At 45.3% G+C, this 72089-nt stretch overlaps 2 protein-coding genes across 2 annotated transcripts; both read left to right on the top strand.

Annotated features, from left to right (window-relative positions):
• Positions 1-4918: 4918 nt before the first annotated feature.
• Positions 4919-8566, top strand: LOC123407142 (serine/threonine-protein phosphatase PP1). The gene is made up of 3 exons (XM_045100210.1): positions 4919-5286; positions 6629-7188; positions 7895-8566. The coding sequence occupies exons 1-3, from the start codon at positions 5109-5111 to the stop codon at positions 8120-8122; spliced, it is 966 nt and encodes a 321-aa protein (XP_044956145.1). The 5' UTR covers positions 4919-5108; the 3' UTR covers positions 8123-8566.
• A 30908-nt stretch (positions 8567-39474) lies between these two features.
• LOC123413595 (E4 SUMO-protein ligase PIAL2-like) lies at positions 39475-48395 on the top strand. Its single transcript, XM_045106532.1, has 16 exons — positions 39475-39778; positions 39893-39965; positions 40917-40982; positions 41492-41557; positions 41671-41753; positions 42218-42269; positions 42455-42520; positions 43598-43665; positions 43749-43797; positions 43965-44049; positions 44143-44241; positions 44352-44403; positions 45112-45163; positions 45248-45364; positions 45450-46271; positions 47333-48395. Exons 1-16 carry the CDS (start codon positions 39555-39557, stop codon positions 48002-48004), a joined length of 2646 nt encoding a protein of 881 aa, XP_044962467.1. The 5' UTR covers positions 39475-39554; the 3' UTR covers positions 48005-48395.
• The last annotated feature ends 23694 nt before the right edge of the window (positions 48396-72089 follow it).

Genomic DNA, 72089 nt, shown 5'->3' with positions numbered 1-72089 from the left:
AAGGAGATGTTTCTCGTGTATGGAGGTGACGAAGAGCTCGCCGTAAAAGGTTACGTCGATGCAAGCTTTGACACAGATCCGGACGACTCTAAGTCGCAAACCGGATACATATTTATTCTTAATGGGGGTGCAGTAAGCTGGTGCAGTTCCAAGCAAAGCGTCGTGGCAGATTCTACATGTGAAGCGGAGTACATGGCTGCCTCGGAGGCGGCTAAGGAGGGTGTCTGGATGAAGCAGTTCATGACGGATCTTGGAGTGGTGCCAAGCGCACTGAATCCAATAACCTTGTTCTATGACAACACTGGTGCCATTGCCTTAGCAAAGGAACCACGGTTTCACAAGAAGACCAGACACATCAAACGACGCTTCAACCTCATCCGCGACTACGTCGAGGGAGAGGACGTAAATATATGCAAAGTGCACACGGATCTGAATGTAGCGGACCCGCTGACTAAACCTCTTCCACGGTCAAAACATGATCAACACCAGAACTGTATGGGTGTTAGATTTATTACAATGTAATTCACATGATGATGTGAGGGCTAGATTATTGACTCTAGTGCAAGTGGGAGACTGTTGGAATTATGCCCTAGAGGCAATAATAAATATAGTTATTATTATAATTCCTGTATCAAGATAATCGTTTATTATCCATGCTATAATTGTATTGAATGAAGACTCATTTACATGTGTGGATACATAGACAAAACACCGTCCCTAGCAAGCCTCTAGTTGGCTAGCCAGTTGATCAAAGATAGTCAGTGTCTTCTGATTATGAACAAGGTGTTGTTGCTTGATAACTGGATCACGTCATTAGGAGAATCACGTGATGGACTAGACCCAAACTAATAGATGTAGCATGTTGATCGTGTCATTTTGTTGCTACTGTTTTCTGCGTGTCAAGTATTTATTCCTATGACCATGAGATCATATAACTCACTGACACCAGAGGAATGCTTTGTGTGTATCAAACGTCGCAACGTAACTGGGTGACTATAAAGATGCTCTACAGGTATCTCCGAAGGTGTTAGTTGAGTTAGTATGGATCGAGACTGGGATTTGTCACTTTGTGTGACGGAGAGGTATCTCGGGGCCCACTCGGTAATACAACATCACACACAAGCCTTGCAAGCAATGTAACTTAGTGTAAGTTGCGGGATCTTGTATTACGGAACGAGTAAAGAGACTTGCCGGTAAACGAGATTGAAATAGGTATACGGATACTAACGATCGAATCTCGGGCAAGTAACATACCGAAGGACAAAGGGAATGACATACGGGATTATATGAATCCTTGGCACTGAGGTTCAAATGATAAGATCTTCGTAGAATATGTAGGATCCAATATGGGCATCCAGGTCCCGCTATTGGATATTGACCGAGGAGTCTCTCGGGTCATGTCTACATAGTTCTCGAACCCGCAGGGTCTGCACACTTAAGGTTCGACGTTGTTTTATGCGTATTTGAGTTATATGGTTGGTTAACGAATGTTGTTCGGAGTCCCGGATGAGATCACGGACGTCACGAGGGTTTCCGGAATAGTCCGGAAACGAAGATTGATATATAGGATGACCTCATTTGATTACCGGAAGGTTTTCGGAGTTACCGGGAATGTACCGGGAATGACGAATGGGTTCCGGGAGTTCACCGGGGGGGCAACCCACCCCGGGGAAGCCCATAGGCCTTGAGGGTGGCACACCAGCCCTTAGTGGGCTGGTGGGACAGCCCAAAAGGGCTCTATGCGCCAAGAAGAGAAAATCAAGTCCAACTCGGTTTGGGGGGGGGGAGTCCTCCCCCCTTGACTCGGCCGACCCCCTTGGGGCTCCTTGAGCCCCAAGGCAAGGTCCCCTCCCTCCCACCTATATATACGGAGGTTTTAGGGCTGATTTGAGACGACTTTTCCACGACAGCCCGACCACATACCTCCACGGTTTTTCCTCTAGATCGCGTTTCTGCAGAGCTCGGGCGGAGCCCTGCTGAGACAAGGTCATCACCAACCTCCGGAGCGCCGTCACGCTGCCGGAGAAATCTTCTACCTCTCCGTTTCTCTTGCTGGATCAAGAAGGCCGAGATCATCGTCGAGCTGGACGTGTGCTGAACGCGGAAGTGCCGTCCGTTCGGTACTAGATCGTGGGACTGATCGCGGAATTGTTCGCGGGGCGGATCGAGGGACGTGAGGACGTTCCACTACATCAACCGCGTTCATTAACGCTTCTGCTGTACGATCTACAAGGGTACGTAGATCACTCATCCCCTCTCGTAGATGGACATCACCATGATAGGTCTTCGTGCGCGTAGGAAATTTTTTTGTTTCCCATGCGATGTTCCCCAACATAACAACCCCGAACGTGTTAGGAGCGATCAATATGGAATCAAACACCGGTAACCGGTAACTATGGCGGCAATAACAGAACAAAGCACCCGGCAAAAGGCTAGGTCTTCCGTTATTTCCCAAGTATATAGGTGCATTAATTAAATAACAAAATTTAAGATAATGATATCAAGCGCATGTTATCACATGAGACAAAGCACCTGCATCTAGCAACGCTAACATCAGTAGCTGAGCAAAGCCTGCTTAGCCATTCAAGTTTGCTAGGAAGGGGTAAGTGTTTGGGTTCATGGCATATCAACAGGCAAATATTTCAGTGGTAGGCAGCGAGCATATGACAAAGGAAACTAATCTAGCATAACAAGTCTAGAGATGGAATCAAGGTCATATCATCTTGCCTGTGATATCCTCGGCTTGGAATGGTTCCTGATCGTCCTGCACGTACTCTCCTGACTCCACGTATTCGTTCTCCGATCCCGGTGCTACCCAACATAAGAATAACATCCAATGAACAACAGCACCTCAAGATGCAACAAGCACATGATGCATGAGATGAATATGAGCATGCATCACTATTTCTATCACTAGCACAAGCATAAGGAGTTAAAACATGTTCCTGGATAGAACTGCATGCTAACTGTTAGAGCATATATCTCCATATGTGGTTTTGGTAATTGATGACAATTCCTATGGACTAATGGTTGCCTTAAGTTATATTTATAGGATTTGACCATAGGCACTTTTTGAAGTCCATCTGTTGGGTTCAAGGAGTTTATATGATGACCAAGATGGTTTTCAAGGTATTATCCAAAGAATGGTCATAGAGACACAAGGTTGATCAATATCTCAGACAAAGAGTAAATCAAGATGATCAACACACAAAGCGTACAAGATGTACCGAGAGGGATCAAGTGATCCCATGGTATGGTAAGCATTGTCCATTACGTGTTTGTGTACTAACCCATGGTCTTCGTGAGAGTTCTATGTGTGGGTTAGGTGTGTTTCCATGGGCTTGCGTCAAAAGGAAGATCTCATACAACCCATGAAGGATGACGTCAAGTGGTGATCGTCATCAAGATTGCGGTGTGCAAGTTCAAGAGGACCAGCACGAATATATCGTGCTTGAAGCTTGCCGTCCATTGTGGTGGCAATGGACTTGTGAAGATATGCTGAAGAGTGGCTCACCCATAGTGAGTATGGGGGACCAATCAACTAGTCTTCATCAAGCCAACTTTCAGACGGTGGCACAACACTATTCATAGCGATTTAGGGGGCGACGTGGATGGCTGCCCAGGACAAAACAATCTTCTAGTTCGTTGGTGAGCAACCCTTCCGAAGCTCCTACAAAGAGAAAAAATAAAATTTTAACCCAGAGCACATAGGCGCAATGATTAAGCAAACTGGAACACTCTCAAATGCTTAGGAAGTTCTACTTTCAAGAACCATGTACAAAATCAATGAATAGAAGGCTGAGTGAAGTAAACAGACTTTGGTTAAAGCTGTCACTCTACAATTAGAAAGGCATATCCGTAGCTGTCAAAAATATATAACGGATTTCCTTGGAGAAGGATAATCTAATCAACCCTAAACAACAACCAATTAAGGGATTAACCTCAGACAGCAGCGAACACCTAACTTGCCATATATACCCTGAAGGGATTAACCATGTTTCAGATTCAAGTACAGATGCCTTCAAAATCTGAAACAGGGCATAGTACAGCTCAAAGTACAGGAGAGGTAGGGGGTCGGGCCTGAGAAGACTCACTTGAGAAGGAGGGGGGTTCCATGGGGCCTGTGTGTGGCTTCATGGCGGCGTCCCGACCCATGGATGTGCGCGCCCCTCCTGTCGTCGTCGCCGTCCGTGCCGTGGCAACCTGCAAAAAAGGGAAGACAAGATGGCGTGAGGTGAGGAGGAGAGGGTGGGTGAAGAAAGAGGGGAGAGACCAACCTGTGCTGGATCCGGTCACCTTTGGCCTCGTTATTGCCGGTTGTGGCGGATTCCGACGAAGTTTTGGGGAGGCGTCTGAATCCTAGCCGCGGGGGAGGATGGAGACTTTGAGCACCGGATCTGTACGGAGGGTTGGAGGCGCGGATCTTAGGGAGCTCGAAGGCGTGCGGCGGACGGAGCTTGCCGGAACCGGTTGGCGTGGGTAGGGGCGATGGGGAGAGAGAGGGGTGAGCAAGAGAAAGAGAGGAGGGCGACGAGGAGGGGGAGGCGAGTGGGACGGGAGGCGGCGGCGAGGGTTTCTCCACGACAGCGGATGTGATTTATACCCCTGTACATGAAAAGACTAAAATGCCCTCGGCGTGGTGCATAATTTTCAGGCGGTGGCACAACACTATTCATAGCGATTTAGGGGGCGATCGTGGATGGCTTCCTCCAGGAGTCTAGCATCTTTTATAAGAGAAATCCTCCCCCTGTTTGCTGTGATGATGAGGACAGGCCGTGCCGACCGGGCTCTAGAGCCAGTCCAAGTCAGCGACACGTCCGGCCCGGACTGCAGCGCGGCCGCCCTCCGCGGGCTCCGTTTCCAAACCACGCAAACAATAATATCTCGAGCCACCCCCCGCTCTCGCCCTCTCTACGCGTTTTCTTTCCGTTGCCCCCTCCTTCCCTCCCCCTCTCCACCCCCGTCGGCCCGGGCGGAACGAAAAGGCCACGCACGCACGCACGGCTAGGGTTTATCCAGCCACCCGCCGCCGCCGCCGCCCCCGCCCCCGCCCGCCGCTCCCCGCTCCCCGCGTAGGGCTTACCCGCCCTCTACATACCACGCGGGCGATGGACGCGGCGGCGCTCGACGACGTGATCCGGCGGCTCCTGGAGGCGCGCGGCGGGCGGACGGTGCGCCCCGTGCAGCTCTCCGACGCGGAGATCCGCCGCCTCTGCACCTCCGCCAAGGACGTCTTCCTCAGCCAGCCCAACCTCCTCGAGCTCGAGGCCCCCATCAAAGTCTGCGGTAAGGGCGCCCGCTTCCTGCCTAACCCTCCCCTCCCCTCCCCCCCGCGCGCGCCTCCAGGACCGCACGAGGCTTCCTTTCTGCTGTCTGTCGACGGCTCTGCGCCCCCTCCGTAGGCCGCCTCGTGCCGTGCCATGTGCGGCTGCTGCTTGTGTGGCGAGGCGCGCCTCCGGGGTACCTTCGAATTCGGCCTGGCCGTGATAGCTCTTCCGTGCTAAGTTTAGGCGTCCCCGTGGGGTTTGAATCCGCTGCCTTTTAGTTTTGCTTGGTGGTATTGGAATTCCTGCTACCTTCTGGTCAAAAGAAGTTTATACCGGGTTCGCTGTTCTCGTATATAGCATCTTTGATTGAACACATGTTCTCTCTGGGGAGGCTGAGCAAACTGTTTGCACGATTCATCTTCCTCAACGTTTTTTGCGTTGACCTGCTGATGAATTGGTCGGTCTTGAGAGAAGCGTGGCAGAGCTTCTGGAGTTTGATTCCGAATGTCAAACCTCAAATCGCTTTCTGGTCTTCATTTTTTAAAATATATTTTATGTATAAAATGGTGCTAACTGCTAAAGCTCTTCGTGGCTACATGTTTCTTTTACCAATAAGTACTATATTAGCACTTGAGGACTGTTTGAGAGATGGGCCGTTCTACCATTAGAGAAGTGAACAGATTAAAGCTATTGCTTTCGGCAACACAAAAATACGGCAGTTGAACAACGTGTATCCCTTCACTTTAAAGCCTATGAAACTTTCTGTAGCACCAGTGCAGCACACTTTATCTAATCTTGACAAGTTGACCTGTTGTGAGCCCTAGGAAATTGTTCCTAAGGATTCTGTGATTTTAAAAGGGGAGACTTAGATCTTGTTCATTTTTTTTTCCTTAGCTTGCGCACAGAACATACATGAATGTCTCAGAATGCGTGTTTCACCCCATAATCACAGTTGCGGTGTGATACTTGTCAGCCTTCCAGATTATGAATCTGCTGTTGCAGTGGGGATCAGTACTGGAGTCCACAGATTATAAGCTGGAGCAGATTATCCACCAAATTGCAAAATCCAAATCGTGTTATTTTATTTTGGTAATTTGCAGCTGAGGTGAACGTAGGTGTTAAGTGGGCATAGTATATATTCATTGTGACATTTCGAAATAGCTTCCTCTGATATATGATTGGTATTTATATGTCCAACTGAAGTTATAGCTTTATAATGTAAGCAGTACCATGAAAAGACTACCTCGGGATTAATTAATATTATAAATTCTGTTGCCAAATCTGCCGTCTGAATTTACAATAATATGATGATTTAAAAGCACATTTGGCATTTAACTGATATGCTATTTACTCACTGACAGGGGACATCCATGGCCAATATTCTGATCTTCTTCGATTATTCGAGTATGGTGGGTTCCCACCGGAGGCGAACTACTTGTTTCTGGGTGACTATGTTGATCGTGGCAAACAGAGTATTGAAACAATATGCCTTCTCCTTGCTTACAAGATTAAGTACCCGGAGAACTTCTTTCTCCTTAGGGGAAACCATGAATGTGCCTCTATCAACAGAATCTATGGATTCTTTGATGAATGCAAGAGGAGGTTTAATGTTCGTCTCTGGAAGGTTTTTACTGACTGTTTCAACTGCCTCCCTGTGGCTGCACTTATTGATGACAAGATCTTGTGCATGCATGGGGGTTTATCGCCTGATTTAAAGAACATGGACCAGATACGTAACATTGCCCGTCCTGTGGATATTCCGGACCATGGTCTCCTCTGTGATCTGCTATGGTCAGACCCTGATAAAGATGTTGATGGCTGGGGTGAGAATGACAGGGGCGTGTCATACACTTTCGGAGCTGATAAGGTTGCAGAGTTCCTTGAGAAACATGATCTAGATTTGGTCTGCAGGGCTCACCAGGTATTATTCAGTCTCATCTTGAAGTTTCTAGCAAGTAGCACAATTTGTTTTCACCTTAGGTGTTGTTCATCATTTGATACTGAGTACATATTTTCATTTGGATCTCAATTGACAACAAATAAATGTTGTATAAATATTTTTTCAACTTAAATCCAAGAACCTAGTATGCTCCATATAATTTAAAATCCCTTTGGCACACCTTGATTGTTCTAATTTGTCATCTTCCTGTAAAGACACCATGACCCCCCTCCCAATTTAAACATGCATTATGTGGAAAATAAAGTGCATCAGTTAATTTTTGTATTGATATTGCAAAATATACTTCTTATTAGTTGCAAGATATCTTGTTTACATATTGTTGATGAGAAGGTGCGTGCATGTCTTTAGGGTGAATTTATCATTTGATATTGGACACAGCAAGTGATTATATGCCATTTAGTGTTTTGAGGTCATGGGTCATAAATTTGGTTAAGACTTTATGCAGCATATAGTAGTCTTCATGCAATTTTGAATGTGATTCAGTTCACAAAATGCTGATATTTTAGCTGCTTCTACAATAAGTACATTGAGTTAGCTTGGTTTACTGCAAGTCATATAACTCTAGGTTAGTTATTCTCAGTTGATCTGTTGCTATTGGAAAAATCTTATCCTTGCAATAGTTCCTCTGTTTACCATTCACTTTCTTACATGAATCATCTATGCACAGGTGGTGGAGGATGGATATGAATTCTTTGCAAAGCGTCAGCTCGTAACCATATTCTCTGCACCCAACTATTGTGGCGAGTTCGACAATGCTGGTGCCATGATGAGCATAGATGATTCACTAACATGCTCATTCCAGATCCTTAAACCTTCTGAAAAGAAAGGGAAAGCTGGAACAGGCAACTCAAAACCTGGAACACCGCCTAGGAAGATAAAGATTAATATTATTTAGGCAGACCCTTCGGGTACGAAATGAGTTATTGTGATGGAGCACACCCCCAAAAACTTGTTATGAAGGTGCGCCGAACAACGTGTTGAAAGTGGCAGCATGCATGCTGTTGTTTTTTCGTGGTCCGAAGCAGATCTGTCCTGCCATTCTGGAAAGATCGGAGCAGGAAACATAACTGGGAATTTTGTGTGTGGATTTCTTATTCCTTTTGTTGACTCTGCTATGCATGGCAAAGTGTTTAAGCACTGGAGGCGTCAGGAACCTCATCCTGCTGTGGAGATTGCCAATGCTGAATGTAGATTCTGTTATGTTATGTACGATGTTTTATTATCTGTAAAGCTTGTCTCTGCAAATGACTGGCTAGCTTTAGTGAATGTGTTTTGCTGATGCTGATGGTAGAGAATGACTGATAAGTATTTAATACCAAGTCTGCGGAGGGTTGCGGTAGGGTTATGTGTTTTGTCATTTCTATTTGAACATGTGTTTAAGGTTTGTCATAGTTTTGTGATGTTGATGTTTATGGGTCACTGGGTATTTCGTTGGTTGATAAAACCCGTTTGCCTAATGAACTCATCGCACCCAGCCAAGGTTAGGATTATCATTTGTACTGTGCCCACTGAGATTATACTCTTCAGCTCTTTCCTTCATTCAGTTTGTTACCTTGCAGTATTCAGCTGTTCCCACTGATTGTTTGGCTAGATGTGATTTGAGCTGTCACTTAGATTGGTAAGGAAGCCGAACTATGGGTCCATCCAAACCTGCCTTTTGCCCAGTCAAGCTTTGTTGATTCAATCAGTATCCACTTGCCTATTTTCCAATTTAATTTTAGTCAGTATCAATCTAGTTGGTTACAATTTTCCACAACATATTGTACAGTAAGCAAATCATAATAATACAGTTCAGCAACAACAATCTGAACCCAAGTGTTCCTAGTCATGTACCTCTTTGTTCCATCCCGCTTGTGGAGTGGTATGTGTCATTCTTTTTGTTTTTCCGACTATTGACAAACTGAACACTTTTTGTAGTGCACACATACATAGATATGTGTGTTGGCTTTCCACTTTCTGATATAATATTTCTCTAGTGATGGATTGCTGAATATATCAAGAAACATTGGAGTCAGTAATATATTTGCACAGATCTATACTTTGCTAAATATTTATATTTGACAAATTTGTTTGGTTGTATTGTTTGGAATGTATTCCCTTCGTCCCAAAATAAATGTCTTAACTTTGTACTAGCTTTAGTATAAAATTCTAATAAGCTTGAGACATTTATTTTGGGGTGGAGGAAGTAGTTGTTAGGAAATAGGCAATCTGTATTCCCATGGGGCCATATATTTGACAAAGTATGGATCAACGACATTGAATTTGGAGAGATAGAATCTATGCGACGTTTTTTGTTTAGGCCTTCATAAAGAAACCCATCAATTATAACTTGAAATTCACATACTCAAGAGTAATAACCTCACCCAACACACCGATGTGCATAGAAAAATAATCGATACCAATATGTTTGGCGAGCTCATGCTTCACAGAGTAGGTGTAGTGATGAAAATACCAAACTCCTGAAGTATCACCGGAACCAAGTCATCTCTGCTATCAAAAGAGTCATATCTCGCAACTCAGCCTCTACACTCATATGGGAAACCGTAGTCTTTTTATTTGTCTTCCAGTCAATGGTAGAACCATCAAGAAAAACATAGTAAACAAAAAGTGAACAGCGATATGAGGGATTGCTAGCCTACATAGCATCTGAATAGGTCTGAAGCCGTAACGAACTACGCGAGAAAAGAACAAACAGTGAGATGTTGTGCAACGAAGATATCACCGAACATGAAGGAGGTGAGTATAGTGAACTAAAGTGAAAGCATAAAGAAACGAACTTAAAATATTGATTGGATAAGAGATATCCAGACGAGTGACAACTAGATATAAAAGACTTCCAGCAAATGACTATAACGCGCCGGATCAAACAAGGGGCCACCATCAGTATCACGAAGGTGAACAATGAGCTCCATGGGAGTCTCAACAACGCACTCATTAGTAAGAACAACACGAGCAAGAAGATAGTGAGTATACTTTTCCTCGGAAATAAAAAAGGCATCGAAGGTATAAGAGACCTTGACCCCAAGAAAGTAGTGAAGAGGACCAAGATCAAGACATAAGATATTTTTCACTAAGACGGGCCTTCACAAAGGCAATATACTTGGGGTCGTCGCCGATGATAATCATGTCATCAACATATAGAAGAGGGAGACCCCGACCACGAATAGAAAGGTGGAGACAGAACGCTAAATCATGAGCCCTTGCTGAAAAACCAGCGGCAGACATCATAGAGGCAAAACGCTCAAACCACGCACGAGGGGCTTGCTTAAGGCCATAGAGAGAGCAACAAAGACGTTAAACAATGCCATCGGGAACATAATACCCACATGGGGGCTACATGTACATCTCCTCATGCGTCTCATCATTAAGGAAGTCATTCTTAACATCAAGATGAGACATTGACCGCGAACAGAGGCCATGACAAGAAGTGTGCAAGTAGTGGTCATATGGGCCACACAAGCAAAAGTCTCATCATAATCATGACCATGCTCCTGCCAAAAGCCGCGAGCCACAAGATGAGCTTTGTAGTGTTAGGAGAACCATCACAGCGAGTCTTAACCTTGTAGGCCCACTTGAAAGAGATGAGCCAAACACTAGAAGGAAGAGAAACAAGATCCCATATCCTGATGCACTTAAGAGCAACAAGCTCCTCTGCCATCACAAACTGTCATTCGGGATGAACGACAGCTTAACGATAAGAATGGTATCCAGGAAAAAAACATCTGGACCGGTCCGTGGATGAATGTGGTGCCGCCTTGGATGGAAAAATGGGTCCGGACCGCTTGATCCGGAAGAATGTGGGTGGCTTGAGATGCCCTAATAAGACTTTTAGTAAAAGTTATTATATTACCATGCGTTTTATACAATATTTAATTTAAATAATTATTTTATATATTCCAAATTACTTATTTCTCCTCTCGAATAATATTTTTATACTAACTAGCTAATTGCCCTTGCGTGCAACGGGGTCATATACATATTCTGGTGTTTCAACATTAATCGTGTCTAATATATACTTTCAACACACCATATTATAGATTTGGTATGATTTAATTTGGTTTGAGTATGTGTAGGGAAGGTAATAAAAGTTTTGATTTAGCTGAGGTTATAGTATGATTTAATTTGGTTTGAGAATGTTAAGGTAGGGCAAATAAAGTTTTGATTTAGTTGAGATTTTGCTAACATTTAATTTGTTTGAGTTAATGCATGGCGTAGTTTTGGTAAGATTTTATTGATTTAATGCATAACATGATTTTCAGTATAACATGGAATTTGACACACACGTAGCACCCTTGAGCCAAACTCAAAATCGAGGTGATCAATAAAAAGCGTGAGCACTATAAGCGAAGAAAAAAGGTCTTGCTCGCAACAGACAGGGCCAAAAAATAAAAGTCCGCGATGCAACCAACATGTCCGACAAAGCCTCCCGAAACCGCTCACTGACGTGTGGGCTCCACTAGCCCTCATCCATCCACCTTCCAACTGCCCACTTCCTTTTTTCTGCCGGAATAATACTTGTATTACTCAAAATGAGGGTTTACACAATCATCCAAGACCAACTTCAAAACATGCTTAGGAGTAGAACTAACCCAAGTCATAGTTCCACCTTTGATCCTACCAAAATTAGCTAGGCGATCGAAAGCTTTATTTTGAGATCTAGGTATAAGAGAAAAACAAGTTTTCCTAAGACTCAAAAGATATTTAATTTCACCAACTATAGAGGCATACACCGATCGATCCGGTTCACCACTTGAAATCATCGCCACAGCTGTGCTCGAGTCCATCTCTATCAGAATTGGCAGGTCGGATCATTGAATGGCGAAGGAAATCCCTTCCGTACAAGCATATAGTTCGGCCTCCAGAGCATCTGTGCAAAATAAAAGAGATCTGCAAGAGGAGAACACAATAGCCCACAGGTTGTCTCGCTGGATTATTCCTGCCCCAGCATCACCATCTTCCGAGAAAGAGCCATCCGTATTCAGTTTAACCCAACCTGATGGGGGTGGTTTCCAGGGGCAGCATGACTAATCTCTCCAACTCTTTTAGATGGAGTTTTGCTAAAACAATAACTCCGTTTCCCTTTGATCAGATCCTGGGAAGAGCCTTCGTTAATGCTTGATAACGCCTCAACATAATCCTGCAGGAATTTCACCAAGATCGACAGTGGGGGAGCAGGTTTAGAGTGTACCAGTTGATTGCGAACATACCAACTTCTCCAAAAGACTAGCATCAGCAAACCCCTTTGTAGTTCGGACAGTAGGGCGAGCACATGAAGCAGCCACTCCTTCCCAATTCCTTCCATCATTTGCAACGCTGGAAGTTCCCATACTTCGGCCATAGCAAGGTATAGATCCCTACCAAACTGACATTTAACAAAAGGATGAAAGTTGTCCTCCTCTTCCATACCACAAACTGGACAACGACTAGTAATTTCCAACCGAATCTTATGCTTGTTTCTCCAGGTTTGGAGCGAATTGAGTGACATTCTCCAAGCAAAGTTTTTTACTATTGGTGGCACTTTGCAGCTCCACATATACTTCTAGCAGCTTCTGCTTCCATCCGGTGCTGAACTAGAAGAGATCGCACACTCCCTGACAGACTCATCGAACACAAATGTATATGTTGATTTTGTTGTGAACACCCCCAACTTTGCAGGCGCCCAAGCAACAACAGCCTCCTCCAGCCTTGGGGAAGCTCTAATCTTCAGAATTTCAGACACATTCGCCGGCAGGAAGTACCTCTGTAGCAGCTGAAGATTCCAGGATCCATTGCTGTCAAGCAAATCTGAAACAAATCGAATACGACATCGAGCTTGTGGAGATATTGGCTTAAAAGAGTGAGGTCGTGGTATCCAATTATCTCGCCACACACGAATATTCTAACCATTCCCAACATGCCAAATGATTCCTTTCTTCAGAAGATCAAGACCATGACTAACAGCCTGCCAAGACGATGACGCATTACCTGAGAAGACAATATCCATAAGATTGCCACGAGGGTAATATCTAACTTTTAGGATTCGTGTGCATAGACTATCACGCTTACTAATGAGCCTCCATGCTTGGCGAGCAAGTAACGCCTGATTCAACAGCCGAAAGTCTCGAAATCCTGCGTCTCCTCTATCTTTAGGCTGTAACAAGTAATGCCATCCTCTCCAGTGTACCTTTCTCCTTCCCTTCTTTGAGCCCCAATAGAAGTTCCTAACCATCTGAGTTAGATCATCACAAACAGCAAAAGGAAGTTTGTAAACTCCCATGATGTAGGTGGGAAGTGCTTGCGCTACAGCCTTGATAAAAACCTCCCGGCCAGGTTGGGCTAGATACCCATCCCCCATTGCATCAATCTCTTAGTGAGCCTTGTCTGGAGGTTTTTGAAGCGCCCTTTCGACATCCGGCCTTCGAGAGTAGGCATGCCTAGTTATTTTTTCTTCAAACACCAAACTAGACACTCCCAACACAGCTCTCACCTCTTCCTGCTGCACCAATGGGCAAGTTGTACTGAAGAGAATCGAACACTTATCAGGATTGAGACATTTGTCTGTTCCTTTACCATACATTTGAAGCGCGTCCTTCACAGACTCAGTCTGGTTCCTAGACGCATGAAAGAACAGCAAGGTGTCATCCGCAAAAGAGCAAATGGGAAATGCCACGAGCAAGCCTACATACTTTAACCGGGGAGATCTCATCCCTCTCAACTTTATTTCAAAGAATCGCCGACAAGCCGTCCGCCACAAACATGAACAGGAATGGTGAAAGGAGGTCACCTTGCCAAAGCCCACACGTCGGTGCAAATGAATCCAAGAGGGTCCCATTAAGTTTAACAACATACCTCACCGATGTGACACAAGTCATAATCCAGTCAATCCATCGTTGAGCGAAACCCATCTTTTGCATCACCTGCCTCAAGAAAACCCAATCCACTCTATCATATGCCTAGGACGGATCCAGTTTTAAAGCGTTAAAACTTTTAGTGGGGTCTTTTTCCTGTTTAATATGGTGAATACACTCAAAGGCAACAAGCACATTATCTGTGATCATCCATCCTGGAATAAACGCACTCTGTTATGGAGATATAAGACCATCCAAGAGAGGCCAAAGCCTATTAGCCACACACTTTGAGATAATTTTGTATATGACATTACACAAACTTATAGGCTTGTAATCAGAAATCTTAACATGGTTAGGGATTTTTGGAATAAGAACAATAGAAGTTGAGTTTAACCCATCCGACATAATCCCAGTGCTGAAGAAGTCTGTAATGCCCCAAGTGTAGAACTTTCCCTTCTTGTAACCTTCCATGTGGGGCCACCTTGTCAGAGATCTTGATGATATCATTTTGTGCCATGAATTCATGTGTGTTCCCTAGTGCTTACTTCCCTTGCATGCATGAATTACATATCATTCCTTGCCATACTTATGATTGCATGCCATGATCATGTTGCATTTGAGTTTAATAGGAGTAGTGTTGTGGTGTTGTGAGTGCATGTGATCTTGCTAGGATTAAGTGGTGGTTTTGCACTACCTTGTGATGCATGTGATAATGGTGTGTGTGATGCAAGAGGGTGTGCTAGTCTTTTTAAGCTCTTGCTTTTAAACTCCTTTTCCCTCCTATTTTTCTCCCATGTCAAATTCCTTCTTCCCAAATATGATTCTAAAATGTCTCATGGTTAGATAAAAATGTGTTTATGAGGGGGTGCAATTTTTCTGGTTTGTTCTTTGATTTTTAGAGGTGCAAATAAACTCAAAACAGTAGGTTAATTACTGTTTTGCATTTATTTCAAACATCTCCAAATATCGCATTCCTATTTTTCCCTATTGGGCTATTATTTCTTATGTCTAGCAGGATTTTCCTTTTAATTTTTAACCCAGTAATTTTCTTGGGTAATATTTTTCTTCCCTGGAAGCATTCTTTTCCCTGTTGATCTATTTGGTTAAACTTCCTGTGTATCTAATTCTTTCCCTGGCCCATTAAGCCTTCTCCCGTGCTGGCCCAGTTGGACTCCACCCCTGGCGACAGAGCCCACTGGCGAGCGTTTCCTTCTTCCTCCCGACGTCACTCCTGTACGACCTGCGCTCCACCTCTCGGAATGGGAAGCTTGATCTCAGAATGGGCTATCATCAGATTCACATTCGTGAGGAAGACATTCCAAAGACGGCTTTCAGGACCAGTTTTGGCTCATATGAGTATACGGTCATGTCTTTTGGTATGGCTAATGCTCCTCCGACTTTTTGCCGATTGATGAACTATATTTTCTCGCCATTCAAGAATGAGTTTGTCTTGCTCTATCTCGACGACATTCTGGTCTTTTCTGAGGATGAGGAAGAACATGAGAAACATCTCAGGTTGGTGCTTGATAAGCTGAGAGAATACAAGTTGTATGCCAAGTTTTCCAAGTGCGAGTTCTGGCTGAAAGAAGTGGTGTATCTTGGGCATATTATCTCTGCTGAGGGCATTAAGGTTGATCCGTCCAAGGTTCAGGCCATTGTTGAATGGGAACCTCCGCAGAATGTGAAGCAGCTTCGAAGCTTTCTCGGTCTTGCCGGATATTGCAGAAGATTCGTTGAGAACTTCTCCAAAATCGCCAAGCCGCTCTCTAGTCTTCTTCAGAAGGGTGTCAAGTATGTGTGGTCTCCAGAGTGTCAACTGGCTTTTGATACACTCAAAGAGAAGCTTACCTCCACTCCGGTATTGGCTCCTCCGGATGATTCCAAGCCGTACCAGGTCTTTTGCGATGCTTCTCTCCAGGGTTTTGGTGCGGTCTTGATGCAAGACAGGAAGGTGGTTGCTTATACCTCCAGGCAGCTGAAGCCTGCGGAGAAGAACTATCCTGTGCACGATCTCGAGCTAGCAGCTGTGGTGCACGCCTTGATGACTTGGAGACATCTCTTGTTGGAACGTAAGGTTGAAGTGTTCACCGATCACAAGAGCCTCAACTATATCTTCACTCAGCCTAACTTGAATCTTCGGCAAACACGTTGGGTGGAAATGCTCCAGGATTTTAATCCGAGTGTTGAGTACACGCCGGTCAAGGCAAATGTTGTGGCAGATGCATTGAGCAGGAAAGCATATTGCAACAGTCTGATTCTGCAACCCCTCCAGCCGGGTCTTTCTGAGTCTTTCAGGAAGCTCAATCTTCAGCTGGTTCCTCAGGGTTTTCTTGCGAACCTTCGGATCTCTCCTACCTTGGAAGATCAGGTCAGAGCAGCTCAGCTACTTGATACTATGGTGAAGAAGGTCAAGCTTGGTGTGGGAAAGAGCCTTCCCAAGTATAAGTGTTTCACTGTGGATGCCAGGGACACGTTGTTTTTCGAGGACCGTCTTGTCGTCCCGAAAGGCGATCTCAGGAAGGTGATCATGGAAGAAGCTCATAATTCTCTGCTTTCTATTCATCCGGGAAGTTCTAAGATGTACCATGACTTGAAGCAGTCGTTCTGGTGGACCCGTATGAAGCAAGAAATTGCACAGTTCGTCAATGAATGTGATGTATGTCGAAGGGTGAAAGAAGAACATCAAAGACCAGCGGGCCTCTTGCAGCCTTTGCCGATTCCCGAGTGGAAGTTCGATCACATTGAGATGGACTTCGTCACAGGGTTTCCGAAGTCCAAGAAGGGCAATGACGCTATCTTCGTCGTCATCGACAAATTGAGTAAGGTGGCGCATTTCCTTCCAGTCAAGGAGTCCATTTCAGCAGCTCAGCTGGCAGAGTTGTACACCTCGAGGGTTGTCTCGTTGCACGGTGTACCTATGTTGATCTCATCAGATCGTGGGAGTATCTTCACTTCCAAGTTCTGGGACTCTTTTCAGTCTGCTATGGGCACGAAGATCCGCTTCAGCACAGCGTTCCATCCTCAGACTAGTGGTCAAGTGGAGAGAGTGAATCAAGTTCTTAAGGACATGCTGAGAGCCTGCGTTATCTCGTTTGGCATGAAGTGGGAGGATTGTCTGCCTTTTGCGGAGTTCTCGTATAACAACAGTTATCAAGCTAGCTCTGGCAAGGCTCCGTTTGAGATTCTCTATGGCAGGAAGTGCCGTACTCTGCTCAACTGGTCCCAGACAGGTGAGCGTCAAATCCTTGGCAATGATATGATAGAAGAGGCTGAGGAGATGTGTCGGATCATTCGCGACAACCTCAGAGCAGCGCAGTCCCGTCAGAAGAGCTATTACGATAGCAAGCACCGTGACATGTTGTATGAGCTGGATGATTTTGTCTACCTCAAGGTGTTGCCTATGAAGGGTATGCAGCGTTTTGGCATCAAAGGCAAGCTTGCGCCTCGTTTCATTGGTCCGTTCAGAGTGGTTGGCAAGAGGGGTGACCTCGCGTACCAGCTCGAGCTTCCGGCAACCTTTGCAAATGTCCATGATGTGTTCCATGTTTCTCAGCTTCGGAGGTGTTTCAAGAACCCCGAGCACACCGTGCATCTTCAGGATATCGATCTCCAGCCTGACCTCTCTTATCGCGAGCATCCAGTTGCGGTTCTCGAGGCGACTGAGCACAAGACCCGTAACAAGTCTGTCAAGTTTCTCAAAGTGCAGTGGTCACACCATTCCGATAAAGAGGCTACGTGGGAACGCGAGGATCACCTCCGTTCCGAATTTCCCGATTTCTTTCAGTCTTAGATCTCGGGGTCGAGATCTTCTTTGTAGTGTGGGAGAGTTTGTAATGCCCCAAGTGTAGAACTTTCCCTTCTTGTAACCTTCCATGTGGGGCCACCTTGTCAGAGATCTTGATGATATCATTTTGTGCCATGAATTCATGTGTGTTCCCTAGTGCTTACTTCCCTTGCATGCATGAATTACATATCATTCCTTGCCATACTTATGATTGCATGCCATGATCATGTTGCATTTGAATTTAATAGGAGTAGTGTTGTGGTGTTGTGAGTGCATGTGATCTTGCTAGGATTAAGTGGTGGTTTTGCACTACCTTGTGATGCATGTGATAATGGTGTGTGTGATGCAAGAGGGTGTGCTAGTCTTTTTAAGCTCTTGCTTTTAAACTCCTTTTCCCTCCTATTTTTCTCCCATGTCAAATTCCTTCTTCCCAAATATGATTCTAAAATGTCTCATGGTTAGATAAAAATGTGTTTATGAGGGGGTGCAATTTTTCTGGTTTGTTCTTTGATTTTTAGAGGTGCAAATAAACTCAAAACAGTAGGTTAATTACTGTTTTGCATTTATTTCAAACATCTCCAAATATCGCATTCCTATTTTTCCCTATTGGGCTATTATTTCTTATGTCTAGCAGGATTTTCCTTTTAATTTTTAACCCAGTAATTTTCTTGGGTAATATTTTTCTTCCCTGGAAGCATTCTTTTCCCTGTTGATCTATTTGGTTAAACTTCCTGTGTATCTAATTCTTTCCCTGGCCCATTAAGCCTTCTCCCGTGCTGGCCCAGTTGGACTCCACCCCTGGCGACAGAACCCACTGGCGAGCGTTTCCTTCTTCCTCCCGACGTCACTCCTGTACGACCTGCGCTCCACCTCTCGATCGCTCTCTTCTTGATCCAGCGGCTCGAGCTCGCCTCCCGAGGCGTTAAAAGGAGCCCGAGGCCTCCTCCTCTGCCCTAGGGTGCCCTCTCCGTTCTCCCCCAGCACCGCCAGTTTCCTCCTGTCCTCGTTCTTCCCTGGTAACTCCTGTGAGGTAGCAGAGAGAGAGAGAGTGCAGCGCCTCCTCCGTCAACCCGCCGTTCCATCGTCTCCGGCACCGGCCGCCATGTCCGGGGCCTCGGGGCGGCTCCCCGCGTCCCATTCCCGGCGTTAGGACCCCGAGGAGCGACCCTCCCCGTCGAGCTCGTCCTCGTCAACGGGGCGAACCGGGCGGACTCCTTCCCTGCTTCGGTCTACGGCGGAGGAACTTCTTCGGCGTCTTCTTCCCCGGTCCGGCGCTCCTCCTCCCCGTTCGGCGACCCATCTTCGCCAAGGTGAGGTGCCTTCCCCCCCTTCCTTCTTCCTCCTCGGTTCCGTCTGGCAGCCGTCGTGGTGGTGCACGATGCTTCTCTGGCAGGCAGCCGGCAGCACGTGCAGGTGGTATTCGTAGCGGTAGATCAGCAGCAGGTCGTGTAGGGTTGTGGTGAGTTCTGTGTCGCAGGTAGCATGGCTCCCTCCCCGCGCTACTGTAGGCCAGTAGCAGCGTGCGACCACGGCAGGTGCAGGTCCGGCCGGCGAGCTGGGTGGTCAGGCGTCCCTGTCCCGTGCAGAGCAGTTCGACGGGTGTTGTGCCTTGTAGTGCACGCGAAGAAGCTAGGTAGAGGGAGCTAGCGCTGAGCAGCAGCAGGCAGTGGCGTAGAGCAGGTATTCGGGTTGCCTTTGTGGCGCAGCAGAGAGCCCCGGCGTCTTCTCTGTCGCCGGCGAGCTGCAGTTTTCGCGCAGCGCATGGCAAGTCGTTTGGGAGCGAGCTTACCTGTTCCAGTTTCTCCCCTCTGTCAGATGTCGTAGCTTAGCGCAGTGGCAAGTACGTGGGTTTGTCCTCCTGAGATCCAGGGTTCGAGTCCCAGCGGCGCAGACCCTTTTTTCTTTTCTAAAATTTTTCCCCTTGGTTTGCACCGCATCTCAGTAAGTGCAGTTAGCAGCTATACCAAGCAATCCCCTCTGTTCTGTCTAAAGATTGGCAAGCAGCAGGGTGGAGTCGGCCTTGGGGTTTATCCAGGGGGTCCTGGGATCGAACCCCCCCTTCCCCATTATTTTTTTTGTATTACATTCCTTGGTTTGCTCCTATTTTACCTCCTGTTTTAGGTGGGCTTGCCCTACAGCAAGTGAGGTAGGTGTTTTGGCTTAACAGTGGTGTTCTTGTCCTTAATGCTTTAGCTAGTATCGGAAAGCATGCATGTATTTAGAGAGCACTTATGTTGAGTGTGTGTAAGTAGATAGGGGATGTGTGTCTAGATGAGAGGTGTAGAGATTTGCGAGGGAGTGTATGTGCATGTGTGTGTTCAGTGGAGTGGTGTATGTGTATTCTCATGGGGTTGGCCACATATGAGTGTGTGGTATAGTGATGCTCTTAGTAGATAATCCTAGGAGCATATTAGATAGAGTAGATAAAGCATGTGTAGATTCTTCTTTGTAGTAGGTTCTAGTATTTGTTGGCTGCAATAGATCGTGTGTATGGGGATAGTGTGTTGAATGTGTGTGTGTGGACCTTCCCACCTTTGCAAGTGGTGCACCTCCTCATGTTCAATGTGAGAGAGAGCATGTTGTGTGTGTGGGGTTGGTTTGTGATAAGCATTGGGGTTGTTGGTGGGCATGACACAAACATGGGGTTCAAACCCCCATGTCACTTTGTCAATGAGCACATAAGATTCACCTATGTATTGTAATCTTAGAAGCATACCTTGTGGGATGGCATTTGCATTTTGTTGGAAGTTTGGGCCTTGTTTCCATGGTATAGATGGAGCCCAAGGGCATGGATTTTTGTGTGTAGTAGTAGGGGTTTGTGCTCAACACCATAGTGGTGTCAATCAGATCTTGGTGACATGTGAGTGCAAACTATGCCTAGACAAAGTGGGCATGTGGCTGGAAAATTCCAGATTTTTGAACTCTGAAAATTTCACTAATTCTGGAATGCTGAAAAGATTTTCTTCCCCTGTAGATAAGGTTGTGCTGGTCATTATGTTGAGAACTGGACTTAGTTCAGTGCTAGTGTTTTGAACCTGGTATGTTTGTGAAGCTTCCTGTAAATTTTCAAGTCATTTGGAGTCCAGTAGCTTGTGTTTTGGTTGCTGTCAAAAGGCTTCAGAACAGAAACAGAAACTCAGGTGCAGGAATTTTCACCAAGTCCCTGAGAACTGATGGTTTTGGGAAAGTTTGTGGCCTTGTATCTTCTAGAGTTTAATTCCTTTTGCTGTTATTCTTGCTGGAGATTGTAGTGTTCTTGGTTGGCAACAGCCACATATATTATTTGTCATATTTGAAGACCTGTAGCTATGTTGCATGTGGCTCACAAACAGCTAAGATGCAGAAACTGGCAGATTGCGTAGTTTTGACATTTTGTTCAAAGTTTGTGTTCAATTGTTGTTGGGGTGTTCTACCTTGCTCCATTTCATTCATGTTGGGTTAATATATGTCTTGGCAACCTGGGAACACTAGATTTGTGCCAAGTGTGTGTGTGGTGATGAATCTTTCACGTAGGGCTTCATATCGTGTTTCGTTGATTCCCGTTGATCCGTAGCTCCGTTTGCAAAGTTCTTTACATGGTTTTGCACCGTTTTTACGATATGCATCTGTTCATATCATTCCCATGCATGTCCAAATAGTTTAGTGCAAAGTTCTGTCCAGGAACTTGTCGTAGTTTATTTTGCTTGTGCTAGTGTTGGAAATAGTAGTGCATGCTCAACTTCCATCTCATGCATCATGTGATTGTTGCATTTTGTGGTGCTGCTGTTCATTGAATGTTATTCTTGTGTTGGGTAGCACCGGGAGCGGAGAACGAATACGTGGAGTCAGGAGAGTACGTGCAGGACGATTCAGGACCATTCCAAGCTGAGGACATCACAGGCAAGATGACATGACCTTGATCCCATATCTAGACTTGTTATGGTAGTTTAGATTCCACGTCATATTGCTCGCTGCCTACCACTGAAAATATATTACCTCTTCATATGCCCTGAGCCCAAACACCTTACTCTTTCCTAGCAAATTTGCATGGCTAGGTAGGCTTGCTCAGCTACTAATGTTAGCATTGTTAGTTGCAGGTGTTTATAACTCATGAGTTGCCATGAGCTTGATATCATTATATTAATTTCTGCTATTTAATTAATGTATCTATATATTTGGTAAATGACGGGAGGCCTAGCCTTTTGCCGGGTGTCTTGTTCCGTTATTGCCGCCTTAGTTACCGGTTACCGGTGTTTGATTCCATAATGATCGCTCCTAACACGTTCGGGGTTGTTATGGGGACCCCCTTGATAAATCGCGTAGTGTTAAGGCTTGTCCGGCAGGACCCAACATTGGTACTATTTGCTAATCACTTAATAATAAACTGCATAGGGAATAGCTACCCCGAGGTTTCTTAATCAACAACCCGGGCCAGTGCTCCTCATGAGTGTTGGTCCAAACTGGGCAGACTATGGGGCCACCACAGGGCAACCTGAGGTTTGGTATACCTGTAGTGTGACTCATCCTGCGTGTCCTGAGACCGAGATACGCGGCTCTTATCAGGGTCGTCGACACGTCGGGAGGTCCTGCTAGTCTTGTCTTGCCTTAGCGGTGTATCTTGCGTATAGGAATCCCGGTGAGACTTTGGTTTTCCCCAGAGCTAAGGTTTTCCTCTAAGGAATCCGACGAGATCACGAGATTCGTGATAGAGGATGCCTTTGCGGCCTGTGTTCGTTTGTGATGGACTAGTTGGAGCACCCCTGCAGGGTTTAATCTTTTGGAAAGCCGTGCCCGCGGTTATGTGGCAACTTGGAATATTTTGTTAACATCCGATATTAGAAAACTTAAACATAAACTAATAAAATATGCCAACTGTGTGCGTAACCGTGACTGTCCCTTCGAAGATCTCTCTTCGATCCGGAACACGGTGGGGTTATGAATGCCGTAGGTAGGGGTTCAGGATCACTTTCTGATCAAGTTTTCACGATCGTTAGTATAGAACACTGTCACTTCTCCTTTGCGTAAGCTAGCCACTTATTCAACCTTAGGATGCAGCAGCCTGAAACACTTCACCCCTTCCTTACCCAATAACATGACTAGTTCTGGCACCAAGGTCTTAGATTGCTGAGTCCCCGTGACTCACGGATTCCTCCGAAACTCCCAGCAGGTACAGGTACCCCAGAGGCAGATGATCCCGACGGCACCCAGCTGGCGTGGCAGTACGACGAGGAGACAGATCGCCTTTACGTGAACTATCCAGAGGACTGAGCCGTGGTCGTGATCGTGGGCCTGCAGCGGGTAGCATAACATTTCCCTTGTTTTGTAGTCCGTACCGGAACTACCTTGTTTGTATCTGCGTTGTACTCTGTATTTTTAATAAGAAGACAGTTGAATCCCAGATTGTCTACTATATTTATTATTATGTGCTATGTTTACTTGCTTGCAAAACACTTAGATGCGCTTCTTTCCTATTCGGGGGCCTCGACCCCCAGATCGGAAAGGACCGCATCTTGGTCGTTACAAGTTGGTAATCAGAGCCTTACGACCATAGGAGCCTTTGTGTGATCGTATTTGGCCGAGTCGAGTCTAGTAAGTGTTTTGAGTCTTAGTTATATCGGAGAGTAGGTTTCATTTTTCTCCTCTTCTTTGCTCTGGTGAGGCTTCCGTCTTAGGAAATCTTTAACTCTACTCCTTTTCCCGCTCAAATTTTTTTTAGGATCACGCGGGTGTTTGCGAAATCTATATGATTTCGATGTGACGGAATCGTGTCCTGGTGCCTCCTATCTGCTCTAAGTATCAGGGGAGTTGAGCTCCAGGGATTATCGCGCACATCGCCATCATTCGGGTTTCTGAGTACCTAAGAACGGAGGGTGTTCGTTATTGCTTCAATACGGGTAGTGGTGAGATAACCCCGACGTCCCAAGTACTGGTGTAGATTGTTCGGGGGTACTACCACACTTTGTATCGTTGTGATCACGAGGATCTGTTGTAGACGAAGGTCCGAGATGCTGGTTGTGTGTTGAAGGATGTGATACAGGTGACGGTTTAGATTAGGAGTTGTGTGAAATACTCCTTGTATCCGGGTGCCTGATTGCATGACCAGTTATTTCGGGAATTCATAGGTGGGATATCTGGTAGTATCTTATAGGGCTATCTTCCTACAGACGCTTGATTGAGGTTTGGGAAATCTCGATCATATGTTTGTTCCGAGCAGTTCTAGCTCACACTTGTTTGCTGTGGCCCTTATCGGAATTTTGTCGTCTGTTACTTTGAGAATGCACTCTTGCTATGTTGTTCGAGTGCAATGCTAAGTTCTATTCAGATATTCTGTCTTTTGATTCAGCTTATCTTCAAATATTCTGTGGGCTAATATGCTGTCCGTCTTCAGGATGGCTCCACCAACTCGTCAGACCCCAGCGCGTGAGGATATGTCGCCTCCACCTCCTCCTCCGCCACCGCCGCCGCCTCCTCCTGCAGAGGCCTGGCAGGCGATGATGGCAGCTAGCAATGCAAATACTCAGATGCTGTTGCAGTTGATCCAGGAGAGAGCCAATCATCAGAAGGCAATTTCCAGCAGGGTGGCAATCACTTCGCCGGTCTGAGTCAGTTCCTGTCAAACCAGCCTAGGACGTTCACTTCTTGCGACTAGCCGTTTGACGCGGAAGATTGGATCCGTGATATGAACAAGCATTTCGAGTGTAGCAATGTGCGTCCAGAGGATTATGTCAAGTTTGCAACATTCCAGTTGAAGGGGCAGGCTCTATTTGGTGGCAGCAGCTTAAGGACTCCAGAGGTGGCAGGGTGATGTCTTGGGACGAGTTTTGTCGTGACTTCAGGTCCCACTACATTCCTTCCAGTTTTGTTGAGGAGATGCGTGAGAAGTTCAGGCGCTTGAAGCAGGGCAGCAATTCTGTGTACAAGTACAATGTTGAGTTCCACGAGCTGGCCCGTTACGCATTGCAGGATGTTCCGGATCAGAAGAGCAAGATATACCAGTTCAGGGGTGGCTTGAAGGAGGATTTGCAGTTAGCACTCACTTTGCACGATCCTGAGGAGTTTGACAAATTCTATAACTTAGCTCTCAGAGCAGAGGCAGCCTTGCTCAGGGTGGAGAACTCCAAGAAACGTTTCAGAGATTCCAGCTCTTCCTCGACTCAGGTGGTTCAGAAGCAACAAAGGTTTTGGGTTTCTCCTCCGCCTCCTCCTCGGCACTCTCAGCAGCCGAAGCACTCAGGTGGACGTGGTTCTTCCCGCCCACCCAACCCTGGATTCCAGCAGAGATATCAGCAGCAGAAGCAAGGGCCTCCTCAGTTTCAGTTCCGGCAGCCAGCAGATGTCACTTGTCACAAATGTGGGCAGAAGGGTCACTATGCCAACAAATGCACTTCTCAGCTCCGTCTGCCGCCTCCTCCTCCAGGCAAACCTCCTAGCAACGCTCTTGTGAAGTTCAACCCCAGATCAGCTCGAGTCAACATGGTGAATGCAGCTGAGGCAGAAAATTCTTCGGATGTGATCATGGGTAATCTCTTAGTCAATGATTTTCCTGCTAAAGTCTTGTTTGATTCTGGTGCATCGCATTCTTTCTTGTCTTATCCGTTTGCGGCAAAGCACGATATCCATCTTCAAGAGTTGGCCAGGTCTTTCGATATTGTTTCTCCGGGCATGCTTATGAGTTCTCGTTGGTTTGCTCCAGATGTTTCTATCAAGATGGACAATTATGCTTTTCTGGCCTCTCCGTATGTCTTGGGAAAGTCCGACATTGATTTGATCCTTGGTATGGACTGGTTGGCCATGAACAAAGCATCAATTGATTGTGAAGCTAAAGAAGTGAAGCTGACCCACTCTTCGGAAGATGTGATTATATTCGCGGCGCGCGATGACACAGTCCGCTTGTTCTCCTTGAATGAAAAGGGTGAGATCAATCCCATTGAGCAAGTCCCAGTAGTCTGCGAATATCAGGACGTGTTTCCTGAAGAGCTACCAGGGATGCCTCCGCACCGTGAAGTGGAGTTCGTCATTGAGCTTGAGCCAGGCACAGAGCCAGTGTGCAAGCGGCCGTACAAGCTGGGTCCAGAAGAGTTGAAGGAACTCAAGAGACAACTCGATGAGCAGGAGCGTTTGGGTTTGATCAGACCAAGCTCGTCTCCGTGGGGATGTGGTGTTCTGTTTGTCAAGAAGAAGGATGGTACGGAACGACTGTGTGTCGATTACCGCCCATTGAACAAGAAGACAATCAAGAACAAATATCCGCTTCCGAACATAAATGAGTTGTTCGAGCAGCTGAAAGGTGCTAAAGTATTCTCCAAGCTTGATCTCAGAATGGGCTATCATCAGATTCACATTCGTGAGGAAGACATTCCAAAGACGGCTTTCAGGACCAGTTTTGGCTCATATGAGTATACGGTCATGTCTTTTGGTATGGCTAATGCTCCTCCGACTTTTTGCCGATTGATGAACTATATTTTCTCGCCATTCAAGAATGAGTTTGTCTTGCTCTATCTCGACGACATTCTGGTCTTTTCTGAGGATGAGGAAGAACATGAGAAACATCTCAGGTTGGTGCTTGATAAGCTGAGAGAATACAAGTTGTATGCCAAGTTTTCCAAGTGCGAGTTCTGGCTGAAAGAAGTGGTGTATCTTGGGCATATTATCTCTGCTGAGGGCATTAAGGTTGATCCGTCCAAGGTTCAGGCCATTGTTGAATGGGAACCTCCGCAGAATGTGAAGCAGCTTCGAAGCTTTCTCGGTCTTGCCGGATATTGCAGAAGATTCGTTGAGAACTTCTCCAAAATCGCCAAGCCGCTCTCTAGTCTTCTTCAGAAGGGTGTCAAGTATGTGTGGTCTCCAGAGTGTCAACTGGCTTTTGATACACTCAAAGAGAAGCTTACCTCCACTCCGGTATTGGCTCCTCCGGATGATTCCAAGCCGTACCAGGTCTTTTGCGATGCTTCTCTCCAGGGTTTTGGTGCGGTCTTGATGCAAGACAGGAAGGTGGTTGCTTATACCTCCAGGCAGCTGAAGCCTGCGGAGAAGAACTATCCTGTGCACGATCTCGAGCTAGCAGCTGTGGTGCACGCCTTGATGACTTGGAGACATCTCTTGTTGGAACGTAAGGTTGAAGTGTTCACCGATCACAAGAGCCTCAACTATATCTTCACTCAGCCTAACTTGAATCTTCGGCAAACACGTTGGGTGGAAATGCTCCAGGATTTTAATCCGAGTGTTGAGTACACGCCGGTCAAGGCAAATGTTGTGGCAGATGCATTGAGCAGGAAAGCATATTGCAACAGTCTGATTCTGCAACCCCTCCAGCCGGGTCTTTCTGAGTCTTTCAGGAAGCTCAATCTTCAGCTGGTTCCTCAGGGTTTTCTTGCGAACCTTCGGATCTCTCCTACCTTGGAAGATCAGGTCAGAGCAGCTCAGCTACTTGATACTATGGTGAAGAAGGTCAAGCTTGGTGTGGGAAAGAGCCTTCCCAAGTATAAGTGTTTCACTGTGGATGCCAGGGACACGTTGTTTTTCGAGGACCGTCTTGTCGTCCCGAAAGGCGATCTCAGGAAGGTGATCATGGAAGAAGCTCATAATTCTCTGCTTTCTATTCATCCGGGAAGTTCTAAGATGTACCATGACTTGAAGCAGTCGTTCTGGTGGACCCGTATGAAGCAAGAAATTGCACAGTTCGTCAATGAATGTGATGTATGTCGAAGGGTGAAAGAAGAACATCAAAGACCAGCGGGCCTCTTGCAGCCTTTGCCGATTCCCGAGTGGAAGTTCGATCACATTGAGATGGACTTCGTCACAGGGTTTCCGAAGTCCAAGAAGGGCAATGACGCTATCTTCGTCGTCATCGACAAATTGAGTAAGGTGGCGCATTTCCTTCCAGTCAAGGAGTCCATTTCAGCAGCTCAGCTGGCAGAGTTGTACACCTCGAGGGTTGTCTCGTTGCACGGTGTACCTATGTTGATCTCATCAGATCGTGGGAGTATCTTCACTTCCAAGTTCTGGGACTCTTTTCAGTCTGCTATGGGCACGAAGATCCGCTTCAGCACAGCGTTCCATCCTCAGACTAGTGGTCAAGTGGAGAGAGTGAATCAAGTTCTTAAGGACATGCTGAGAGCCTGCGTTATCTCGTTTGGCATGAAGTGGGAGGATTGTCTGCCTTTCGCGGAGTTCTCGTATAACAACAGTTATCAAGCTAGCTCTGGCAAGGCTCCGTTTGAGATTCTCTATGGCAGGAAGTGCCGTACTCTGCTCAACTGGTCCCAGACAGGTGAGCGTCAAATCCTTGGCAATGATATGATAGAAGAGGCTGAGGAGATGTGTCGGATCATTCGCGACAACCTCAGAGCAGCGCAGTCCCGTCAGAAGAGCTATTACGATAGCAAGCACCGTGACATGTTGTATGAGCTAGATGATTTTGTCTACCTCAAGGTGTTGCCTATGAAGGGTATGCAGCGTTTTGGCATCAAAGGCAAGCTTGCGCCTCGTTTCATTGGTCCGTTCAGAGTGGTTGGCAAGAGGGGTGACCTCGCGTACCAGCTCGAGCTTCCGGCAACCTTTGCAAATGTCCATGATGTGTTCCATGTTTCTCAGCTTCGGAGGTGTTTCAAGAACCCCGAGCACACCGTGCATCTTCAGGATATCGATCTCCAGCCTGACCTCTCTTATCGCGAGCATCCAGTTGCGGTTCTCGAGGCGACTGAGCACAAGACCCGTAACAAGTCTGTCAAGTTTCTCAAAGTGCAGTGGTCACACCATTCCGATAAAGAGGCTACGTGGGAACGCGAGGATCACCTCCGTTCCGAATTTCCCGATTTCTTTCAGTCTTAGATCTCGGGGTCGAGATCTTCTTTGTAGTGTGGGAGAGTTTGTAATGCCCCAAGTGTAGAACTTTCCCTTCTTGTAACCTTCCATGTGGGGCCACCTTGTCAGAGATCTTGATGATATCATTTTGTGCCATGAATTCATGTGTGTTCCCTAGTGCTTACTTCCCTTGCATGCATGAATTACATATCATTCCTTGCCATACTTATGATTGCATGCCATGATCATGTTGCATTTGAATTTAATAGGAGTAGTGTTGTGGTGTTGTGAGTGCATGTGATCTTGCTAGGATTAAGTGGTGGTTTTGCACTACCTTGTGATGCATGTGATAATGGTGTGTGTGATGCAAGAGGGTGTGCTAGTCTTTTTAAGCTCTTGCTTTTAAACTCCTTTTCCCTCCTATTTTTCTCCCATGTCAAATTCCTTCTTCCCAAATATGATTCTAAAATGTCTCATGGTTAGATAAAAATGTGTTTATGAGGGGGTGCAATTTTTCTGGTTTGTTCTTTGATTTTTAGAGGTGCAAATAAACTCAAAACAGTAGGTTAATTACTGTTTTGCATTTATTTCAAACATCTCCAAATATCGCATTCCTATTTTTCCCTATTGGGCTATTATTTCTTATGTCTAGCAGGATTTTCCTTTTAATTTTTAACCCAGTAATTTTCTTGGGTAATATTTTTCTTCCCTAGAAGCATTCTTTTCCCTGTTGATCTATTTGGTTAAACTTCCTGTGTATCTAATTCTTTCCCTGGCCCATTAAGCCTTCTCCCGTGCTGGCCCAGTTGGACTCCACCCCTGGCGACAGAACCCACTGGCGAGCGTTTCCTTCTTCCTCCCGACGTCACTCCTGTACGACCTGCGCTCCACCTCTCGATCGCTCTCTTCTTGATCCAGCGGCTCGAGCTCGCCTCCCGAGGCGTTAAAAGGAGCCCGAGGCCTCCTCCTCTGCCCTAGGGTGCCCTCTCCGTTCTCCCCCAGCACCGCCAGTTTCCTCCTGTCCTCGTTCTTCCCTGGTAACTCCTGTGAGGTAGCAGAGAGAGAGAGAGTGCAGCGCCTCCTCCGTCAACCCGCCGTTCCATCGTCTCCGGCACCGGCCGCCATGTCCGGGGCCTCGGGGCGGCTCCCCGCGTCCCATTCCCGGCGTTAGGACCCCGAGGAGCGACCCTCCCCGTCGAGCTCGTCCTCGTCAACGGGGCGAACCGGGCGGACTCCTTCCCTGCTTCGGTCTACGGCGGAGGAACTTCTTCGGCGTCTTCTTCCCCGGTCCGGCGCTCCTCCTCCCCGTTCGGCGACCCATCTTCGCCAAGGTGAGGTGCCTTCCCCCCCTTCCTTCTTCCTCCTCGGTTCCGTCTGGCAGCCGTCGTGGTGGTGCACGATGCTTCTCTGGCAGGCAGCCGGCAGCACGTGCAGGTGGTATTCGTAGCGGTAGATCAGCAGCAGGTCGTGTAGGGTTGTGGTGAGTTCTGTGTCGCAGGTAGCATGGCTCCCTCCCCGCGCTACTGTAGGCCAGTAGCAGCGTGCGACCACGGCAGGTGCAGGTCCGGCCGGCGAGCTGGGTGGTCAGGCGTCCCTGTCCCGTGCAGAGCAGTTCGACGGGTGTTGTGCCTTGTAGTGCACGCGAAGAAGCTAGGTAGAGGGAGCTAGCGCTGAGCAGCAGCAGGCAGTGGCGTAGAGCAGGTATTCGGGTTGCCTTTGTGGCGCAGCAGAGAGCCCCGGCGTCTTCTCTGTCGCCGGCGAGCTGCAGTTTTCGCGCAGCGCATGGCAAGTCGTTTGGGAGCGAGCTTACCTGTTCCAGTTTCTCCCCTCTGTCAGATGTCGTAGCTTAGCGCAGTGGCAAGTACGTGGGTTTGTCCTCCTGAGATCCAGGGTTCGAGTCCCAGCGGCGCAGACCCTTTTTTCTTTTCTAAAATTTTTCCCCTTGGTTTGCACCGCATCTCAGTAAGTGCAGTTAGCAGCTATACCAAGCAATCCCCTCTGTTCTGTCTAAAGATTGGCAAGCAGCAGGGTGGAGTCGGCCTTGGGGTTTATCCAGGGGGTCCTGGGATCGAACCCCCCCTTCCCCATTATTTTTTTTGTATTACATTCCTTGGTTTGCTCCTATTTTACCTCCTGTTTTAGGTGGGCTTGCCCTACAGCAAGTGAGGTAGGTGTTTTGGCTTAACAGTGGTGTTCTTGTCCTTAATGCTTTAGCTAGTATCGGAAAGCATGCATGTATTTAGAGAGCACTTATGTTGAGTGTGTGTAAGTAGATAGGGGATGTGTGTCTAGATGAGAGGTGTAGAGATTTGCGAGGGAGTGTATGTGCATGTGTGTGTTCAGTGGAGTGGTGTATGTGTATTCTCATGGGGTTGGCCACATATGAGTGTGTGGTATAGTGATGCTCTTAGTAGATAATCCTAGGAGCATATTAGATAGAGTAGATAAAGCATGTGTAGATTCTTCTTTGTAGTAGGTTCTAGTATTTTTTGGCTGCAATAGATCGTGTGTATGGGGATAGTGTGTTGAATGTGTGTGTGTGGACCTTCCCACCTTTGCAAGTGGTGCACCTCCTCATGTTCAATGTGAGAGAGAGCATGTTGTGTGTGTGGGGTTGGTTTGTGATAAGCATTGGGGTTGTTGGTGGGCATGACACAAACATGGGGTTCAAACCCCCATGTCACTTTGTCAATGAGCACATAAGATTCACCTATGTATTGTAATCTTAGAAGCATACCTTGTGGGATGGCATTTGCATTTTGTTGGAAGTTTGGGCCTTGTTTCCATGGTATAGATGGAGCCCAAGGGCATGGATTTTTGTGTGTAGTAGTAGGGGTTTGTGCTCAACACCATAGTGGTGTCAATCAGATCTTGGTGACATGTGAGTGCAAACTATGCCTAGACAAAGTGGGCATGTGGCTGGAAAATTCCAGATTTTTGAACTCTGAAAATTTCACTAATTCTGGAATGCTGAAAAGATTTTCTTCCCCTGTAGATAAGGTTGTGCTGGTCATTATGTTGAGAACTGGACTTAGTTCAGTGCTAGTGTTTTGAACCTGGTATGTTTGTGAAGCTTCCTGTAAATTTTCAAGTCATTTGGAGTCCAGTAGCTTGTGTTTTGGTTGCTGTCAAAAGGCTTCAGAACAGAAACAGAAACTCAGGTGCAGGAATTTTCACCAAGTCCCTGAGAACTGATGGTTTTGGGAAAGTTTGTGGCCTTGTATCTTCTAGAGTTTAATTCCTTTTGCTGTTATTCTTGCTGGAGATTGTAGTGTTCTTGGTTGGCAACAGCCACATATATTATTTGTCATATTTGAAGACCTGTAGCTATGTTGCATGTGGCTCACAAACAGCTAAGATGCAGAAACTGGCAGATTGCGTAGTTTTGACATTTTGTTCAAAGTTTGTGTTCAATTGTTGTTGGGGTGTTCTACCTTGCTCCATTTCATTCATGTTGGGTTAATATATGTCTTGGCAACCTGGGAACACCAGATTTGTGCCAAGTGTGTGTGTGGTGATGAATCTTTCACGTAGGGCTTCATATCGTGTTTCGTTGATTCCCGTTGATCCGTAGCTCCGTTTGCAAAGTTCTTTACATGGTTTTGCACCGTTTTTACGATATGCATCTGTTCATATCATTCCCATGCATGTCCAAATAGTTTAGTGCAAAGTTCTGTCCAGGAACTTGTCGTAGTTTATTTTGCTTGTGCTAGTGTTGGAAATAGTAGTGCATGCTCAACTTCCATCTCATGCATCATGTGATTGTTGCATTTTGTGGTGCTGCTGTTCATTGAATGTTATTCTTGTGTTGGGTAGCACCGGGAGCGGAGAACGAATACGTGGAGTCAGGAGAGTACGTGCAGGACGATTCAGGACCATTCCAAGCTGAGGACATCACAGGCAAGATGACATGACCTTGATCCCATATCTAGACTTGTTATGGTAGTTTAGATTCCACGTCATATTGCTCGCTGCCTACCACTGAAAATATATTGCCTCTTCATATGCCATGAGCCCAAACACCTTACTCTTTCCTAGCAAATTTGCATGGCTAGGTAGGCTTGCTCAGCTACTAATGTTAGCATTGTTAGTTGCAGGTGTTTATAACTCATGAGTTGCCATGAGCTTGATATCATTATATTAATTTCTGCTATTTAATTAATGTATCTATATATTTGGTAAATGACGGGAGGCCTAGCCTTTTGCCGGGTGTCTTGTTCCGTTATTGCCGCCTTAGTTACCGGTTACCGGTGTTTGATTCCATAATGATCGCTCCTAACACGTTCGGGGTTGTTATGGGGACCCCCTTGATAAATCGCGTAGTGTTAAGGCTTGTCCGGCAGGACCCAACATTGGTACTATTTGCTAATCACTTAATAATAAACTGCATAGGGAATAGCTACCCCGAGGTTTCTTAATCAACAACCCGGGCCAGTGCTCCTCATGAGTGTTGGTCCAAACTGGGCAGACTATGGGGCCACCACAGGGCAACCTGAGGTTTGGTATACCTGTAGTGTGACTCATCCTGCGTGTCCTGAGACCGAGATACGCGGCTCTTATCAGGGTCGTCGACACGTCGGGAGGTCCTGCTAGTCTTGTCTTGCCTTAGCGGTGTATCTTGCGTATAGGAATCCCGGTGAGACTTTGGTTTTCCCCAGAGCTAAGGTTTTCCTCTAAGGAATCCGACGAGATCACGAGATTCGTGATAGAGGATGCCTTTGCGGCCTGTGTTCGTTTGTGATGGACTAGTTGGAGCACCCCTGCAGGGTTTAATCTTTCGGAAAGCCGTGCCCGCGGTTATGTGGCAACTTGGAATATTTTGTTAACATCCGGTATTAGAAAACTTAAACATAAACTAATAAAATATGCCAACTGTGTGCGTAACCGTGACTGTCCCTTCGAAGATCTCTCTTCGATCCGGAACACGGTGGGGTTATGAATGCCGTAGGTAGGGGTTCAGGATCACTTTCTGATCAAGTTTTCACGATCGTTAGTATAGAACATTGTCACTTCTCCTTTGCGTAAGCTAGCCACTTATTCAACCTTAGGATGCAGCAGCCCGAAACACTTCACCCCTTCCTTACCCAATAACATGACTAGTTCTGGCACCAAGGTCTTAGATTGCTGAGTCCCCGTGACTCACGGATTCCTCCGAAACTCCCAGCAGGTACAGGTACCCCAGAGGCAGATGATCCCGACGGCACCCAGCTGGCGTGGCAGTACGACGAGGAGACAGATCGCCTTTACGTGAACTATCCAGAGGACTGAGCCGTGGTCGTGATCGTGGGGCTGCAGCTGGTAGCATAGCATTTCCTTTGTTTTGTAGTCCGTACCGGAACTACCTTGTTTGTATCTGCGTTGTACTCTGTATTTTTAATAAGAAGACAGTTGAATCCCAGATTGTCTGCTATATTTATTATTATGTGCTATGTTTACGTGCTTGCAAAACACTTAGATGCGCTTCTTTCCTATTCGGGGGCCTCGACCCCCAGATCGGAAAGGACCGCATCTTGGTCGTTACAAAGTCCTTGACCGCTTCAGTAACATTTGCTTTGATAATTAGCCAATTGCGTTGGAAGAACCATGCAGGGAACCCATCCGGACCCAGAGCTTTCAGGGGGGCAATTTGAAACAAGGCATCAGCTATCTCCTTATCGCTGAATGGGGTGCACAACTTGGAGTTTTCATCCTCCGAGACCATTACCTCCAAGAGATCCACAATCGATGGGGTGTCAAGTGTTGTGTCGGCAGTAAAAATACCTTTGAAGTATTCATTCACCACCTTCCCCATAGCACCCAAGTGTGAATGTACCGCACCGATGTTGTCACTGAGTTGTCGAATCTTGTTTTTCCTATCTCTCCACACTACCTTGTTATGAAAGAACTTTGTGTTCCGATCCCCCTCCTTCAGCCAGGAAATTCTAGATCTCTGAAGCCACAACATCTCCTCTTGGTATAAAAGCTCATTCATTCTATCCATCACCATCCGAATGTTTTGTTGATCAGCATTCATCGACATAAGCTCTTCCAATTGGGTTCGGGACTTGGCCAACTCCCTAGTAATATTCCCACTTCTTACTCCGGCTACTCAACGATGACATGGTTTTAGCAAGAGCATCACGTAGTTGGTTGAGATTTTGCACCTCTCCAACAGCTTCCCATGCCATCCTAATAACCTCAGGTAGGGAGTCGTCTCTTTCCCAAAACACCTCATACCTCCTGCTCTTTGGAGCATCCGACCCCTTATCCGCAACACTCTTGCGGACAAGAGCCACACGATCAGAGCAAGGGGAGGGAACGTGGAGAACTGTAGAAAAGGCAAACAGGTTTCGCCAATCATTTGTAGCCACTGCTCTGTCAAGCCATACACAGACATTATTAGCACCTGAACGCTTGTTATCATAAGTGTATTGAATTTCTATGAAGCCGAGATCCACCAAACCACATGTTTCCAAAGTGTCCCGGAATGCCACCATCTGGGGACAACTCTAGGAGTTGCAGAAAAATGCTCAAAGTCCCATAAAGCTTCGTTGAAATCGCCAACCACCAGCCACGGTGCATCATTCACACTCTTTAAATTTTGAAGTTTCTCCCACATAAGATGTCTATTTTCTACTCTTGGTTCCCCATAGATGCAAGTAAGTCTTCATAGCTCCGCATTAGCATCAACACGAACCATAGCATCAATTATCCTATCATTCTTTTCCATGACAACAACCACAAAAGACTCATGCCAATACAGAGCAAGACCACCGCTCATCCCATCACTAACCACACCACAAAAACCCTTCAAACAAATCCTTACTCTAACCTTCTTCATCTTCTCTTCTTTCTGTCGCGTCTCACATAAAAAACCCAGGATGAGGGAATGCAACTGACACATCGTCGCTAGATCTCGAACTGTTCGGGGATTCCCCCCACCCCGAAAGTTCCAAATTAGGAGATTCATTGGGCCCGGCGGTCCTCCGCAACGGAGGCCGCCTCATAAGCCATAACAACATCTTCGTCTACACCTGCATCACCCTGCCTCCTTCTCTTCACAATGGGTACCTTCACCGGGGTCGTAAAGGATGCACTCCTTGTCCCTGAAGAGTTAACATTCTCGAGGAGTAACACCGTGTTTGAGACTTTACCAACTAAGTTAGGGACTCCCTGTCCCCTAACATTTAGTGTGCCATCCGCACCGATGAGCCTCTTACGGATATTCTTCACAGCATCACCCCAACCTTCCTCTTGTTGGTTAGATTGAAACATTTGTTCCTTGTATGCTCCAGCGCCTCGGCCCCCCGAGTCAAAAGAATTACCTTCTCTCCCTCCTTTCCCAATACCATCACCTTGCCCAACCGATCCCCTTCCTGCATCAACACCACCACCCCTGCCAGCAGACAGCCATCCACCTCCACGCCCTACCCCATCACTGCCCCTATTGGGATCGTTATTCCATTGCAGATAGTCTCCCCACTCGCATATTTTGGGATCATGAATCCCATCGCCACATTCCTCCACCACAGGTCCCATGCATTCACAGAAGTTTTTTTTTTGGAAGTTTCTCGTGGCTAACCAGGTACCTCTTCCTCTCCTTGAGAGTGATCGACACAAATCTCACCAAAGGTTTGTTAACATTAACAAAAACTCTCACCCAAGGTGGCTAGAGGGGTTGATCTTCCCTTCGTTGATAATGGTAGTGAATGGGGGCTCTCCTACCTTCTTAGCAACCTTCTCTGCAAGCTCCTTCTTCCTCGTCAAACCCTCAGGCAAACCCTTGATTCTGGCCCAGAGATGGTACATGTCGAGCGCATACTCTGCAACATTCGTGAATCCATCATACTCCACAAGAACAACTGGGTCACGCCTAAATTGCCATGGGCCTCCCTCCATTACCCTCTTCCAATCCCCTAAGCAATGACATTGTGCTAGGAAGAGGTTTGGATCCTTGATGTTGAAGGTGACTCCTTGCGCCCACGCCCATGCGTTCCTCATGGAATTTGGAAGAGCCGCATGGCTAAAGGGTCGTAGGGTATGAACCCTAAACAAAGCCAACCAACGAACCTCCTTGATCAGTTCCTCCACCTCCCCCGAGAGATTTAGATCCTCCTCTTCTTCTCTTGCAACTTCATCCCTTCAAAAGAATCTTCTAGGGTTGGATCGGGTCCAACGTGGTCCCAATCGCCCCCATCTTCCTCTGCCATCTCCTCATCCCGCACTTCTGGCAGATCCTCCGCTATCTTCTCTCGTTGCGATGCGTCAGGAGGCTCCACACCCGCCTCGCCCTGCGAGTATTTGTTCATCGTTGTCTGAACTTCCTTCTCTGCCACCCTCGCTTCCCCACCTGGTCGATCTCCAATGATTACCTCCATGCAGACCCCTGTAGTAGTCGCACGAACTTAGCTAACGTCGGACGATCAATTTTCAGAGTGATCGACGGTGAAATCACGTAGACTCCGGCGGCGGCGCCTTCGGAGGACGAGAGGACTTTAGGGAAATCCTATAGGAGTGTATCATATTTTGGCAATGTGTCCAACTGCCCACTTCCACCAAACTAAAAACTGTAGTTGTATATTTGCCTCTAGTTGTAGCTACGTGGAACAATCAATAATCATGGAGAAGATAATGACTATGGCGAGCGAAAGGAGATATATGGTGACCATAGAAAGAGAAGGGACAAGAGGATCGCTTCATAAGATCTCCTAGAAGTCGATTGCCACCTAGTATGCATATTGGTTTTCTTTCTTTATTTTCCAGGTAAGTAGTATTAGTTTTCTCTTTGACTGGTGCTATATTTTACGGGAGAAGTGCTCGTGTTGATACAACAACAAAATACTTATGAAAAAACCGCCCCACGTGACTGATCGACGTGTTGAATCAACCGCCTCACGATGCCGTCATGTGTGATAGGGTCCCCACGCCATTCTTTCCCTTCCCCTTAGAGCACGGTTAATAGTATAGTGAGCTGAGCTGGTGGCTATAAGTCATTGCCATGTCATTTATAGCTTATCTTATAGACAACATGTATAATAGTTGATTATAAGAGTGTATTATTTTTTATTACATGACCCACCTTTTACTCTCACAAAGTGTCTAGAAGCAGGTGCTAGAGCTGACTCTTAACTAAGAGCCCGCTTACCTTCTCTCTTCTCTTCTCTTTCCTCCAACTAAGCAAAAAAATACTAGTTTATTTCTTATAGTCCGCTGACTCAGTTCTATTGTACTTGCTCTTATCATTATCCTCGTGAGCCATCTTGTCTAATCGTTTCTTCTCAACTGCCCACCGCCACCAACTGATCCATCCCCTCCCAACTTCCCACCACAACCACGTCGAAACCTCACACGTATATTTTCTTTTTCGTTTTCTCTCCAACGCCCCATAAATAACTTCTCTTCCACATCATCGATACGCCACACACCCCTAACCCCTGCTACACCAAAAGCAACATCGCCACCCACCTACCCACATTAGTCCCGCTACGAGTACTAACACTTTGAGATGCATATTTAGTGTAGTGATTGATTGATTATGAACAGATACACGACCATAGAGCTACAAATACACAAATATATTCATGGATGTGTTAAAAAATAATTAGAAATAAATGCAACGTCAGAGGCGATATGGGTCAAAAGGGCATGGAGGCAAGTGGAGCAGAGAGCGTGGAACACCATGAAGGGGATGCCACAAAGAGGCTACACATAACAAGGAAAAAGAGTTGGGTGTTCTCTCCAATGTTGGCAAGATCCAATGGGAGGTATTGCCGCTAGTGAAGATACTCCTTCCAATGTCGCCTAACTTCCATCCATCCTCTCCCCAAGTGACTATGCTACTTGATCTCATGGTTGAAGCTCTAGTTCATGGGCTCCTTCATGTCACACTCTAGTTCATCATGTCGTAAAACAAGCGAGTTATATCCGAGTGTTGTATATTATGACTTTGTGCATCAATTTTGAATTAAAAGTGCACAAGCAATGCAATTCATACAAGTTTTTTTCTATGATAATCCAACTATAAAGATCATATGCTATGTTTATCTACAATATTGAGCCCATGACAGTATGTTAATTAACCAATAACATGCATATGCACCATTTAATCGATGGAGCCATTCACCCGACGATGTTATATTCTGTCTGACGATCCCAATCAGGCTAGCAAAATAGTAAATATCACTCGCCTAATCACATTTTCAAGTAGTGTATGATATTCTAGGCGTAATAAGCAGCTCACTATTCTGTTATGGGTCAACTATTTTTACAAAGAAACACATGGAAACGATGGATGAACTATACGTGAGCTTGATCGTGCATAGAAGGGGAGGGAGGTGAGCGAGTGGAGAAAAGAGACACAAAGACGGCTGGCTGCCAATGTCAAAGAGAGGAGCGTGCCAATGTCGTCGTTTGGTGGTGCAGGTTTTTGTGGGGAGGGGAATGAGGTGGGGTGGCGTGGGCGGGGTGTTGGATAGGTTCGTCTTCGTAAATGTAGAGTGAGTTATGAAGATCACACCAATCGAGCGATATTAATGCATAGATAATATACGACGCATATATACAGATATGTAGACACTCTCAAAATAAGTCGAACAAAATAAACGTGAGCACTAGTCAATGAGAAAACCGATACACTATTACGTGTGCTACCCACCTGCAAATGCAAGAAACAAGAAGGAAAACCAATTTTCTCTCAAAAAAAAACGAAGAAGAAGGAAAACCAATTTACGTATACCAGCTGGCAACCGCCGCGCAGGAGACCGCCCCCAAACCGCCCGCTGACGCGTATTCCCAACATTTTCTCTCCCGTAAATAACCTCTCCTCCTCGTCATCCATACGCCACACCCCCACCCCACCAAAACCACCCGCAGCGGTTCCGCTACGAGTACTCGCCTCCCCTCCCCTGTCCCCACCGCCTCCCCTCCCGAGGAGAGACAGCCAGCCAGGCCGGGCCATGTCCGGCGCCGCCGCCGCCCTAGCCTCCCAGCACCAGCCCTCCCCTGCCCCGGCGCAGCCGCAGCCACAGCAGCAGCAGGCCAGGGAGCAGCTGCAGAAGGCGGTCTCCATGAACTCGGCCCGCCTCCAGGCCATCCGCGAGCGGATCAGGGGCCACTTCCGCGGCGGCTCCTGCTCGCTCCCGCCCGCCGACCTCTCCCACCTCATCTACGCCCTCGCCAGGTCCGCCCCCCCACCCGCATTACCCCTCCTCCCCCCCTAATCCCCCCTAGGGTTTTTGGGCCGCGGCGCGGCGGCTCCTCGCCTAACTTTTTCCCCCCCGCCGCGTGCTTGCAGGGGGATCGACTACGCGCTGTCGGCCGGCGACATACCCAAGATCGCGACCGACATACCGGACACTCTGAGAAAGGTGAGCCGCGCCTGTCCCCTTCCCCTGCCGGACAAATCCCCCTTGTTTTGTTCCGCGCGGTCTTCTCAATTTCTGGTGCCTTTTGGAGGACGGCCGGTCCGTATAGCGGCTTTCAAACGGACATGGCAGTTTCTGCTGGCGAGTCCTGTTATTAGACAGTAACCGCCCTTCCTTGCTTATGATTCATTGCTCGTGTGACTCACCACGGCAGCTACAAGTTTAATGTGTTGTAGAAGTGGTATGCACATTTGGTGTAGCGGCAATTGGGTTTTCCATTGTAAAGCTAGTTTTTTTTTTTTTTACCCTTGGACCTTCTGCGAATGCGCTTGCTTTTGTCTAAAATTGCAAAGCTCTGTAATTGTGGGGCTCAGCAGTGTGCTCTGTTAATTCAAGTACACCACCAATTTCGTAGCGTAGAGATAACTAGTTGACCTCCAAAGTTAAGGAAACTCATATGAGAGTCTTAACTTTTAACTTCAAAATTGAAGTGACATTACTTTCCCTTTTAATTACTATAATAGCGGATGCTCTTCGGAGGATTCTTGTTCCTAATTTCACAGGAAATCATGTTAGATTTGTGATTCTGTTGTTCATATGCCTTCTCTGTTAATAAGTGACCTAATCAAGGGGGTAATATAGTCTTTGCCAGGCGTCACCTTGTTTTGTGCAATACCCGAAATTACCTGTCTATTCAGGATATGGGTCAATATATTTTGTATTTTCAAACTTCTTTTCTTCTTCTTCTTCTGGGGAACACCTGCTAACTTTGTTACTTTCTAGATTTGTTGTATGAGGTACCTAGCATATGACTTGTACATTTATGAATTTTGACCTTGAATTATGTTTTCCATTCGTTGTGGGTGGATAATTTGTTTATGCAGTAAATTAAGTCGTGGTCAGCATTTTGTGTACTTCTGTGCTATTAATTTGAACTCTACCACTATTTACCAGGTATATGAGCTGAGGAAGGATCCATTTCTACAATCTGCTGTCATGGTACTGATCATATCATGCAAGGTAAATCACCTATCATGCCAGTCATGTGTTAGTACTTAGTACCACTTAGAAACTTTTTCCCAAACTAGAACACAATTACATACGAGGAATTATCCGTTTATATAGTCATGTTTCAGTCATGTTGGTTTATTTGAAAAATCCAATTGTAAACAGACTTATAGTGAAGAACACATTTTCTTCCGCGTCTGCATAGATGATTATGTGTATCATCAACATATTATTTGCTTCAACCCAATGTTTGCTATAAAACAATTACCATCTATCCATTGATCCTACCCATGCGTGTTAGTTTTCTTCAACTGTATAATTTACCTTTGAGTTGTTTCAAGTAATTCAAAGTGTTACATGCATATGTTGATTAGGTTATATGCCAAAGTTACGATTTTTCATGCATCTGTTGATTATGTTATATGCAAGGTTACAATTTGTCTCTTGAGCTTGTTTTTCAAACATAATATGTGGCCCTCCCACTAAAAAGTTAATCTGCTAATGTATGTGCTGTTTTGCAGAATGCTTGTAAAAACAAATGGTTTCAGCCTTCAGATTACATTGATATTCTCAGAATGGCTGATGAGGTGTGTATTGCTTGGTTTCTTCTTTTATTTGCATTGTTCTGTGCATGTCTGTAGACTTGGGTGGTGGCATGGCCATATCGTCTTACCTAGTTATAATTTATCTTGGCATGAAGTTATCTGGCAGCTTCTGCACGAACAGTAGCGAACCAGCTAATGACAGCACCATTCTTGAAGTCATTTCAACAGTAATGCCAAGGTAAGGAGGGAATCTCTTTCACTGGATGTTTACATGTTGCCATCACATTCCCTGTTGTCTAGTTTTATGTAAATCTTAATACAAAATGAAATTAGAACCACAAAAAACCTGAGATTGGAAAGCCCATTTTCGTGAAACATGTTTTACTGTCTGATTAAACACTTCAGACTTTTAATTCAGGGTGACATGGATATCTCATATCATGCTTCAAGGTCAAAATGTGAAAATAGTACTTGAAGGATGATATGAAATCCAAATATTGTGTAGCTTAGAGTCAGTATTTTTCGAAATTTGAAGCTATAAATTTAAAATGTCAAGTTCCCATTTTCAGTTGTTTAGGTTAGTATTCACAACACAAATTTAAATAAATATATTTGAACCCATTTGGTTATAATATGATCAACCAAAGTCGTTCATTAGCTTCGTGACACATTTTATTTGTTTTAATGTGGTCCTGCTTGTAGGTACTATCCTAAGTTGAAGTTCGACCGTCTAATCACTTCGCTGGAAGCAAAGGTGGTCAATCTGTTAGTATCTTATGTGTGCTATTCTTCCTGATAAAGTTCTCTAATTTGTTATGATCACTCACGCCCACTTTTTTGCATTCTTACATCCTCATGTGGGAGGACATATATTGATAAGCGACAAAGCTTTGTTTCATAACTGTAGCCTGGCTTTGATATACCTGTCTGTACTTACAGGTCGGATATGATATTTTGATGGCTGACTTCTTTATTCATAGAAATCTACCTAAACATGAAAAGATTGTAAGTACCATTCCAGGGAAAAATATTTATTTTACTAAATTTCAGCGTGGATGCTATTTGAACTGCCTTTGTACTGATTTAAACAAGTGTTGATGCTATTTAAACTGCCCATGTACTGATTTAAACAAGTGTTAATGCTATTTAAGTGTTTTACTTGGCTGTGTCAACAAGTGTTGATGCTATTTAAACTGCTCATGTACTGATTTAAACAAGTGTTGATGCCATTTAATTATTCTGCATGACTTGTCTTAACAAGTGTTTAATGATATTTAAACTGCTCATGTACTGATATTCTTGTTTTGCTATTATACTATTCACTTAATTATAAGTTTTTCTTTTGAGTTTCTTGACCAAAAGGATGAGTTACTTTGACACAGCCTCTTAGGTATTTTTACAACGTTTCACATAACACTGTAGCATTATGTTCTGTTCACATCGGTTAGTTTTGCATTAATGTCTCTTGCATTTGACTTCATACTGGGGAACTGAATATTTTTAATTTGTTGTGTCTGCATGTTGCCCACTCTCGTCCTGTTTACCGTGATACCTCTTCTGGAATAGTGTCCAAAAGATTTTGGGACCATCTAGCTGTCAGTAACAACTAATAGTTGCACAGATTCTGCTTGTATGCTCATTATTCCAAAATCTCTGATCTGTATGCCTTTGTTGTTTATTGAGTGATCGGATAGTACAAGGCTATTGTGGGAGTTCGGTAGCACTCCCACTCCACGACTACTCCCTTTGTTTCAAATTATTTGTATTTCTAGCCCAACTCAGATCACTTTAAGTTTGAGCAAGTATATGGAAACCTATACCAATATCTGCAACACCAAATTAGTTTTATTGGGTTCATCATAAAATATATTTCTGTATTATTATATACTTGATGTTTTAAATATTAGCACATTTTTCTATATACTTGGTTGAACACAGGGAAGCCTGACTTGAGAGAAACTAGAACTCAAAATAATTTGGAATGGAGTATGTATTATAATCCTCTTATTGATTTTATCTTTCAATGTCATTGTCTCATGTTGTTATATCCAGTAGATTTATTGGTTCTCTCACCTTCTGCAGTGTCTAGTTGTTGTCCAAAAGGAAAATTTAGATGTCTCATCATGTATCGCAAGCCCCCCGCATGTGAGGTGCATTACTTTCTTTGCTTTGATGCTTGATAATGTTATGCCAAGAGACACATGCCTGATGCCTGATGTTTTTTATGTTTCAGCTTTTTAGTAAACGGAAAAGGTGTTGACAAGAGGACTAATGTTTCAATGGTTAGCGTCCCACTTGACTAAATTACTTTTTGTTTGAAGAAAAACCATTGCCTTCCACTTCCTGCCGTTTTTTTTGCTTTATCACAAAGCCCCGTGCACCCTGTGGACAGGGGTTAATCTTCAGTTCTCAAGTAAGCTTAGTTCATGGCATTTCAAATAATGAACAGGAAACAGGACCCCAGTTCCCCACTGATATCACCAAGATGCTCAAATATGGTGCAAACATCGTACAAGCTGTTGGGTATTTTACTGGTATGTTTGGTGATGACGTTTTGTGTGTTTTCCTTTCTTATTCAGAAGCACACATCAAATTCTATCATGTGCTGATTTAGCTTCATATTGCAGCTAACTACATCATAGCTATAGCAGTTGTGAACAATTTGATGTCTTTTGATGCTCCAAAACTCAGTGACTATGCCCAACCAGTCACAACAGATCTTCCTGGTAGGTCATTAAGTTTAGCTCTTTAATTTTATGTTATGCTTTGACAATTTCTTGACTGAAATCTGGAATAACATTTTTTTTCAAATTCCTCATTGTGAACTTTTATGTAGATTCAGAGATACTTGAAGGGCCATCAAGAGTTTCCCTAAAGTGCCCCATAAGGTACTGTATGTTCAGGACATGTACTTTGCTGTATTATGTTTGAATTTACTTACTCTAAGTTAATAAAACTTGGGTGCCTAGCCACCTACAATCCTGTTATATTACATACATACTCCCTCCTTTCCTGAATATAAGGTACATAAATTTTTTCGTGCAAGTCAAACATATGTATGTTTGACCAAGATTATAGAATAAAATATCAATGTCCACAATACTAAATAAATAAAATATGAAAATACTTTGCATGATGGATCTAATGATGCAAATTTGGTATTGTAGATATTAATACATTTTCTTAAAACTTGATCAAACATGCACAAGTTTGACTTCTGAAAAAACTAATACACCTTATATTTTGGAACGGAGGGAGTATATTACAAGGTCCCAAGTAAGCTCTTGCATGTAATACGACAAATAACCTCTATACAAACTATTCTTTGTCATTGATCTGCATTAATTAATTCTGTTCTATGTCTGGTTGCCAATGTAGAAGTTGCAACTGTTTATCATGCATGTGTATGTGACTCTGGTAATCTTACACAAACCCAATTTGGACAATTTATTCACATTATAATGACTACTCTGATACTCCATGTGTCTGTCTAGACTGTTGGTTATTCGGTTTCGGTTTTGTAAATTCAACCTCTGCTTATTGGAATGGAAAATGCTAATGAGCTGCACTTGATTTTCTTCTTTTTGTTATTGCAGTTTAAGGCGTATGCAAACACCAGTTAAAGGCCGCCTATGCAAACACCATCAGGTACATATTCTATCTGTTTATTTGTATTCATGGATTGAGCCTTTTCCTTCTAGACAGAAATAATAATATGGCTGTTTTGCGTAGTGTTTTGATTATGACAGTTACATGGATATTAACTTGAGGAAACCAACCTGGCGCTGTCCATTTTGTAATACTCCTTCAAATTTCATTGACATTCGAATTGATCAAGAGATGGCCAAGGCAAGTTGTATAATGAATCTGTAGTTCTGTACATGTTTTCATCTGATTATTATGTTTTACTATGTGATTGATCTCCTTGTTTCAGATTTTACAAGAGACTGGTAATGATGTCATGGATGTTCTCATCTTCCCTGATGGATCTTGGAAAGCTGTTTCAGTTCATGATGAGAAATCAGATAAACATGCTGACGTAATTCAGCAGAATGGGGATACTGTAGAAACTGATGCAACTCCTTCGGGTGTTATAGACCTAATAAACAAGGATGATGATGGTGATGTGCCTATGAGCTCAGCATCTCCCTCGGAAGATTTGAAGCCTGTGTTGAATAATGAAGATATATCTGTCATGGACTATCTTCCGGATTTCCCTCTAAGCACAGCCGCTCAGTCTGAAGATATGTATGCAGGAGGTGGAACTTCAACTTCTGGCCAGAATTCGTTACTATCATCTAGTGGTGCACCTGGCTCTAGTTCAATTGGGACCTTAGAGTCTATTCTCCCTAGAGATATCCTGCAAATGCAACCTGCTACCACACGTGCTATCTCTCCTTCTGAAACCTCCAATTCAACATCTGCCATGCAACAAGTTTCACAAGGATACCCCAATGTTATACAGATGCAATCACAGCTAGATTCTGTATTTCGGTCAGCACATCATACTAGAAATGTCAGGAGAGAGCCTATAGCAGTCCAGGCTCTAGCAGTGCCATATTCATCTAGAAGGGTGCAGGCAAATGTCTCGAATTGTCCGCCTCCCATCCCACAGTCCATTTCACCTTCTTCAAACTACCAAACACATCATGTGACAAATGCAGACAGTGTAATCACATCGATGGTTAATGGTGCTGGGCCACTCTCAAGGGCTCCTGATGGTTCCTCACCATTCCATCTACAGTCGACACAACAGGTAATTTTACTCTTCTGAAGGCCCTATGGCATGCTATTTACGAACATAGTGTAGCATTGCATTGTTTTATCTTGCAATATACTCCCTCCGTTTCTTTTTACTCCGCGTATAAGATTTGGTCAAAGTCAAACAACTTAAAGTTTGACCAAATTTATATAAAAAATATAAATATCTACTATATTAAAATTATATAGTATGAAAATACATCTCGTGATGCATCTGATAGTATTGATTTCATGTTGTGAATGTTGATATTTTTTAATATAAAGTTATTCAAACTTTACAAAGCTTGACTTTGACCAAATCTTATATGCAGACTAAAAAGAAACGGAGGGAGTACTTACTGTTCATATCATATTAAATGCTCTCTCTCTAAAGTAGTGATCTAAAACGGCTTTGGTGATCTAAAACGTCTCATATTTGTTTACAGAGGGAATATATATTTACTCACATTAGAACTAGTTGATGACTTTACTTTTATGCAAAACCATGTGATAAGTCACTGGAGCTCCATAACTGGTACTCCCTCTGTTCCTAAATATAACACCTTTTAGAGATTCCAATATAGACCACATACAGCTGTATATAGACGAATTTTAGAGTACATTCACTCATTTTGCTCCATATGTAGTCCATATTGGAATGTCTAAAAGACATTATATTTAGGAATGGAGGGAGTAGTATGATAGTGTTTGGATGCTGAAAAATGTCTCATTTGGTTCCCGAGTTATTTGAAAATACCTGATGCCTAGTCATTTGAAAAGTTCCAGGCCCGTCATGTAATTGTATACTATCTTGCTTGTGTTTTGCAACCGCATTAAGTATTTAGCTTATGATAGTACCTGTTTTTGGCAATTAGCTGTTAGCTGTACTAGGATGTCTGTTGGCGTAGGCACCTACAATAACATTGTTGAGTAACACTACTGTAGACTGCGAGCTCACTGCAGCCAGTTTCAACTTATTAAAAAGAAATGGAACTAAATTTTCTCTGTATTTTTGCCTGGATTGAATTTATCTTGATAAACAACATTTCTTGATGGACTTGCATATAATGCTGGCAGGATATGCGCAACATGCCAAACCATCAACGTGGCCGGGTTATGGGCCTTGCTGCAAATTCCTTCATGCGTCTGAGACCGCCGACGGGAGTCCCAGGACAGGGTAGAGGTGCTAATGCCTATGGAGCTCCCTACCCTCAACAATATCAGCAATATGACCAGCGACAATTCGACAATCTAATAGGCCAACTGGTGAACCGAGGCAGTGCAGTTAGTCAGGCCACACCAGGCCATCTCTACATTCCCCAGCAGAGCCAGGCAATGAGAACGCAAGCAGTGTCCCGACCGTCAACTCCACCAGTGCAACCGCGCGTGCAGTCTCCTGGCCTAGCACCTGCTGCTCCGCGTGTGCAGTCTCCTGGTCTAGCACCACCAGTGCAACCACGTGTGCAGTCTCCTGGCCTAGCACCTGCTGCTCCGCGTGTGCAGTCTCCTGGTTTAGCACCACCAGTGCAACCGCGAGTGCAGTCTCCTGGTCTACCACCTTCTCCGACTCCCGTTATGCCCCTGTTCGAGGAACCTGATGTCCCGGAGATCGAGATGGATCCGAACTGGCAGCCCACGGGACAGATGAGGGGGAGCCTGGTAGGCTCTGCTTACGATCAAGCAATCGAACGGTATCTGCAGCCTGGTGGTGGTCAGCGGACAAACCAGACTCGACCACCTGGCAGGTAAACATATGGCTCTGGATTTAGAGAGGCTAACATGGATCTGCGTGTGTGGGTGGCTCTGAACTCAGAACTCGTCTGATCTGCGGTTAGATATTAACGTTCTTAGTTCTGTTATGTTAGGTTTCGAATGTAGGGAGTACTGGAAGTCTAGTAAAGTGCTCTGCTGGCTGACCAGCAGGCATTTTTTCGTGTAGCAGTTCATGTGCTGCTTAGCGTACATCTGTTGTTGTGTAATGGAGTAGTATAATTATGTCAGCACGCTTCTCTGCTGGGATGTGCATGCAGGTCGCATTCTTAACGTAACAATTGGAACTGTCACTTGGATAAATTGCCCAGGAATATATCGAAAAATGCCAACGAAGGCCGAGCTCTAGTGAGCTTGTTTTCAAATTTTACTTTTTTGGAGCGTGAAAAATTCTAATTTTATTTGTGAACACGCACGCACATGTACACTATGTATGTGTAAAATTTCACGGCATTACACTTTTACGTGTGGCGTGCAGAAAAAAGGCAAATGCACATTTTTAAATGGGCCTTGTATTTTGTTTTTTATACAGCCTACAAATCACAACATTTTTTTGATGAAATTCAGCATGTTCCTGCGTATATATGTATGTTCCCATGATTTTTTTCTTCAGATTTTTCTAAAACATTTAAATATGCTTTTTGATATTTTCAAAATAGTCATCTTATTTTTTCGTTGAGCTGAAAAAGGTAGTTGATCTTTGTTCATCTTTAATAGTGTTGAAATAAAGATCGACAGAGAAGTTCACACACAATAAAATGAATCAAGTGTCCTCTTTATTAGATGGTAACTGCTATTTATACAAGGGAGGGGACGCCAGTAGAGAGGCGTTTGTTTGAGAAGGTGTCTGTTGAACAAAGAACCGGCGCAGCAGTTTGCAACTGCCTGCGGTTAGTGCAAGCAGGGATTAATCCCTTAATGCCTATGTTATTTAATCTTAACACCCCCCTAATCCATGCTTGTCCAGGTAGCATCATCATCTTGAAAGAGTCTCCTCTAAAAACCCTGTGGAAAAAATATGAGGAGTATATTGATTGATATGTTGCAAAAACTCCTTTAAACCCAATGGAAAAAATAAGAAGAAGATGATGCAACATATAATGGTTATTATCAATTTTTAACTCAATACGAGAAAACCCATAGAGTTCAAATGACAATAAATATGTCGTATATACTTTCCTAAAAACCCCGGTGGAGAAAACATAAAGTATGACATATGATCTCATGTTGATATTACCTCATTAAATAACTTTATGAGAACCTGTAAAGTAAACTCATGAAGAAAAAAAGAGTATAATATGATGCATTGATCAGGAACAATTCAGGAAGATACTCCCCCTGATTCTTGTAAATTTCGAAGTCGTCACATACCAACTCCATGAACACATTTCTGGATCATAGAAATTGGTAGAGACCCGATGAACAAATCAGTCGCATAATTTGACTTGCAAGATATGCAATATAGTGATATTGCTTATTATGTAACCTGTTTGCAACCGGGCAACACAAGAAACATTATTGTTGAAATAATGGTTGGTGGATGTAGCCATGAGGTCTATTTCGAAGACTCTTCATGAGAGGGCTACCACACCTAGTATGAACTCAGTATGTCGGTTGTACCATATGTACCGACAACAATAAGTCTTATGATGACTTACTGATTTTTACACAATGTATGTTGCATTTTGCATTTCGATTCAGAAGTGAGATTCCATTGGGAATCAATCATATATGTCTGAATCTAGTGATCCTGATGGATATGTGATCACTACATCTATCAACTGCAGAGATAGATGATTTTGTACCGCCAATGATATAAATTATCAGAAAGAGATTCCACCTCTGGAGAATAGTTGGGTATCTGCGTGAACCCTTGTGCTACAATACTTGCTCTATGTTTCACCACCTTGTTGTTCTCAATTCTATTTCCAGAAGAAAATTGGTGTAGGTACTGCTTATGAATACCTTGCCATTATTGAGCAAGATTATTTCTACCTAGATTATATCCTTTGCTTGAGTTCAGTCCCAGTGTTGTTCACACTATGCCATGGCCATGGTCTTGGACCTCAATCATGTGAAAGGTTTTGCAATCTAGTTGAGAAATGTATGTCGACAATTGTAGACTTCCGGTTATATGATTCTCCAGAATCCATATATAAATATATAGTTGATGGAAATATCGTTACCCATGGTGACTGCTTGCGATTTCCCAATGCGATTGAGTCAGGTATTCCGATGTCCCGGTCATTGTGTGTACTATGACCTGGGTTGATGGAGGTTTCCCATCTACTGGGTATATACTACCCATTAGGTGTCTGTCAACGTGAAGTTGACATGCATTTACTGATTCATAGGCCTTGATGTCCTTGCTTGCGAGAAGCTCAATCCTGATGTACTTTTGCCATACATCTCCCCATGTTGCATCGAACGGGGAGTAGAGTGGTTTTTGTTGGTACCTCCACTCTTTCAGGCGTACTTTGCCAGGATTGTAGGATTGGGTGACACCATTATAGTCAGTAAATGAATCTGGCAGATTATTTGCAATGTGCTGCAAATCTTTTGAACGCATGGTTAAGATCTTTGAGTACGTGGATTTGAGGCAGAAATGTGTTGAACATTCCACTAATTTCCTGGCATTACTTATGATACTTGAATTCTCCCCCTAATGCCTGGAAATATTCCTCATGAATCAGCATACTGGCCTTGAATAACTCCCCATGCGAGGGCTTGAGGTATTGACGGAAATACAGTTATTCCTCACATAGATCCTAACTATATGTTGAGGGGCCAATGATGTATGCCGGGTGGTGATGTCGGCATGCAACCGAATTACCGCAGATGGGAAATACTTGGTAGATTTCCACGTATCAAAGATAGAGGGGAATAATATTATGCAGTTCTGTCATGAGCGTGTAAAAATGCATGACTCCAACGTCAAGTTGGTAAGTTGCAATTTCAAAATAAAGATCATGTAATGAGCTTAATTCTTTGGATATAGGATTCTACAAAACCATTTTGAGTCTAGACATTAGGACAAATTGCCAAACTTCAATCCAAGGGCCATAGAGAAGGCACTCAAGGAGAATTCTGCAATGTTATCCATTCGATTTGCGTGAAATCGATGTCAGGATAATGAGCCAATGGTTTTGTGTGAGTAAATCACACACTCAAGACCATCATGTATATATGTCTTTTAGAACCATGGAATGCCTGAATAGTCTAGTCAATGAATGGGAAGAGTCACTTACCTCAACTTGATGCATTCAAGGAGTCTAAGTGGTTCAACGTAGACTTTAAGGTGCGCAAGACTTAAAATTAGCTTCCTCATGTCACATGTAGTGCACATAAAATCCAAATATTGTTAGAATTTAGCATCATAATAATCATAAACCAATGGAATTGCTGATAGTTTTGGTTTCAGCCCAATGTCTGGATGACCAAGGCGAGTATGCCAAGTTTGTCATGTACAAGACATTATGGAAAACTATTTCGGACGCAACATGTGCTACGGGTTTTGTAGTATGCGTAGTACAATCCAGATGACACATAAAGAATGTGCTTTCCATATTCGTTGTATATGGTAAAGAGAAGTTATTTCTCTTTGTTGTCATCATAAGTTTCGCTATGGAGACTATTTTGACGAACACCTCTATAGTTTAGTAGGGTACGAGTTAAACCAGGAGCAATAAAGCATCCTGACATTACTCGAGTACCCAGAGGGATATTAAATATGACTCGAGTTGAGCCAACAAGTACCTCATCGCGTCTAGCGATTTTTAAATATCTCATTTCTCTCAATGAGAGTGGAAACATTGGACTTCCCTGAGTATAGAGTTTGTGGTGCATATGTTGTTGAGGCATAGTTTATGCCTAAGTAATTTTGGTGATTGATGACAGTACCATACAGGACTAATCGTGTGTGTCAAGGTTTCACGCAACACTCGTCAACGGCACAAGACGACACGACTCCTCTCTTCTGGAACGGAAGCACGACGCCCTCCTAGATTCTCTTTATTTGAGTCATAGGAAAGCCGTACTATTAAGAGGGGATCCGTAGTGGAAAGGTTTGGATGGAATCTATCTTTGCACACGCACACCTCTCTTTCTCCCTTTCCTTTATCTTTGGAGCGGCCCTCGCCGGTTTGTTCTTAGCTTCTCTGCAAAATGGTCCCCAGCGGTAGTACCGCTGGTCCCAGCGGTAGTACCGCTGGACTGCCAGCGGTAGTACCGCTGCAGCCAGCGGTAGTACCGCCCCTGGTCAACGGTAGTACCGCTGGCTCGCGGTAGTACCGCCCCAGGTTAGCGGTAGTACCGCTCCAGGTGCCCTGTTCCACCTACCTAGCGGTAGTTCGTGGACGGACCCTTTTGCGAAGACTTTCTCGGCGGTAGTAGTGCTTTTGCACTACCAAGGGCCAGCGGTAGTACCGCTGGTGCCAGCGGTAGTACCGCTGAAAGCCCCAGCGGTAGTCCGCTGCTCCCAGCGGTAGTACCGCCAGGCAGCGGTAGTACCGCTCCTTCCCAGCGGTAGTACCGTTGGATCTCGGGCAGAGAGTGGGAAAACGGTCTGAATTTTCCCCCCACTATATAAAGTGTTCTTCTAGCTGAGGAACCTTATCTCTTACCTCTCTAAGCTCCATTGTTGCTCCACAAGCTTAAAAGTGCCCGATCTCTCTCCCTAGCCAATCAAACTTGTTGATTCTTTAGGGATTGGTTGAGAAGGCCTAGATCCACACTTCCACCAAGAGAAAAGTTGATTCCCCCACCTATCCCTTGCGGATCTTGTTACTCTTGGGTGTTTGAGCATCCTAGACGGTTGAGGTCACCTCGAAGCCATATTCCATTGTGGTGAAGCTTCGTGGTCTTGTTGGGAGCCTCCAAGCTTTGTGTGGAGTTGCCCCAACCTTGTTTGTACAGGTTCGGTCGCCGCCTTCAAGGGCACCTATAGTGGAATCACGGTACCTTGCATCGTGCGAGGGCGTGAGGAGAATACGGTGGCCTTATTTTGGGGAGCATTGTGCCTCCACACCGCTCCAACGGAGACGTACTTCCTGTCAAAGGGAAGGAACTTCGGTAACACATCCTCGTCTCCATCAGTTCCACTTGTGGTTATCTCTAACCTTTACTTTGTATTTGCTTTTACTTGTGACTATATCTTACTTGTCTTAATAGGTCTTGTTGATAGCTTCTATAGGGGTCACCTCTTTGTCATATTATTTGTGAACCCGTATAGTGTTTACCTTAACTTGTTAAGATTAATTAAAAAGTGGTCGTTGTCTATTCACCCCCCCTCTAGCCAACCATATCGATCCTTTCAATTGGTATTAGAGCCACGTCTCTTTATTAAGGGTTTAACCACCCGAAGAGTATGGAAGGCGAAGAGGAAGTGAACCATGGGCAACCCGAGGGCATGGACTTGACTTCGGTCACAAGGGACGACTTGAATACGGCTATGGCAGCCCTCAAGACGTCCTTGACGAGCGAAGTCAAAACCATGCTTAAGGAATTAATTGATGGTCTTAAAAGTTCACCCGAACCGGCTTTAGTGGTTAAACCCACCATTTCCGATTCGGAGGCCAACTCCTCTAAGGAAGCGGCTAAAGGTATGCAACCTGCTTCACCTCACGAAAAGGATGGGACTGGAACACATGCCTCTGTTCCACCTCCCATGACTTATGGAGGACCCGTTCTCGCACCTCGTCTTAATCCTGTTGGTCCTCCTCCTAAACTTGTGAAAGGTGACTTTGCTAACTGGGTATTTTCTATTAAGTCTCATTTGAATCACAGCTCAACAAACTTGTGGAGAATTATCGAGCAAGGATATTACCCCCATGACCCAAGCAACCTCACTCCAAGAGAAGATGCAGACAATCAATATAATCACTCTACGCTGTTTATCCTTCAGTCTGCTGTGCCACCTGAAGATCTTCCCCACTTACGTCCCTTCACATTGGCCAAGGATTGTTGGGAGCATATTATGGTGTTGTATAAGGGAAGCTCAAGTATTCAACGATCCAACTATGAAGTGATACTTGATCAGGCCGATGAGTTTGTGATGAAGGAAGAAGAGGACCCTCGTGATCTCTATCGGAGGGTGACTGCTATTGCTGTGGCACTAAAGGATCATGGAAGTAAGGATGTGGATGACACTTGGGTCAAACGCAAGTTTCTCAAAGCCATCATGCCTTTCAACAAAGCCATGTCATCTGTCATTCGTCAGCGGCCAGACTTTCACTCTTTGTCTTCCAGTGAAGTGTTGGATGAGTTAATTGCAATGTCAATCATGAACGAAACAGCCGACAATGCACTTGCTCGTGTCCGATCAAAAACCACTTCACCCAAACTTGCGTTGAAAGCAAGAGTAATGCTTGAAGAAGAAGAAGAAGAAGATGAGGAAGAGGAGAGCTGCCCGGAAGACACAAAGTATGCCTATCATGAGCACATGGCTCTTGCATCAAGGCAATTCTGGGGAAATAAAAGGAACTCAAGACCAACCTTCAACAAGAACAACTCAAGTGGTTTCAAACCCAAACAACGAGTAAGGACATGTTATAACTGTGGCAACGTGAGTCACTTCGTGGCAGAATGTCCATATGAGAAGAGAGAAGACAATGGAGGCAAGATCATTCGCAAAGACAAAACCAAATCATTTCCAATCAAGAACAACTTTGTGAAGAAACCTCACCCAAAAGGAATGGTGGCCCTGGAGGAGTATCCTTCTGATGATGATGATGATGATGATACAGTGGCAACGACAACTGTTGCTATAGCCACTACCCCTTCCCAGAAGGTGTCTCTCTTCAACGCCCCCAACGAGAACCACATCACCAAGTGCCTCATGGCAAAAGGTACCAATCAGGTAACTTCTATCATTAAGACCAACATTACTTCTGCTCCTTCATTGTTAAATTGTGTAGAAGATAGTGATGTTGGAGAACTTAATGAGCATGATCTTGATAAGTTTCTATGCACTATTAAGGGAGAAACCAAGAAGCATTTTGTTGCTCTCTTGGAACAACTGGGTGAGGCCACTGACCTTATTGAGTCTCATGAGGAGACCATCTCCGAGCTTCATGGACATAGTCGTGACTATGCCGATGAAATTGCCGAATTATCTAGTACTCTAGAAGAAGAGCGCACTCTTCGTTTGGCTCTTGAGGAGTCATATAACGATGACTGCACTAAAATGCAAAAGAAACTAGATCATGATGTTGTTCTTACTCGCATGCTTAAATCTGAAAAGTATGCTCTTGAGGTTGGCCGTGACAGACTCAAAGAAGAGTTTGACATACTTGACAAGGCCCACAAAGCCTTGAAAGGTGCTCATTTCGCTCTGAAAGAGTCTCATGATCAACTCCAAGCAAAGCTTACCAAGGAGATCTCTACTTGTCCTCCCTTTGTGCTAATTGATAATACTTGTGCAACTAACCCCTGTTGTGAGCATGTTCATCTTGTGGAAGAAAATGCCAAGTTAAAGGAGAAACTTGAGAAGGGCCTTGTGTCATGCAGACAAGGTGAGAAGAGTCTGAACGACCTCTTGAGCACTCAAAAGGGTGTTGTAGGAAAGGAAAGACTTGGACTTACCTCCAAGTCAAAAGGTAAAAGAAAGAACAAGAGCAAACAATCTCTCACCCTCATGGACATCTTTGTCAAGGAGGGTGAGGGGACTCAGAAGGTGAACAGGAACAAGGTGGACTATGGGAACCTCAAGAAGGGCAAAGCCGCTACTACTAACACAGCCGGCAAACTCAATTCCTCTTATGTGTTATGTTGTGCTAGTGATGGGCATGTTTATGCCAGATTTATTGGTTCCTACGATGAAGATATTGAATGGGCTATCTGGGTTCCTAAGACCCTTGTCTCTAACATGAAAGGACCCATTAAAAAATGGGTACCTAAAACCAAGCCTTGATCTATTGCAGGAGTTTGCTTCCGGTGGGGTGTCATGGTTGCTCGATAGTGGAGCAACAAATCATATGACCGGAAGCAAGGACTTAGTGGTGGATGTGCATCCTTCTCCATCTATGCCCACCCATGTCCAATTCGCTGATGCATCCTCGTCAAAGGTATTGGGATTTGGTAAGGTGGTCGTCTCTCAAGATTTGTCTATTGAGAAGGTCATGCTTGTTGAGTCTCTTGCCTACAATTTACTTTCCGTTCGTCAACTTGCAATCATGGGTTTTTCCACATTCTTTAATATTGACACTGTGGTCCTCCTAAGGAGCAAGACTCTTAAAGTAGCCTATGTTGGACATGTCGAAAATGGTCTCTATGTGGTAAACTTTTCAAAGCGACCCACTAAGACTGCGACATGTCTAATGGCTAAAGTTGACGTGGGCTGGCTTTGGCATCGCCGTTTAGCTCATGTCAATATGAGGTCTTTGCAAAGTCTTCTGACAGGGGACCATGTTCGTGGACTAACAAATGTGAGCTTTGCTAAAGATCGTGTTTGCAGTGCTTGCATTGAAGGAAAGATTCATGAAACTGCTCATCATCCAATAACTCTTATCTACACTAAAAGGCCATTGGAACTTCTTCACATGGATCTGTTTGGTCCTCCAACATTTGATAGTCTTGGAGGCAGAAAGTATTGCTTAGTCATTGTTGACGATTACTCAAGATATACCTGGGTATATTTCTTCAAAAGGAAGAGTGAAACTCAACAAACGGTCATCAACTTTGCCAATGAAGCGCAACGTCAACATGAAGCAAAGATCTTGATGATTAGGAGTGACAACGGCACCGAGTTCAAGAACTATACCCTAGATGAGTTTCTAGGTGATGAGGGAATAAAGCACCAATATTCTGCACCATATACCCCTCAGCAAAACGGCGTGGCAGAAAGGAAGAACCGGACCTTGATAGACGCTGCAAGAACAATGATGGCAGAATTCAAATCTCCATACAACTTCTGGGCAGAGGCCATCAACACAGCATGTCATGCGTCCAATCGGCTCTACATCCGCAAAGGCTTGAACAAGACTCCGTATGAGATTCTAACTGGAAACAAACCCAACCTCAAGTACTTCCGGGTATTCGGTTGTAAGTGTTTCATTCTTAAAAAGGGAGCTCGGTTAGCTAAATTTGATTCTAGAGCACATGAGGGTATCTTTGTTGGTTATGCTACAAACTCTCATGCTTACCGTGTCCTCAACAAGTCCACCGGACTAATTGAGGAGACGTGTAACGTGGAGTTTGACGAAAATAATGGCTCCGAAGTGGAGCAAAGTGGTCTTTGTGATATAGGTGATGAAATTCCTCCCGAAGCCATAAGAAGAATGGGGATTGGTCAAATACTCCCCATTGAGGAACCCCTTGTGGCCGAAGGAGAAGGGCAATGCTCTACTCGAGTGGAGCCATCACCCCCACAAGCCCCACACGCTTCCGACGAACAAAGAGAAGACTCTCAACAAGTTGATCAAGCTCTCGGTCAAGATCAATTGCCTAACAATGGTGATATGCCCACTCAAGCACTACCCCAAGACCTTGAACCAACACGAGATCAAGATCAAGAGCAACCACTAATACAAGATCAAACCAGTGATCTTGCTCAAGTCGAAGGACAAGATGATCAGGAAACTGCCTCACAATTCCCGTCTGGAGCTCCAACAACCGGCTCAAGACGCAAGAACAAACAAGCAAAACAAGGCGACGCACCTCCATTATCTAATGAAGAACTCTTGGAGCGTCGAGCAGTCAAGAATGCGAACAAGCTGAGAGTCAAATCACATCTTATGAAGAATGTTCTTGGCAGTTTAAAAAGGGGAGTATCTACTCGTCAACAGCTTTGGAATTATTGTGAGCATCACGCGTTTGTCTCGTATTGTGAACCTCAACAGGTACAGGAAGCGCTCGATGATGAGGATTGGCTTATGGCCATGCACGAAGAACTTAACAACTTCGAGCGCAACCAAGTATGGGATTTAGTGCCACGACCAACGAAGGAACATAATGTCATTGGGACCAAATGGATATTTAAGAACAAGCAAGATACAAATGGAATTGTGATTCGAAACAAGGCAAGATTGGTGGCTCAAGGCTACCCCCAAGTCGAGGGTATCGACTACGGTGAAACCTTTGCCCCTGTTGCTCGTCTAGAATCTATTCGCATGCTACTTGCTTTTGCTTCTCATCATAACTTCAAACTACAACAAATGGATGTGAAGAGTGCATTTCTTAATGGTCCTTTAAATGAGTTGGTATATGTCAAACAACCCCCGGGATTCGAACATCCCAAGCTCCCCAATCATGTGTACAAACTCAATAAGGCACTCTATGGTCTTAAACAAGCCCCACGCGCGTGGTATGAGTACCTTACTGAGTTGTTACAAGATCGTGGGTTTGAAATTGGGAAGATTGATCCCACTCTTTTTACTAAGAGGGTTAAAGGGGATTTGTTCATATGCCAACTATATGTTGATGATATTATCTTTGGCTCTCCTAACATTTCACTCAATGAAGAATTTGCTGCGCTAATGACTGAGAAGTTTGAGATGTCCATGATGGGAGAGTTGAAGTTTTTCCTCGGATTCGAGATTAAACAAGGTCTAGAAGGGACATTCATCAAACAAGCCAAGTACACTCAAGACATGCTCAAACGGTTCGAGCTCGAAGATGTCAAACCGGTCAAGTTTCCCATGCCAACCAGATGCAAGCTTGACAGTGATCCCAATGGTAAAGCAGTGGATCAAAAGATATACCGCTCCATGATTGGATCCCTCCTTTACCTTTGTGCATCTAGACCGGATATTATGTTGAGTGTAGGGATATGTGCACGGTTTCAATCCGCACCAAAAGAAAGTCATTACATGGCTGTCAAACGAATCTTTCGATATTAGGCTCATACCCCAAACTTTGGCCTCTGGTATCCCAAAGGAGCAAACTTCAATCTAGTTGGCTATTCTGACTCAGATTGGGCTGGAGATTGTGTGGAGAGGAAGTCAACATCTGGAGGGTGCCAATTCCTTGGTCGCTCTTTGGTAAGTTGGTCTTCAAAGAAGCAGAACTGTGTCTCCTTATCATCCACCGAAGCTGAGTATGTGGCAGCTGCAAGTTGTTGTGCACAATTGCTATGGATGAGGCAAACTTTAAAGGATTATGGTGTCACTTGTGACAAAGTGCCTCTTCTATGTGACAATCAAAGCGCCATCAAGATTTCCCTCAACCCAGTGCAACATAGCAAAACCAAACATATTGATATTCGTCATCACTTCATCCGTGAACATATCAAGCTAGGTGATATTGAGGTTCACTTCATTCACACTGAAGAGCAACTTGCAGATATTTTCACTAAGCCTCTAGATGAAGCAAGGTTCCGGGAGTTAAGGCATGAGCTAAATATCATTGATTCAAGTAATGTGGATTGAAACTAGGCATATTGCACCTCACTTCACATTCCATCTTGGTCTAGATGTAGGCATGGACATAGGGGGAGTGTTGTTCTCTCAATAAACTCTCCCTCCCCCTATTATGCGTAAATCAATCTAGTCTTTCACTTTAGCCATTGTCAAATGGTACTTGTGCTTCAAAGACGAGCATTGGTCATGAACCCAAGGATAATTCTTCGCGGTGTTATACCATTGTCTCAAACATAGGTGGCCACGGCCACCGCCCCTCCATCCTCTCGTGCGTATAAAGGAGAGGATATACAATGACAAGTCAGTACATTTTCTTGGAAGTCATCCCTTCTTACTCACTTGTCATATGCCCAAGTCCCTCTCTTTTCTTAAAGCCGCGCTGCGACATTTGCAGCGGTACTACCGCCAGGGTAGCGGTACTACCGCCAGGACCCCAGCGGTACTACCGCCAGGGGTAGCGGTACTACCGCCAGGACCCCAGCGGTACTACCGCCAGGGGTAGCGGTACTACCGCCAGAGTTCAAAATCTAACTCGGCCGGCTGGAATATTTCTAAGGTTTCGAGGGGGAGCGGTACTACCGCCAGGGGGAGCGGTACTACCGCCAGGACCCCAGCGGTACTACCGCTGCACTCCAGCGGTACTACCGCCAGGTAGCGGTACTACCGCTGCACCCCAGCGGTACTACCGCTGTCCGTACCCCTTGGGCTATATAAAGGGAGGGGGAGCCCGATTTTCAATCTGTTTCTTCTTCCTCGCGGCTCCTCCCTCCCCTACCCCGAAAACCCCCCGATTGGATCTCTCTTCGTGGAGCTCTTTCTCCCCGTTGGTGTGGAAAGGCTGCTTCACTTCTTCTTCCTCCTCCAAAGCCATGAATCCCGGTAACAAAATCTCCTCCCTTCTTCTATTTGGTTGTTCTTCGTGTTCTAGGGTTAGGAGCATTGGGGATTGGATTCATCTTGTTGATCCTATGGTTAGTTATTGGATGGCATGAAGGAAATTTTTGACGAGAGTATAGGTCCAATGGTTGTTGTTATGATTGCTGCCATGGTTTAGGATTTCACCGTCTTAGATCGAATATTTGAACTTTTGGATTAGATCTGAAACGTGCTCTCTCTTGCCTAGGCATGTTTGTACCTCGTATTACTATGTGTTCCTCTTGTCATTAGGGCTGGGGTGTACGCCTTAATGTTCATATTCAGTCCATGCCCTCGAAAACGAGTTTTATATGTGTAGATCTGAAAGTCAAACCCCCAGCGGTACTACCGCTAGGGGGTAGCGGTACTACCGCTAGGTCCCAGCGGTACTACCGCCAGGGGTAGCGGTACTACCGCTATGACCCCCAGCGGTACTACCGCCAGGGCTAGCGGTACTACCGCAAGAAGCATTCACGTTGTATTTCTCTTTTGCTTAGCAATGCATGTTTTCGTTTTCTGCTCTTTCAAGATCCATTGCCTTGACTTTTCTTGTCGCCTCTTTTTCGCTTTGTGGTCTGTGTCACAGGTGGCTCTGCTCGCCGTTCGAACCCCCCACGGGACACGGCATCCAAGCAGTTTCGCAACACAGAGGCGCCCGAGGGGTCTGCCACGTCTGGTCTCCCCCCTAAGAAGAAGTCCTTCAAGAAGGTCGCTCATAAGGACAAGAGGGTGAATATCCGCACAATGTCTCCCAAGGACTTTCTGCAATTTCGCACCAAGAACCACTATCTCCAGGAGAGGGAGAAGATCGATGGTGTTGAAAATGTCTGGGTTAAGGACCATTGCCGGATATATCGAGATGTCATTGCAAACTTCAAGAAGAACTATGTATCTGTCCAGTGGATTGATCTGGCACACCTTCAGCGGCACACAGAGTACTTTGGTGATGCCCTTGCTTTGATTGACAAGATGGGCCTCAAAAACATCATCACCTTCAGGACGGATTTTGATCCTACGGCAGTTGCTCAGTTCTATGTCACTGTTCACTTCTCCCATGATGAACAACGCTCCATGATATGGATGAATGGGTCAAAGAAGATGACTAGTTCCTGGACAGAGTTCATGCAGTTCCTGCACGTTGATTTTCAGGATGCTGACACCCCTCTTGGGCTGCGTCCTCACGCTCCAGTCCCCTCTGATAAGGGCCTTGCAAAGGACAGACTGCAGACACTATATCTGAGGAAGGGGGTGCTTCCCAAGCACCTGGACATCATGCACCGCATCTTTCGGAACACCCTCTTCCCTCGGAGTGGTAACTTCGATGAGGTCCATGGCTCCTTGGCTGAGATGTTGTTACTGTGTGAGGAGGCTATGTCTGCGGAGTCTGCTCAACTGGATATTGCAGATGTGATGTTCACAGAACTATGGAACTGCATCATCAACCGTAAGGTCCCTATCTACGGGCCTTACCTGTTTGCATACATCTGCCATAAGTGGCAACATGCGTTTCCAGATGAGGTGCTCTACGCACAGTCTGACTACATTGTGCATGACCCAATCAAGCTACGCGTCAAGGACAGGTGGGCCAACCCATCCTCATCTTCTCAGCACATGGACACTGATACAGAGACAGCTGCTGGTAGAGGACCTGCCTCTCAGTCCCGCTCGTCTGCCATGCCATCTTGGGCTATCAAGTTGCAGGACAAGATGAAGACTCTCTTCTGTATGCAGGCCAAGGGTCAGTATCAGACACACGTGGCTCAGAAGCAGAGCCGCCAGAGGCATAAGCGTGTTCTCAGGACCTTGGATGTGGACATCTCCAGTGGCTCAGAGGACGACATGACGCCTGAGGCCACTTGGATGCAGGCTCAGGGGTACCAGTGGTCGGGTGATGAGGCGCAAGAGGAGGAGGAGACTGACCAGGAGGGGACCGACGAGTCTGGTGATCCTGAAGACGAGGAGTAGCTACCTGTGGCATTAGGTGTGCCCCCTTTTTGGTGTTTTGTGCCAAAGGGGGAGAGAGTCTAGGGATTTGATTTCATTCGAACTTTGCATTGCTTTGCTTTATCTTGTTTGATTTGCTTTGAACTTGGTGTGCTTCGTTTGCTATCTTGTGTGAGACATGATCTTTCTTATGTGAGATTAGATTTATTTCCACCATATGCTGTGAGTCATATGTCATATATCTCTATCTTTGTACTCTCATATTATTTTCCATGCAAATCCGGTATTGTCATCAATCCACCAAAAAGGGGGAGATTGTTGAGGCATAGTTTATGCCTAAGTAATTTTGGTGATTGATGACAGTACTGTACAGGACTAATCGTGTGTGTCAAGGTTTCAGGCAACACTCGTCAACGGCACAAGACGACACGACTCCTCTCTTCTGGAATGGAAGCACGGCGCCCTCCTAGATTCTCTTTATTTGAGTCATAGGAAAGCCGTACTATTAAGAGGGGATCCGTAGTGGAAAGGTTTGGGTGGAATCTATCTTTGCACACGCACACCTCTCGTTCTCCCTTTCCTTTATCTTTGGAGCGGCCCTCGCCGGTTTGTTCTTAGCTTCTCTGCAAAATGGTCCCCAGCGGTAGTACCGCTGGTCCCAGCGGTAGTACCGCTGCAGCCAGCGGTAGTACCGCTGGCTGGCGGTAGTACCGCCCCTGGTCAGCGGTAGTACCGCTGGCTAGCGGTAGTACCGCCCCAGGTTAGCGGTAGTACCGCTCCAGGTGCCCTGTTCCACCTACCTAGCGGTAGTTCGTGGACGGACCCTTTTGCGAAGACTTTCTCGGCGGTAGTAGTGCTTTTGCACTACCAAGGGCCAGCGGTAGTACCGCTGGAAGCCCCAGCGGTAGTACCGCTGCTCCCAGCGGTAGTACCGCCAGGCAGCGGTAGTACCGCTCCTTCCCAACGGTAGTACCGCTGGATCTCGGGCAGAGAGTGGGAAAACGGTCTGAATTTCCCCCCCACTATATAAGGTGTTCTTCTAGCTGAGGAACCTTATCTCTTACCTCTCTAAGCTCCATTGTTGCTCCACAAGCTTAAAAGTGCCTGATCTCTCTCCCTAGCCAATCAAACTTGTTGATTCTTTAGGGATTGGTTGAGAAGGCCTAGATCCACACTTCCACCAAGAGAAAAGTTGATTCCCCCACCTATCCCTTGCGGATCTTGTTACTCTTGGGTGTTTGAGCATCCTAGACGGTTGAGGTCACCTCGAAGCCATATTCCATTGTGGTGAAGCTTCGTGGTCTTGTTGGGAGCCTCCAAGCTTTGTGTGGAGTTGCCCCAACCTTGTTTGTAAAGGTTCGGTCGCCGCCTTCAAGGGCACCTATAGTGGAATCACGGTACCTTGCATCGTGCGAGGGCGTGAGGAGAATACGGTGGCCTTAGTGGCCTTTTGGGGAGCATTGTGCCTCCACACCGCTCCAACGGATACGTACTTCCTGTCAAAGGGAAGGAACTTCGGTAACACATCCTCGTCTCCATCGGTTCCACTTGTGGTTATCTCTAACCTTTACTTTGTATTTGCTTTTACTTGTGACTATATCTTACTTGTCTTAATAGGTCTTGTTGATAGCTTCTATAGGGGTCACCTCTTTGTCATATTATTTGTGAACCCGTATAGTGTTTACCTTAACTTGTTAAGATTAATTAAAAAGTGGTCGTTGTCTATTCACCCCCCCCTCTAGCCAACCATATCGATCCTTTCATATGTCCACAAGGCACATATCATCTTTCATTGGATTGACTCCCGTATAAATCTATATATAGGCATGAAGATTTTCAATATGAAAATCACTGTCAGATATATATAATACATATAAATGTATTTGTAACAAATGCCTATACAATATATTTTGATATACAATATATGATGACAACAATACTTATGCTGTTAATACAACATCATAAATGGCTCAAGAGATTGAGAGACTACTCATAGTCTCCAAACATGACGGTTAAACATGTCGTTCTCTATGTCCATAGGATTCCGTCATCAGTGGTGATGTCGGGTTGAAGGTTGAAGTGGGCTTCAAACCTTTGCCCTTGAGTTCATTGTATCCCAGGAATTGCTAATACAGAATAACCAGATGCTGAGATCTGAATCTAATGCCTTATGATATATAAGACACCATTTTCTGTTAGCGGTGTGATCGTGACCAGAGATGAATCCTGGATTACACTCTTTATCCCACGAGAGACAAGGACGATCATGATGTCAATGGCCCAGACAGGACAGTGGTGGCCATTGAGGGCGAGTGCCTCAAATTCTATAGCCATATGTTACCGTTATGGGTAAACCAGAGATAATCAATTTACGGTCAATAAATTAAAGACCATCGTGGTTGATGTTGTAATGAACTTAGCAAAATTAATGGGCATTTCAAGAAGTTATCTTGAAACCATTAGTGTGAATCTCAAATTGCTAAGTATGACCCCTTGAAGATAATCTCCAAAATGGAGTAGATCTCACAGCACTAGGGAGTATAATCTGATGAAATCAGTAGATACTCACTTGTAATGCCTTATGTCATAACTTAGTAAAATGTGTGGGAGAGCACTTTGTAAAGCAATCATAATGTCGAAACGACAAAATGTAGGCTTTATCAGTAGTCATCGATAATCTGCGTAGGCAGTAGATCGATATGACTACATTGTGATCTCAATACATCAATTTAAAGAAAACACTTTTGAATTTTGCATCTGTATTTGCAAGAAATTTAAAATCTCAATTCAAATAGACGTATTAATCTCGACATGTAGCAAACATGGAGATACATACATTCTGAAATAGATCGTACTCAACGGAAATACACTACTATTGTAATGAATAGTAATGATGTTGTAAACTTGACGTTCAAGTGAAAAACTTGAATTGTATAGACCTCAAATTAAATGAGAAGATCTTATATCAAATTGCAAGATAATTTAGCAAAGTGAATTAATATTTTATGAGAAAAAAAATTAATCGCAATGAGATTGTTTTGCGAGAGAAGAAAATTCTCAATTGCAAATCGGTACTTTAGATGTACTGAATTTATCTTTGCAAGAGCAATACATGATAAATATGGAAATATATTACATCCATTTAGTATCTGGAATACATCTGTATTCAATAGAAAACAATACGGAAATATATATGTACTGATTTGAGCAGATCTAAAACAAAAATAAATTACTCTTAGAAATGTTGTTAGGAGATTAATTGCAAATCTGCTAAAACAAATATGCAAATAAGCAAAATGAGGCAAGCAGTGAATGCCTGCGCATGTACATGGATATGTACGAGCTCCGTCAACCGAATAGATAAAGGAGAGAGACAGGGAAATAAATCCTCAATCACTCAATCCCCATCCATACGAGATTGAACAGGCGGGGGCTTCCATGGCCGGCGAATGCCACCTCCAGGCACGCCGCCGCAGCGACGTTCACCGGTGGCGGGTAGAGGAACCGGGTGCCATGTCGTCTTCCTCGGGAGAGGAAACACCAATAAGGCTGTGGCTGGAAGCCACACCATTGGAGACGCCGTTTGCGGCACCGCTTGTGAGCCCGAGCACTGCGGGGCTCCATGCGCTGGAGCGGCCGATCGACGGCAAGCGCGACAAGGGCGGAGGGGCGGCGCGGCTGCTCAAGCCCATGGTCATCTCCGGCTGAGGCGGAGTGGGTCCATCGACGTTGGCGGCGCGAGCCACGCCGACAACGGAGGCGGAGCCCAGAGGTGGCGGCAGGGCTGGCCACGGCCTGGTGCGGCCGGGTGCGGGCACTGCTGGGCGGCGGCCACTGCTTCGGTTGCGTACTCCGGGTGCGAGCGCCGCGCGGGGAAAGGGGGCCCGCAACGACGACTGGAGGGAGGAGCCACCACGTGCGCTTCAGGTGTTGCCGACCGGAGGCCGCTATCATGCCCTCTCCAAGAGAGGCCGGGCGCCCCATCTTCCTCCTTTGGGGAAGATCCACCAGGGAGGCCGGAGCCTGAAGTCACGCCATTCGCGAGTCCGAGCATGGCCGGCCTCCATGTGCTGGTGCGGCGGCCCGGCGGCTCGACGGCGGGCTAGGGAGCGGCACGCCGAGGGCCAAGAGTCAACGGCAAAGGCGAGGCCGAAAGCAGCCGTTGGCATAGGCGGAAGAGGGTCGAGGCGGCGAGCACCATCTCGGCGCAGCCGGCATAGTGGCCTCGTCCAACGGCACGGTGGTCGTGTCCCGCGAGCGGAGCGCGGCGCACGGACGAGTGCGGGGCGCGGCGCGGCGGCCGGGCTGACGGAGGCACGGCGGACGGTCATGGCTTGGCGATGCCTGGCGCAGGGCGCTGTGCGGAGCATACGGGCTGGCGCGGCCGATGCGGTCCGGCGTTGATTGCTCTCGGTAGAGACACGTGACTGATAACGTGTTGAAATAAAGATCGACAGAGAAGTTCACACACAATAAAATAAATCAAGTGTCCTCTTTATTAGATGGTAACTGCTATTTATACAAGGGAGGGGACGCCAATAGAGAGGCGTTTGTTCGGAGAAGGTGTCTGTTGAACAAAGAACCGGCGCAGCAGTTTGCAACTGCCTGCGGTTAGTGCAAGCAGGGATTAACCCCTTAATGACTATGTTATTTAATCTTAACAAATAGATGATGTAGCGGAAGAGGATTTGTGGCTCTTGGATGCCACACCCATAGTATATGAATATAGCATTACATTTTTTTTTGAATTTTTGGATATGAAACATGGATGTCCATAGTACACTGGTATTTAGTTTCGTTGGGGAATGAGTGCACTTGGTAATGTCAGTAAAAAGAGAGAAAAGCCGCGTGTACAGAAAAAAGTTGAATATATTGTATGCCGGATCATAATTCCAGTGTGATGGATACCACAGACATCGATTCCGCGCGAAAGCGAACACGGATGTACAACGGGCACCCATGTATGATATCCCGAAATTTTAGATTTTTTAAATTTTTTCTGATATTTTAGTGTGCTACTTTCATACGGGGTGTGTGACACCCGGGTGTTCCAATGCATTTCCCATGCTGTAGTATTTTATAGAAGTAGAAGGGAGATATTGGGGAGGCATATCTTGAGGAAAGAATGGAAGATAGAAATTAAGAAGCGGCGTTGTTCTCGCTAGTAAGGCAATTGCTTGTGGTTAAACAAGCATGAATGATCTTGTAAATAACATGACCTAATTAATCATAGGACTCCCCCTAACCTGTGATCGTCCATGTAATGTCATCATCTTAAAAGTGGCCTCTTCCAGAAAACGTTTGGGAATTTTCTAAGGAGTATAGTGTTTGATATATTACAGAAGTCCTTCAAACAAAGTGAGAAAGATAAGGAGAGACATGATTAAAAATATAATGGTTATTGCCTCCTCCAACTTAATACGAGAAAATTCATAATATTAAGAGGACAATAAATATGTAGTATATACTTTCCTAAAACCCTCATGGAAGAAAGAAAAAGTATGACATACGATCTTGTATTGATATTACCTCGCTAAAAATCTTGATTCTAAAAGTAACTCATATAAAAGAAAAAAAGGAGTATAAGATGAAGCTTTACACATGAGTAATTCAGGAAGATACCCCTCCCCCGATTTTTGCAAATATTGAAGCCGCCACATACCAATTTCGTGAACATGTTTCTCGAACACTTCATGAACAAATCAATGAGGTTGTCGCATGGTTTGACTTTCAAGATGGATAATATAGCTATATTGCTTATTATAACCTGTTTGAATTCGGGCAACACAAGCAACATTATCTCCGAGATAATGGTTGGTAGATGTAGCCACTAAAATCTGTTTTGAAGACTTTTATGGGATGACTAGCACATTTAGTAGACACACAAAGCTTGTGTACAATGTGACATGGCATCTGGTCGATGTATCTAATAATATTTGATGTCTAGATTCTCTAAAACTAAGAGTGTCGGACAAGATGTTTGATGCCTTGCAGATGTTAACAGATACTCTTGAGTCCCAACCAACTATGTTTCATGGATCCAATGACACTATAGCATAAAACTTTGAGTCCTAATATTTTATTTTCATCTTCTCATGGTCTAAATAGATCATACTCTACGTCTAAAGACTAAACAATATTGGGATTTATAGATAGATAAAACTTGTCTATAATGAATTTCTCTAATATATCTAGATATAGACAACATGGAACATGGTATTTCATATTGTATGAGTGAAGGTACTCGAGGTTTTACCCAAATCCTTCATCTTAAACTCCGCCTTTTTGATGACTGAAAGGATCGATATGGTTGACTAGAGGGGGGGGGTGAATAGGCAACGACCACTTTTTAATTAATCTTAGCAAGTTAAGGTAAACAACATATGGGTTCACATATATTACAACAATGGGGTGAACCCTAATGAAGCTAATAACGAGAGCTACTAAGACAAGTAAGAGATAGACGACAACATAAGCATACACAAAGTAAAGGTTAGAGATAACCACAAGTGGAACCGATGGAGACGAGGATGTGTTACCGAAGTTCCTTCCCTTTGACAGGAAGTACGTCTCCGTTGGAGCGGTGTGGAGGCACAATGCTCCCCAATAAGCCACTAAGGCCACCGTATTCTCCTCACGCCCTCGCACGATGCAAGGTACCGTGATTCCACTATAGGTGCCCTTGAAGGCGGCGACCGAACCTTTACAAACAAGGTTGGGGCAAACTCCACACAAAGCTTGGAGGCTCCCAACAAGATCAGGAAGCTTCACCACAATGGAATGTGGCTTCGAGGTGACCTCAACCGTCTAGGATGCTCAAACACCCAAGAGTAACAAGATCCGCAAGGGATTGGTGGGGGAATCAACTTTTCTCTTGGTGGAAGTGTGGATCTAGGCCTTCTCAACCAATCCCTAAAGAATCAACAAGTTTGATTGGCTAGGGAGAGAGATCGGGCACTTTTGAGCTTAGGGAGCAACAATGGAGCTTGGGTGGGTAAGAGATAGGGTTCCACAGCTAGAAGAACCCTTTATATAGTGGGGGAAAAAATCCAACCGTTTTCCCACTCACAGCCCGAGTCTGGCGGTACTACCGTTGGATGCAGCGGTACTACCGCTTGCACTCCAGCGGTACTACCGCTGGCTGTAGCGGTACTACCGCTGGGCCCCTGGTAGTGCATAAGCACTACTACCGCCAAGAAAGTCTTCGCAAAAAGGTCCGTCCACGTACAACCGCTAGGCAGGCGGTACTAAGCTCCTGGAGCAGTACTAACACTGACCAGGTGCGGTACTACCGCCAGCTAGCGGTACTACTGCTGGCTGCAGCGGTACTACCGCTAGCACTCCAGCGGTACTACCGTTGGGGGACCATTTGCAAAGACGAAGGAAACACAAAGGCGGGAGCCACTCCAAAGTTGCCGGCAAGGGGAAAATATGTGAAGTGTGCACGTGCAAAGATTGATTCCACCCAAACCTTTTCACTACGGTTCCCCTCTTAATAGTACGGCTTTCCTATGACTCAATTAAAGAGAATCGTAGAGAACGCCGTGCTTCTGTTCCACGAACGAGGGGGCGAGTCATCTTGTGCCGTTGACGTGTGTTATCTGAAATCTTAACACACATGGTTAGTCCTTTGTGGTATTGTCATCAATCACCAAAATTACTTAGGCATAAACTATGCCCCAACAATCTCCCCCTTTTTGGTGGAATTATGACAATACCGGATTTGCACAGAGAATAATATGAGAAAAAAAGATAGAGATATATGACAATAAGGAGCATATGACTCACAGCATATGATGGAAATAAATCTCACACAAGTTCATGTCTCACAAAAGATAGCAAAATAGAAGCAAACCAAGTTCGAAGAAAAACACGAAAGATAAGCAAAGCAAAGCAAAGTTCGACTCTCAAAGCAAATCCAGCTCCTAGACTCTCCCCCCCTTTGGCACAAGACACCAAAAAGGGGCACACCTAACGCCAGAGGTGGTTACTCCTCATCCTCAGCATCGCCAGACTCGTCCGTACCCTCCGGATCGTCCTGCTCCTCCTCTTCCTCCTCAGCGCCAGACCACTGGTAACCTTGAGCCCGCATCCAAGTAGCCTCTGGAGTTATGTCGTCCTCTGATCCACTGGAGATGTCAACATCAAGAGTCCTTAGGACACACTTGTGCCTCTGACGGTTCTCCTTCTGAGCCATGTGCGTCTGGTACTGGCCCTTAGCCTGCATACAGAAGAGAGTCTTCATCTTATCCTGCAGTTTGATGGCCCAAGATGGCATGGCAGAAGAGCGGGACTGAGAGGCGGATCCTCTGTCAGCAGCAGTCTCTGTGTCAGTGTCCATGTGCTGAGAGGAAGTTCATGGGTTGGCCCATTTATCCTTGACGCGAAGCTTGACAGGATCGGCACAATGTAGTCAGCCTAAATGTATAACTCCTCCTGCGGATAGGTGTCTTGCCACTTCTGACGGATATAAGCAAACAGATAGGGCCCGTAGATGGGAACCTTGCGCATCATGATGCAGTTCCAGAGCTCAGTGAACATCACATCAGAAATATCAAGAGGGGCAGACTCCTTAGTCATAGCCTCCTCACAGAGCTGTAGCATCTCAGCCAGAGAGCCATGTACCTCGTCGAAGTTGCCAATGCGAGGAAAGAGGGTGTTGCGAAAGATCCGATGCATAATGTCCAGATGCCTGGGGAGCACACCTTTCTTCACATAGAGTTGCCGCAATCTGTCCTTGACGGAAGCCCTATCAGTGGGAGCTGCGGCATGAGGACGCGACCCAAGTGGAGTGTCAGCGCCCTGGAAATCAACCTTGAGGAATGCCATGAATTCACGCCACGTACCGGTCATCTTCTGAGTCCCAGTCATCCACACCATGGAGCGCTCGTCATCAGGCGAGAAGTGAACCGTGACATAGAACTGGGCAACAACATTGGGGTCAAAGTTTGTCTTGAAAGATATGATATCCTTGATGCCCAGTTTGTCAATCAGAGAAAGAGCATCAACAAAATAGTCCATGTTCCGCTGAAGGTGAGCCAGGTCAATCCACTGAACGGGGACAAAGTTCTTCTTGAAATGGTTGATGATATCACGGTAGATCCTGCAGTGATCCCTTGTCCACACATGCTCGACATTCTTGATCACAGCCCGCTCTTGGAGATAGTGGTTTTGGGTGCAGAACCGCAGAAAATCCTTAGGGGGCATGGTGCGGACGTTGATCCCCTTATCCTTGGGAGCGGTCTTCTTGAAGGCCTGCTTTTTGGGTTGCAGACTTGAAGTGGCGGAACCCTCTGGAGCCTCTGGATTGCGAAAATGCTTGGACTGTGTGTCCCGTGGGGGGTCCGAGCGGCGAGCACCACCTGTGACACAAAACACACACCGAAAACGAGCGACAAAGAGGAGTCAAGGCAATGAACAAGAAAAAAGTAGAAAAGTAAACACTCATTGCCAAGCACACGAGAAGAGTACACAGAGAGTCCTCCTGGCGGTAGTACCGCTACCCCTGGCAGTAGTACCGCTGGGGTCCTGGCGGTAGTACCTCTACCCCTGGCGGTAGTACCGCTGGGGTCCTGGCGGTAGTACCTCTACCCCTGGCGGTAGTACCGCTGGGGTCCTGGCGGTAGTACCGCTGGGGTCCTAGCGGTAGTACCGCTACCCCTGGCGGTAGTACCGCTGGGGTTTGATTTTCAGATCTGTAATAAAAATAGACCCCATAGATATGGCTACACGAATTTTACGAGGGGCATTGGCTGTGTATGAACATTAAGAACTCGACCACAGCCCTAATCACAAGAGGATCACAAGTACCATCTAAATAAGCACATGCCTAGTCAAGAGAGAGCAAGTTT

The sequence above is a fragment of the Hordeum vulgare genome, chromosome 7H (assembly GCF_904849725.1).
Source record: "Hordeum vulgare subsp. vulgare chromosome 7H, MorexV3_pseudomolecules_assembly, whole genome shotgun sequence".
Taxonomy (NCBI): domain Eukaryota; kingdom Viridiplantae; phylum Streptophyta; class Magnoliopsida; order Poales; family Poaceae; genus Hordeum; species Hordeum vulgare.
Note: the sequence above shows the minus strand (reverse complement) of the source record. Positions and strands in the feature narration are given on the sequence as shown.

Excerpts from the sequence above, each read along its gene's own strand:
- LOC123407142 (XM_045100210.1), top strand. The coding sequence starts at position 5,109 with ATGGACGCGGCGGCGCTCGACGACGTGATCCGGCGGCTCCTGGAGGCG. Across the intron at positions 5,287-6,628 it reads GGCCCCCATCAAAGTCTGCG|GGGACATCCATGGCCAATAT; the intron begins GTAAGGGCGCCC and ends ACTCACTGACAG. Across the intron at positions 7,189-7,894 it reads TGGTCTGCAGGGCTCACCAG|GTGGTGGAGGATGGATATGA; the intron begins GTATTATTCAGT and ends ATCTATGCACAG.
- LOC123413595 (XM_045106532.1), top strand. The coding sequence starts at position 39,555 with ATGTCCGGCGCCGCCGCCGCCCTAGCCTCCCAGCACCAGCCCTCCCCT. Across the intron at positions 42,270-42,454 it reads TCACTTCGCTGGAAGCAAAG|GTCGGATATGATATTTTGAT; the intron begins GTGGTCAATCTG and ends CTGTACTTACAG. Across the intron at positions 45,365-45,449 it reads TTGATCAAGAGATGGCCAAG|ATTTTACAAGAGACTGGTAA; the intron begins GCAAGTTGTATA and ends TCCTTGTTTCAG.